General features: G+C 48.6%; 1 protein-coding gene across 1 annotated transcript; it reads right to left on the reverse strand.

The window, feature by feature from the left end:
- Positions 1 to 28561: 28561 nt before the first annotated feature.
- PRR5 (proline rich 5) lies at positions 28562 to 60065 on the reverse strand. Its single transcript, XM_058805633.1, has 8 exons — positions 59898 to 60065; positions 52149 to 52229; positions 50897 to 50945; positions 50185 to 50242; positions 47584 to 47675; positions 45623 to 45763; positions 32478 to 32616; positions 28562 to 29767 (listed from the first exon to the last, which is right to left on the reverse strand). Exons 1-8 carry the CDS (start codon positions 60026 to 60028, stop codon positions 29226 to 29228), a joined length of 1233 nt encoding a protein of 410 aa, XP_058661616.1. The 5' UTR covers positions 60029 to 60065; the 3' UTR covers positions 28562 to 29225.
- Positions 60066 to 60948: the final 883 nt, after the last annotated feature.

The raw sequence follows: 60948 nt of genomic DNA on the forward strand, positions 1-60948 counted from the left end.
GACTCTGGAGCTCCCCACCTGAGAGCTCACATGTGTTTTGTTCTGCTGAAAATCCAATTTTGTCACTGGTCTGGAAAGAGGAGTGTTCTTGAATCATTTTCATCTGAGAAGCAGTTGAAAATATGTATATAAATATATAGTATTCATAGAAATATATCTTATATAAATATATACTTTATAGATAATATTATATCTATTGTTATATATAATTATATATTTTATATATTATATATTATTAATATATATTATATCTAATTCTATATATCTAGAGCTATATCTAGAGCTATATCTAGAGCTATGTGTTAAACCATCCATTTTTGCCTGAACATCAGTTCCCTGTCTGAAGTTAAAATTATGAACAGTGAACATGTTATGGACAGTGGAAGCTGAAAGCCAAACTAATTTACAGATGGATCCTGAAAACTCAGCAGAGTTAGACTACTGAAGTCAAAAGGCTCCAATATTTTATTTTCTATTTTAACCTAAAAAGGATAGTCTGGTGACATTTCAGGTTCAAATTGAGGTTGGGACAACAATTACAATTGAAGAAGTAAAATGCCACAAGTTCTGTACATGACTGGAATCAACTTAGTCCACACAGCTATGAAGGGGGTGATACCAGCAGTAATCAATTCCTAATGTTATTTCCTGTGAGTACAATGAATTGTATAAACATAAATGCTCAAGAGTTAAGTTTATGTTTGGATTCTTCAAAACACAAACTTTTAGGGATTATAAAAACGCCTGGCTTTTCCTTCTTCCTCAGAGAATTCTCACCTGGTATTTTGCTTTGACAATTTATGCTTCTATTCTGAATCTGAAAATAATCATCAGTAACTCAAACGGGCATAGGAAAATACATTATTTTTTGCCAGTCAACCCATGATACCACTGCACAGTTTTGTGAGGGAAAGTTTCATTTGCCTTCCAGCCATCAGGCACTGGCAAGCAATCAAGCAAGCACATCCATTCAGATGAAGGACCGGCTTGTTGCATGACTGAGCAGCCAAATTCAATTCATACTTGGAGTGAAACTAATTAATATTTGTAAATAGAATATAATACTTTATATATAGTATTATATAGATTATATAGAATTATATATTGTATGTATTATATATTATGAATATATATTATACATAATTCTATATAACATAGAGCCATACCTAGAACCGTATCCGGAAGCATACTTAATACATATCTAGTACATATACAGAACATAACATTCTGGAATGTACCTAGAACTGTATCTAGAACAGAACTCAGAACATACCTAGAACACAATCTACAACGATTAGTAGAGTCTAGAACATGTCTAGAACGCACCTAGAACGCAAATCTAGAGCCCAATACAAAGCAATCTAGAACGCAATTTAGAGTCTAGAACGTGCCTAGAACACAATCTAGCGCCCACCTAGAACGGAATCTAGAACATAGCTAAAACGTGCTCCATAACGCGCTCTAGAACATACCTGGAACGCAATCTAGAACGCGCCTAGAACACAAATCTAGAACATACCTAGAACGCAATCAAGAACATACCTGGAACGCAATCTAGAACGCGCCTAGAACGCAATCTAGAACATACCTGGAACGCGATCTAGAACATACCTGGAGCGCAAATCTAGAACGCGCCTAGAACACAATCTAGAACGCGCCTAGAACGCAATCTAGAACATACCTGGAACGCAATCTAGAACGTACCTAGAACGCAATCTAGAACGCGCCAAGAACGCAATCTAGAACATGCCTAGAACGCAGTCTAGAACGCACCTATAACGTAATCTAGACCACACCCAGACCATATTCAGTGTACGGAACTACATCTAGAACATACCTAGAACGCACCTAGAACTAGACCTAGAACTGTATCTAGAACCTACCTAGGGCCTTTTACGACAGTCGCGCTTTACGGCACCTTTTACGACAGTCGCGCTTTACGGCCGGTTTTACAACAGTCGCGCTTTACGGCACCTTTTACGACAGTCGCGCTTTACGGCCGGTTTTACGACAGTCGCGCTTTACGGCCGGTTTTACGACAGTCGCGCTTTACGGCACCTTTTACGACAGTCGCGCTTTACGACACCTTTTACGACAGTCGCGCTTTACGGCACCTTTTACGACAGTCGCGCTTTACGGCCGGTTTTACGACAGTCGCGCTTTACGGCACCTTTTACGACAGTCGCGCTTTACGGCCGGTTTTACGACAGTCGCGCTTTACGGCCGGTTTTACGACAGTCGCGCTTTACGGCACCTTTTACGACAGTCGCGCTTTACGGCCGGTTTTACGACAGTCGCGCTTTACGGCACCTTTTACGACAGTCGCGCTTTACGGCCGGTTTTACGACAGTCGCGCTTTACGGCACCTTTTACGACAGTCGCGCTTTACGGCACCTTTTACGACAGTCGCGCTTTACGGCCGGTTTTACGACAGTCGCGCTTTACGGCCGGTTTTACGACAGTCGCGCTTTACGGCACCTTTTACGACAGTCGCGCTTTACGGCACCTTTTACGACAGTCGCGCTTTACGGCACCTTTTACGACAGTCGCGCTTTACGGCACCTTTTACGACAGTCGCGCTTTACGGCACCTTTTACGACAGTCGCGCTTTACGGCACCTTTTACGACAGTCGCGCTTTACAGCCGGTTTTACGACAGTCGCGCTTTACGGCACCTTTTACGACAGTCGCGCTTTACGGCCGGTTTTACGACAGTCGCGCTTTACGGCACCTTTTACGACAGTCGCGCTTTACGGCACCTTTTACGACAGTCGCGCTTTACGGCCGGTTTTACGACAGTCGCGCTTTACGGCCGGTTTTACGACAGTCGCGCTTTACGGCACCTTTTACGACAGTCGCGCTTTACGGCCGGTTTTACGACAGTCGCGCTTTACGGCCGGTTTTACGACAGTCGCGCTTTACGGCCGGTTTTACGACAGTCGCGCTTTACGGCACCTTTTACGACAGTCGCGCTTTACGGCACCTTTTACGACAGTCGCGCTTTACGGCAACTTTTACGACAGTCGCGCTTTACGGCACCTTTTACGACAGTCGCGCTTTACGGCACCTTTTACGACAGTCGCGCTTTACGGCCGGTTTTACGACAGTCGCGCTTTACGGCCGGTTTTACGACAGTCGCGCTTTACGGCACCTTTTACGACAGTCGCGCTTTACGGCACCTTTTACGACAGTCGCGCTTTACGGCCGGTTTTACGACAGTCGCGCTTTACGGCACCTTTTACGACAGTCGCGCTTTACGGCACCTTTTACGACAGTCGCGCTTTACGGCAACTTTTACGACAGTCGCGCTTTACGGCCGGTTTTACGACAGTCGCGCTTTACGGCCGGTTTTACGACAGTCGCGCTTTACGGCACCTTTTACGACAGTCGCGCTTTACGGCACCTTTTACGACAGTCGCGCTTTACGGCCGGTTTTACGACAGTCGCGCTTTACGGCACCTTTTACGACAGTCGCGCTTTACGGCACCTTTTACGACAGTCGCGCTTTACGGCACCTTTTACGACAGTCGCGCTTTACGGCACCTTTTACGACAGTCGCGCTTTACGGCACCTTTTACGACAGTCGCGCTTTACGGCACCTTTTACGACAGTCGCGCTTTACGGCCGGTTTTACGACAGTCGCGCTTTACGGCCGGTTTTACGACAGTCGCGCTTTACGGCCGGTTTTACGACAGTCGCGCTTTACGGCACCTTTTACGACAGTCGCGCTTTACGGCACCTTTTACGACAGTCGCGCTTTACGGCAACTTTTACGACAGTCGCGCTTTACGGCCGGTTTTACGACAGTCGCGCTTTACGGCACCTTTTACGACAGTCGCGCTTTACGGCACCTTTTACGACAGTCGCGCTTTACGGCACCTTTTACGACAGTCGCGCTTTACGGCACCTTTTACGACAGTCGCGCTTTACGGCACCTTTTACGACAGTCGCGCTTTACGGCACCTTTTACGACAGTCGCGCTTTACGGCACCTTTTACGACAGTCGCGCTTTACGGCACCTTTTACGACAGTCGCGCTTTACGGCACCTTTTACGACAGTCGCGCTTTACGGCCGGTTTTACGACAGTCGCGCTTTACGGCACCTTTTACGACAGTCGCGCTTTACGGCACCTTTTACGACAGTCGCGCTTTACGGCACCTTTTACGACAGTCGCGCTTTACGGCCGGTTTTACGACAGTCGCGCTTTACGGCACCTTTTACGACAGTCGCGCTTTACGGCACCTTTTACGACAGTCGCGCTTTACGGCACCTTTTACGACAGTCGCGCTTTACGGCCGGTTTTACGACAGTCGCGCTTTACGGCCGGTTTTACGACAGTCGCGCTTTACTGCACCTTTTACGACAGTCGCGCTTTACGGCACCTTTTACGACAGTCGCGCTTTACGGCACCTTTTACGACAGTCGCGCTTTACGGCACCTTTTACGACAGTCGCGCTTTACGGCACCTTTTACGACAGTCGCGCTTTACGGCCGGTTTTACGACAGTCGCGCTTTACGGCACCTTTTACGACAGTCGCGCTTTACGGCACCTTTTACGACAGTCGCGCTTTACGGCACCTTTTACGACAGTCGCGCTTTACGGCCGGTTTTACGACAGTCGCGCTTTACGGCCGGTTTTACGACAGTCGCGCTTTACGGCACCTTTTACGACAGTCGCGCTTTACGGCACCTTTTACGACAGTCGCGCTTTACGGCCGGTTTTACGACAGTCGCGCTTTACGGCACCTTTTACGACAGTCGCGCTTTACTGCACCTTTTACGACAGTCGCGCTTTACGGCCGGTTTTACGACAGTCGCGCTTTACGGCACCTTTTACGACAGTCGCGCTTTATGGCACCTTTTACGACAGTCGCGCTTTACGGCACCTTTTACGACAGTCGCGCTTTACGGCCGGTTTTACGACAGTCGCGCTTTACGGCACCTTTTACGACAGTCGCGCTTTACGGCACCTTTTACGACAGTCGCGCTTTACGGCCGGTTTTACGACAGTCGCGCTTTACGGCCGGTTTTACGACAGTCGCGCTTTACGGCACCTTTTACGACAGTCGCGCTTTACGGCAACTTTTACGACAGTCGCGCTTTACGGCACCTTTTACGACAGTCGCGCTTTACGGCCGGTTTTACGACAGTCGCGCTTTACGGCACCTTTTACGACAGTCGCGCTTTACGGCCGGTTTTACGACAGTCGCGCTTTACGGCCGGTTTTACGACAGTCGCGCTTTACGGCACCTTTTACGACAGTCGCGCTTTACTGCACCTTTTACGACAGTCGCGCTTTACGGCACCTTTTACGACAGTCGCGCTTTACGGCACCTTTTACGACAGTCGCGCTTTACGGCACCTTTTACGACAGTCGCGCTTTACGGCCGGTTTTACGACAGTCGCGCTTTACGGCCGGTTTTACGACAGTCGCGCTTTACGGCACCTTTTACGACAGTCGCGCTTTACGGCACCTTTTACGACAGTCGCGCTTTACGGCCGGTTTTACGACAGTCGCGCTTTACGGCACCTTTTACGACAGTCGCGCTTTACGGCACCTTTTACGACAGTCGCGCTTTACGGCACCTTTTACGACAGTCGCGCTTTACGGCCGGTTTTACGACAGTCGCGCTTTACGGCACCTTTTACGACAGTCGCGCTTTACTGCACCTTTTACGACAGTCGCGCTTTACGGCCGGTTTTACGACAGTCGCGCTTTACGGCACCTTTTACGACAGTCGCGCTTTATGGCACCTTTTACGACAGTCGCGCTTTACGGCACCTTTTACGACAGTCGCGCTTTACGGCCGGTTTTACGACAGTCGCGCTTTACGGCACCTTTTACGACAGTCGCGCTTTACGGCACCTTTTACGACAGTCGCGCTTTACGGCCGGTTTTACGACAGTCGCGCTTTACGGCCGGTTTTACGACAGTCGCGCTTTACGGCACCTTTTACGACTGTCGCGCTTTACGGCACCTTTTACGACAGTCGCGCTTTACGGCAACTTTTACGACAGTCGCGCTTTACGGCACCTTTTACGACAGTCGCGCTTTACGGCCGGTTTTACGACAGTCGCGCTTTACGGCACCTTTTACGACAGTCGCGCTTTACGGCCGGTTTTACGACAGTCGCGCTTTACGGCCGGTTTTACGACAGTCGCGCTTTACGGCACCTTTTACGACAGTCGCGCTTTACTGCACCTTTTACGACAGTCGCGCTTTACGGCACCTTTTACGACAGTCGCGCTTTACGGCCGGTTTTACGACAGTCGCGCTTTACGGCACCTTTTACGACAGTCGCGCTTTACGGCACCTTTTACGACAGTCGCGCTTTACGGCACCTTTTACGATAGTCGCGCTTTACGGCCGGTTTTACGACAGTCGCGCTTTACGGCACCTTTTACGACAGTCGCGCTTTACGGCACCTTTTACGACAGTCGCGCTTTACGGCCGGTTTTACGACAGTCGCGCTTTACGGCCGGTTTTACGACAGTCGCGCTTTACGGCACCTTTTACGACTGTCGCGCTTTACGGCACCTTTTACGACAGTCGCGCTTTACGGCAACTTTTACGACAGTCGCGCTTTACGGCACCTTTTACGACAGTCGCGCTTTACGGCCGGTTTTACGACAGTCGCGCTTTACGGCACCTTTTACGACAGTCGCGCTTTACGGCCGGTTTTACGACAGTCGCGCTTTACGGCCGGTTTTACGACAGTCGCGCTTTACGGCACCTTTTACGACAGTCGCGCTTTACTGCACCTTTTACGACAGTCGCGCTTTACGGCACCTTTTACGACAGTCGCGCTTTACGGCACCTTTTACGACAGTCGCGCTTTACGGCACCTTTTACGACAGTCGCGCTTTACGGCCGGTTTTACGACAGTCGCGCTTTACGGCACCTTTTACGACAGTCGCGCTTTACGGCACCTTTTACGACAGTCGCGCTTTACGGCCGGTTTTACGACAGTCGCGCTTTACGGCACCTTTTACGACAGTCGCGCTTTACGGCCGGTTTTACGACAGTCGCGCTTTACGGCACCTTTTACGACAGTCGCGCTTTACGGCACCTTTTACGACAGTCGCGCTTTACGGCACCTTTTACGACAGTCGCGCTTTACGGCCGGTTTTACGACAGTCGCGCTTTACGGCACCTTTTACGACAGTCGCGCTTTACGGCACCTTTTACGACAGTCGCGCTTTACGGCACCTTTTACGACAGTCGCGCTTTACGGCCGGTTTTACGACAGTCGCGCTTTACGGCACCTTTTACGACAGTCGCGCTTTACGGCACCTTTTACGACAGTCGCGCTTTACGGCACCTTTTACGACAGTCGCGCTTTACGGCCGGTTTTACGACAGTCGCGCTTTACGGCACCTTTTACGACAGTCGCGCTTTACGGCACCTTTTACGACAGTCGCGCTTTACAGCCGGTTTTACGACAGTCGCGCTTTACGGCACCTTTTACGACAGTCGCGCTTTACGGCCGGTTTTACGACAGTCGCGCTTTACGGCACCTTTTACGACAGTCGCGCTTTACGGCACCTTTTACGACAGTCGCGCTTTACGGCACCTTTTACGACAGTCGCGCTTTACGGCACCTTTTACGACGGTCGCGCTTTACAGCTGGTTTTACGACAGTCGCGCTTTGCGGCCGGTTTTACGCCAGTTTTTTCTTGCCCATCTTGGCGTTTTTTCTTGCCAGTCTTGGGGTGTTTGTTCCAGATTTCTTCTTGCCCATCTTGGGGTTTTTTTTTCGTGTTTTTTTCTGGGTTTTTTCTTGCCCATTTTGCGGATTTTTTCTGAGGTTTTTTCTGGAGTATTCTTGCCTATCCTTGGGTTTTTTTCCGTTTTTTTTTTTGTTTTTGTTTTTTTTTTCCTTGGTTTTTTAAGGGTTTTTTCTGGTCCATCTTGGTTTTTTTTCCTGGGAGTTTTCTCACCCATCTTGGGGTTTTTTCCTTGGTTTTCTGTGGGTGTTTTCTGGGTTTTTTCTTGCCCTTCTTGGGGGTTTTTCTGTGATTTTTCAGGTTTTCTGTGGATCTTCTCCTTGCCCATCTTGTGGTTTTTTTTGGGGGGGTTTTTTTCCTTGCCCATCTTGGGATTTTTTTCCCTTTTTTTTCCGTTTTTTTTTCTGCTTTTTCCTGGATTTTTTCTGGTCCATGTAGCATTGTTTTTCTGGGATTCTTCTTGCCCATCCTGGGGTTTTTTTCTTGGTTTTCTGTGGGTGTTTTCTGCATTTTTTTCTTGCCCATCTTGGGGGTTTTTTTCTCGGTATTCTCACCCATATTGGGTTTTTTTTCTCGGTTTTTTGGTTCTTTTCTAGCCTATCTTGTGGTATTTTTCTGGGTTTTTACTTGGCCGGGACCAAAAAAAAAAAATCAGCCAGGGTGGAAGGCAGCTGGGGATTTTTTATTCTAAATTTAACAAGGAGTTGCAAAACCTGGAAAGCAAAAGTCACACACACAAGGTTAAATCCAGTCAGCATACGCTCACACACGCAGAGACGAGCAGACAGACACAGCCACGTGCTCTCACACATACTCCTTCCACTTACATGCTCACTGTGGCCCTTACCTGAGATGCTGAAGAAGGTGCTTTGACACATCTTCTGGCTGCCGCTCCTTGAGGTAAATGGCAGATCCTGGGGAAAACAGCAGCCACGAGGACCTGTGAGACAACAGGAAGGGTCAACAGGTGGCTGACAGCTAGGACTTGTCCCCACTCTGGACTGATAAATTTTCTACCCAAAATCCCACGAAAGACAGATGAACAGTAAAGTTGTTATAACTGTTCTACCTAACTGTGACTACGTGCCAGGGCAGGGCAGCTGCGATCATAAGTGGTACAGTGTAAGTACACACAATATAAGCTGATGCATACAGTGCAAGTCCACATAGAGTGTAAGTACACACAATATAAGGCGACATGCTTACATACATGCCAATTTTTAAATCTGTCCCAGGGATTCCCAACCTGCTACTCTCCCATCTCCAGGCCGTGGCCCCCGACTTATCTTTTGGATGATAGGTGATGGGAATCCATGTTGCACCTGAAATGAGTCTGCCTCGGAGGGCCCCATGATCACCTGTTAGCCTCTGGTCAGCTACAATAAAGAAAACCAAAACCAAAGTGTGAGTTCAGAGTTATGTGGGCCTAATCCCAGCAAGGCAGCTACTTGCCCTCTCCTGAGTGTGCCTGGCTCATTCAGGCTCCAGCTTCATCCTGATTCCCAGGCGGTGGCCTTCATTAGTGGTGGCACCTGGGTTAGAGAAAGGCAAAGTTAAACGGCATTCCTCTGAGTGCAGTGGAGGACCTTGTATGCTGTAAGACATGGGAACGCCTCTATTTGGCTTCTGAGAAGCCTTGTGTGGGGGGGCCCTCAAATAAACACCCTTTCTCACCCGGCTGCCTGCAAACCCCCTCCCAAGAACTCCTAAACTGGATACCTGCTCACCCTCCCTCTCCCAGTCACAATCCTCAACTCACCTGAAGCCTCAGTCGCAAACGTCATCCTTGACACTGGGCAGATCCCTCTTGTGACACGATAAATCTGCTGAAAAATTGTTGTGCTTGAGAGCTGAGCAATAACAACCACTTCTCTCCGCTGCGTACCTTGACTGCTGGCATCCAGATAGACTTCCTAAAAACAAAGACAAAGACCAGAGCTGTAACACAGTCACCACAAACACTTCTGCTGCAGAGACAAGTGGGGCCTCACCTGCTCGGGGGAATCCCCTCACCCGGCATGGGGCCCTCTGGCACAGATTTAATCCATCTCAATCTGAAAAAAAAGTTAGGACAAGAGTCACACTGTTGCAGGATAACTGAAGAGCTCCAGATATCCTGGGTCCATCTACAAATCCCATCTAGAGTCCAACTACACCCCACATTACAAATTCCAAGTCCCCAGGACTTCTCCTGACGCACCAGGCTGTGCGGCAGGGCAGAGCAGCCCCATCCCAAATGTGTGCTGACACCCGTGACACAGGACAGGACGTGACAAACAATGGACACAAGACACAGACAGCAATCTCTTGTCAAGGAAAATGGCTGCAAGGACTGAGAGAATGCAAAAGGAGATGACCGAGCTGAGACCAATGGTGAGCTGATGCGGCTCAGAGAACCCTGGAGGAAGAAGATGCTAACTGAAGGATTTATTCCAAGAACAGCAAAGAGGGACGCCTAGGAATCCTACTGTCAGAATGCTGTACCTAACCTCATATTATTACAAGTCCTAATCCACCACAATGGATCCAGGTGGGGCATAGCTGTCCGTACAGCTAGGAAGAAGACCTGACAAGACACCAGACTGGATGCTTCCAAAGAGAGAATTTCTGACTGGGGAGCTCAGACAGGTATCAGAATCGCATCTATGGCCTGGGTGCCAGGCCAAGAAATGCAGAGATCAGAGATGCTACCAATGACGCCAAGGTTTCTGACAGGCCCCCCAAAGGTAAAAGACATGGGACACACAAACAACACACAATGCACAACAGACAAGTGACACCAGACACACCGGGACTGCTCTGCCCTGTGCACCTCAGCACTGGGATCAAAAGTGAGACTTGGCTTTTATGGGGCCTAACGAGCCATTTAATGAACACCCCACACCTCCAAAGCTGCATCAAAAACCCCTCCCAGTAATTGCCAAACCAGCACCATGCCTTCATCCCCTCTGTGGGTCACAGCCCTCTACTTATCTCTCAGACATCTGGGGATGTAGGTCTCGGGTGCAAAGAAAGGGCACCTCGTCAGCTGGGAAGGTCCTGCTGGCACCGGGCTGGTGTCTCTCAGACAGCTAGATTAAAGACAACCAAACATCAGTGCCTGACCTTGGCACCGCATCGGCCAAAACCCCACCACTCTGCTACTCACCGCGCTCCTAAGAAGGCCCGGCACCTCCTAACTCTGACCCCCTGCCACACAGGGAATGCATCTGCACCTGAAAGAAAGTTACAACATATGTCAAACACCACCAGGGTAACTCACAAGCTGCAAACACCTTATGTCAATCTAGGAACAGCATCTAGAGCCCAAGTACAGCCAACATTACAAATTCCAACTCCCCATGGTTTGTCCTATTGCAGCAGGCCATGCGGCAGGGCAGAACAGCTCCGGCACAAATACCTGCAGACACCCGTGACACAGAACGTGGCAAACAGGGGGACATGAAACACAACACAGCATGCTTGTGGTGAGGGGTTTGAGGGGAGAAGGCAAAAGGGACCCCAAAGACACACCAGGGAACACAGCACACCGGAAAACACAACACAGGCCGGAGCTGTTCTGCACTGCCCGCCTGAAAGCTGCCATCAAAGTAGAGCCTCTCCCTTTAGCTGTCCTAAGAGGCCCTTGCAGAAGATTGCTTTTACCACTGCCAATTTTTACATCTGGTGCAAGAACTCCCAACCTGATACTCTCCCATCTCCAGGCCGTTGCCCCCGACTTATCTTTTAGATGATCGGTGAGGGGAATCCATGTTGCACCTGAAATGAGTCTGCCTCGGAGGGCTCTATGATGGCCTGTGAGCCTCTCGGTCAGCTGCAATAAAGAAAACAAAAACCAAAGTGTGAGTCCAGAGTTATGTGGGCCTAATCCCTGCAAGGCAGCTACTTGCCCTCTCCTGAGTGTGCCTGGCTCATTCAGGCTCCAGCTTCATCCTGATTCCAAGGCTGTGGCCTTCATTAGGACTGGCACCTGGCTTAGAGAAAGGCAAAGTTAAATGGCATTCCTGTGAGTGCAGTGGATGACCTTGTGTGCTCTAAGACATGGCAATGCCTCTGCTAGGCTTCTGAACAGCCTTGGTGGGGGGGGGTTGGGGGCCCAAATAAACACCCTTTCTCACCCGGCTGCTTGAAAACCCCCTCCCAAGAACTCCTAACTGGATACCTGCTCACCCTCCCTCTCCCAGTCACAATCCTCAACTCACCTGAAGCCTCAATCTCAAACATCATCCTTGACACTGGGCAGACCCCTCTTGTGACATGATGAATCTGCTGAAAAGTTGTTGTGCTTGAGAGCTGAGCAATAACAGCCAGTTCTGTCCACTGCTCACCTTGACTGCTGGCAACCAGATTGACTTCCTAAAAACAAAGACAAAGACCAGAGCTGTAACACAGTCACCATACACACTTCTGCTGCAGAGACAAATGGGGCCTCACCTGCTCGGGGCAATCCCCTCACCCGGGATGGGGCCCTCTGGCACAGATTTAATCCATCTCAATCTGAAAAAAAAGTTAGGACAAGAGTCACACTGTTGCAGGATAACTGAAGAGCGCCAGATATCTTGTGTCCATCTACAAATCCCACCTAGAGTCCAACTACACCCCACATTACAAATTCCTAGTCCCCAGGACTTCTCCTATCACACCAGGCTGTGCAGCAGGGCAGAGCAGCCCCGTCCCAAATGTGTGCTGACACCCGTGACACAGGACAGGCAGGACAGGACAGGACAGACAACGGGGACACAACAGGAACAGAAATCTCTTGGCAAGGAAAATGGCTGCAAGGACTTAGAGAATGCAAAAGGAGATGAGTGAGCTGAGACCAATGGTGAGCTGATGCGGCTCAGAGAACCCTGGAGGAAGAAGATGATAACTGAATGATTTATTCCAAGAACTGCAAAGATCGATGCCTAGGAATCCTACTGTCAGAATGCTGTACCTAACCTCATATTATTACAAGTCCTAATCCACCACAATGGATCCAGGTGGGGCATAGCTGTCCCTACAGCTCAGAACAAGACCTGAAAAGACAACTGACTGGATGCTTCCAAAGAGAGAACTTCTGACCGGGGAGCTCAGACAGGTATCAGAATCGCATCTATGGCCTGGGTGCCAGGCCAGAGAATGCAGAGATCACAGATGCTAACAACGATGCCAAGGTTTCTGACAGGCCCCCCTAAGGTAAAACACATGGGATACACAAACAACACATAATGCACAACAGACAAGTGACACCAGACACACCGGGACTGCTCTGCCCTGCTGCACACCTCAGCCCTGTGATCAAAAGTGAGACGTGGCTTTTATGGGGCCTAAGGAGCCACTTCATGAACACCCCCCCCCTCCAAACTGGACTCAAAAACCCCTCCCAGGAATTCCCAAACCAGCACCATGCCTTCATCCCCTCTGTGGGTCACAGCCCTCTACTTATCTCGCAGACATCCGGGGATGCTGGTCCCTGTCCGGTGCAAAGAAAGGCCTCTCGTCAGCTGGGAAGGTCCTGCTGGCACCGGGCTGGTGTCTCTCAGACAGCTTATATTAAAGAAAACCAAACATCAGTGCCTGATCTTGGCACCGCATTGGCCAAAACCCCACCACTCTGCTACTCACCGCGCTCCTAAGAAGGCCCGGCACCTCCTAACCCTGACCCTCTGCCACACATGGAATGCATCTGCACCTGAAAGAAAGTTAGAACATATGTCAAACACCACCAGGGTAACTCAAAAGCTGCAAACATCTTATGTCAATCTAGGAATAGCATCTAGAGCCCAACTACAGCCCTCATTACAAATTCCCACTCCCCATGGTTTGTCCTACTGCAGCAGGCCAGGCGGCAGGGCAGAACAGCTCCAGCTCAAACGTGTGCACACACCCGTGACACAGAAAGTGACAAACAGGGGGGACATGAAACACGACACATCATGCTTGTGGTGAGGGCCTCGAGGGGAAAAGGAAAAAGGGACGCCAAAGACACACCAGGGAACACAGAACACGGGACAACACGACACAGACCAGAGCTGTTCTGCACTGCCCGCCTGAAAGCTGCCATCAAAGTAGAGCCTCTCCCTTTAGCTGTCCTAAGAGGCCCTTGCAGAAGATTGCTTTTACCACTGCCAATTTTTACATCTGGTGCAAGAACTCCCAACCTGCTACTCCCCCATCTCCAGGCCGTGGCCCCCGACTTATCTTTTAGATGATCGGTGAGGGGAATCCATGTTGCACCTGAAATGAGTCTGCCTCGGAGGGCTCTATGATGGCCTGTGAGCCTCTCGGTCAGCTGCAATAAAGAAAACAAAAACCAAAGTGTGAGTCCAGAGTTATGTGGGCCTAATCCCTGCAAGGCAGCTACTTGCCCTCTCCTGAGTGTGCCTGGCTCATTCAGGCTCCAGCTTCATCCTGATTCCAAGGCTGTGGCCTTCATTAGGAGTGGCACCTGGCTTAGAGAAAGGCAAAGTTAAATGGCATTCCTGTGAGTGCAGTGGATGACCTTGTGTGCTCTAAGACATGGCAATGCCTCTGCTAGGCTTCTGAACAGCCTTGGGTGGGGGGGCCCTCAAATAAACACCCTTTCTCACCCTGCTGCCTGCAAACCCCCTCCCAAGAACTCCTAACTGGATACCTGATCACCCTCCCTCTCCCAGTCACAATCCTCAACTCACCTGAAGCCTCAATCTCAAACATCATCCTTGACACTGGGCAGATCCCTCTTGTGACACGATAAATCTGCTGAAAAATTGTTGTGCTTGAGAGCTGAGCAATAACAACCACTTCTCTCCGCTGCGTACCTTGACTGCTGGCATCCAGATTTACTTCCTAAAAAGAAAGACAAAGAACAGAGCTGTAACACAGTCACCACAAACACTTCTGCTGCAGAGACAAGTGGGGCCTCACCTGCTCGGGGGAATCCCCTCACCCGGCATGGGGCCCTCTGGCACAGATTTAATCCATCTCAATCTGAAAAAAAAGTTAAGACAAGAGTCACACTGTTGCATGATAACTGAAGAGCTCCAGATATCTCGTGTCCATCTACAAATCCCATCTAGAGTCCAACTACACCCCACATTACACATTCCAAGTCTCCAAGACTTCTCCTATCACACCAGGCTATGTGGCAGGGCAGAGCAGCCCCATCCCAAATGTGTGCTGACACCCGTGACACAGGACAGGACGTGACAAACAATGGGCACAAGACACAGACAGAAATCTCTTGGCAAGGAAAATGGCTGCAAGGACTGAGAGAACGCAAAAGGAGATGACCGAGCTGAGACCGATGGTGAGCTGAGGAGGCTCAGAGAACCCTGGAGGAAGAAGATGCTAACTGAATGATTTATTCCAAGGACAGCAAAGATGGATGCCTAGGAATCCTACTGTCAGAATGCTGTACCTAACCGCATATTATTGCAAGTCCTAATCCACCATAATGGATCCAGGTGGGGCACAGCTGTCCATACAGCTCAGAAGAAGACCTGACAAGACACCTGACTGGATGCTTCCAAAGAGAGAAGAGAGTCTGATGCCTGTCTGAGCTCCCCAGTCAAAAGTTCTGTGGCCTGGGTGCCAGACCAGGGAATGCAGAGATCACAGATGCTAACAATGATGCCAGGGGTACTGACAGGGCCCTCAAAGGCCTAAGGTAGAAGACAGGAGATACACAAACAACACACAAGGCACAACAGACAAGTGACATGAGACACACCGGGACTGCTCTGCCCTGCACACCTCAGCACTGTGATCAAAAGTGAGACTTGGCTTTCATGGGGCCTAACGAGCCATTTAATGAACACCCCCCCCCCTCCAAACTGGACTCAAAACCCCCTCCCAGGAATTCCCAAACCAGCACCATGCCTTCATCCCCACTATGGGTCACAGCCCTCTACTTATCTCTCAGACATCTGGGGATGCCAGTCTGTGTCAGGTGCAAAGAAAGGCCACCTCGTCACCTGGGAAGGTCCTGCTGGCACCGGGCTGGTGTCTCTCAGACAGCTAGAGTAAAGAGAACCAAACATCAGTGCCTGATCTTGGCACCGCATCGGCCAAAACCCCACCACTCTGCTACCCACCGCGCTCCAAAGGAGGCCCGGCCCCTCCTAACCCCGACCCTCTGCCACACGTGGAATGCATCTGCACCTGAAAGAAAGTTACAACATATGTCAAACACCACCAGGATAACTCACAAGCTGCAAACACCTTATGTCAATCTAGGAATAGCATCTAGAGCCCAACTACAGCCCACATTACAAATTCCAACTCCCCAAGGCTTGTCCTACTGCAGCAGGCCATGCGGCAGGGCAGAACAGCTCCAGCACAAATGTGTGCACACACCCGTGACACAGAACGTGACAAACAGGGGGACAAGAAACACTACACATCATGCTTCTGGTGAGGGCCTCGAGGGGAAAAGGAAAAAGGGATCCCAAAGACACACGAGGGAACACAGAACACCGGAAAACAGGACACAGACCGGAGCTGTTCTGCACTGCCCGCCTCAAAGCTGCCATCAACAGTAGAGCCTCTCCCTTTAGCTCTCCTAAGAGGCCCTTGCAGAAGATTGCTTTTACCACTGCCAATTTTTACATCTGGTGCAAGAACTCCCAACCTGATACTCTCCCATCTCCAGGCCGTTGCCCCCGACTTATCTTTTAGATGATCGGTGAGGGGAATCCATGTTGCACCTGAAATGAGTCTGCCTCGGAGGGCTCTATGATGGCCTGTGAGCCTCTCGGTCAGCTGCAATAAAGAAAACAAAAACCAAAGTGTGAGTCCAGAGTTATGTGGGCCTAATCCCTGCAAGGCAGCTACTTGCCCTCTCCTGAGTGTGCCTGGCTCATTCAGGCTCCAGCTTCATCCTGATTCCAAGGCTGTGGCCTTCATTAGGACTGGCACCTGGCTTAGAGAAAGGCAAAGTTAAATGGCATTCCTGTGAGTGCAGTGGATGACCTTGTGTGCTCTAAGACATGGCAATGCCTCTGCTAGGCTTCTGAACAGCCTTGGTGGGGGGGGGTTGGGGGCCCAAATAAACACCCTTTCTCACCCGGCTGCTTGAAAACCCCCTCCCAAGAACTCCTAACTGGATACCTGCTCACCCTCCCTCTCCCAGTCACAATCCTCAACTCACCTGAAGCCTCAATCTCAAACATCATCCTTGACACTGGGCAGACCCCTCTTGTGACATGATGAATCTGCTGAAAAGTTGTTGTGCTTGAGAGCTGAGCAATAACAGCCAGTTCTGTCCACTGCTCACCTTGACTGCTGGCAACCAGATTGACTTCCTAAAAACAAAGACAAAGACCAGAGCTGTAACACAGTCACCATACACACTTCTGCTGCAGAGACAAATGGGGCCTCACCTGCTCGGGGCAATCCCCTCACCCGGGATGGGGCCCTCTGGCACAGATTTAATCCATCTCAATCTGAAAAAAAAGTTAGGACAAGAGTCACACTGTTGCAGGATAACTGAAGAGCGCCAGATATCTTGTGTCCATCTACAAATCCCACCTAGAGTCCAACTACACCCCACATTACAAATTCCTAGTCCCCAGGACTTCTCCTATCACACCAGGCTGTGCAGCAGGGCAGAGCAGCCCCGTCCCAAATGTGTGCTGACACCCGTGACACAGGACAGGCAGGACAGGACAGGACAGACAACGGGGACACAACAGGAACAGAAATCTCTTGGCAAGGAAAATGGCTGCAAGGACTTAGAGAATGCAAAAGGAGATGAGTGAGCTGAGACCAATGGTGAGCTGATGCGGCTCAGAGAACCCTGGAGGAAGAAGATGATAACTGAATGATTTATTCCAAGAACTGCAAAGATCGATGCCTAGGAATCCTACTGTCAGAATGCTGTACCTAACCTCATATTATTACAAGTCCTAATCCACCACAATGGATCCAGGTGGGGCATAGCTGTCCCTACAGCTCAGAACAAGACCTGAAAAGACAACTGACTGGATGCTTCCAAAGAGAGAACTTCTGACCGGGGAGCTCAGACAGGTATCAGAATCGCATCTATGGCCTGGGTGCCAGGCCAGAGAATGCAGAGATCACAGATGCTAACAACGATGCCAAGGTTTCTGACAGGCCCCCCTAAGGTAAAACACATGGGATACACAAACAACACATAATGCACAACAGACAAGTGACACCAGACACACCGGGACTGCTCTGCCCTGCTGCACACCTCAGCCCTGTGATCAAAAGTGAGACGTGGCTTTTATGGGGCCTAAGGAGCCACTTCATGAACACCCCCCCCCTCCAAACTGGACTCAAAAACCCCTCCCAGGAATTCCCAAACCAGCACCATGCCTTCATCCCCTCTGTGGGTCACAGCCCTCTACTTATCTCGCAGACATCCGGGGATGCTGGTCCCTGTCCGGTGCAAAGAAAGGCCTCTCGTCAGCTGGGAAGGTCCTGCTGGCACCGGGCTGGTGTCTCTCAGACAGCTTATATTAAAGAAAACCAAACATCAGTGCCTGATCTTGGCACCGCATTGGCCAAAACCCCACCACTCTGCTACTCACCGCGCTCCTAAGAAGGCCCGGCACCTCCTAACCCTGACCCTCTGCCACACATGGAATGCATCTGCACCTGAAAGAAAGTTAGAACATATGTCAAACACCACCAGGGTAACTCAAAAGCTGCAAACATCTTATGTCAATCTAGGAATAGCATCTAGAGCCCAACTACAGCCCTCATTACAAATTCCCACTCCCCATGGTTTGTCCTACTGCAGCAGGCCAGGCGGCAGGGCAGAACAGCTCCAGCTCAAACGTGTGCACACACCCGTGACACAGAAAGTGACAAACAGGGGGGACATGAAACACGACACATCATGCTTGTGGTGAGGGCCTCGAGGGGAAAAGGAAAAAGGGACGCCAAAGACACACCAGGGAACACAGAACACGGGACAACACGACACAGACCAGAGCTGTTCTGCACTGCCCGCCTGAAAGCTGCCATCAAAGTAGAGCCTCTCCCTTTAGCTGTCCTAAGAGGCCCTTGCAGAAGATTGCTTTTACCACTGCCAATTTTTACATCTGGTGCAAGAACTCCCAACCTGCTACTCCCCCATCTCCAGGCCGTGGCCCCCGACTTATCTTTTAGATGATCGGTGAGGGGAATCCATGTTGCACCTGAAATGAGTCTGCCTCGGAGGGCTCTATGATGGCCTGTGAGCCTCTCGGTCAGCTGCAATAAAGAAAACAAAAACCAAAGTGTGAGTCCAGAGTTATGTGGGCCTAATCCCTGCAAGGCAGCTACTTGCCCTCTCCTGAGTGTGCCTGGCTCATTCAGGCTCCAGCTTCATCCTGATTCCAAGGCTGTGGCCTTCATTAGGAGTGGCACCTGGCTTAGAGAAAGGCAAAGTTAAATGGCATTCCTGTGAGTGCAGTGGATGACCTTGTGTGCTCTAAGACATGGCAATGCCTCTGCTAGGCTTCTGAACAGCCTTGGGTGGGGGGGCCCTCAAATAAACACCCTTTCTCACCCTGCTGCCTGCAAACCCCCTCCCAAGAACTCCTAACTGGATACCTGATCACCCTCCCTCTCCCAGTCACAATCCTCAACTCACCTGAAGCCTCAATCTCAAACATCATCCTTGACACTGGGCAGATCCCTCTTGTGACACGATAAATCTGCTGAAAAATTGTTGTGCTTGAGAGCTGAGCAATAACAACCACTTCTCTCCGCTGCGTACCTTGACTGCTGGCATCCAGATTTACTTCCTAAAAAGAAAGACAAAGAACAGAGCTGTAACACAGTCACCACAAACACTTCTGCTGCAGAGACAAGTGGGGCCTCACCTGCTCGGGGGAATCCCCTCACCCGGCATGGGGCCCTCTGGCACAGATTTAATCCATCTCAATCTGAAAAAAAAGTTAAGACAAGAGTCACACTGTTGCATGATAACTGAAGAGCTCCAGATATCTCGTGTCCATCTACAAATCCCATCTAGAGTCCAACTACACCCCACATTACACATTCCAAGTCTCCAAGACTTCTCCTATCACACCAGGCTATGTGGCAGGGCAGAGCAGCCCCATCCCAAATGTGTGCTGACACCCGTGACACAGGACAGGACGTGACAAACAATGGGCACAAGACACAGACAGAAATCTCTTGGCAAGGAAAATGGCTGCAAGGACTGAGAGAACGCAAAAGGAGATGACCGAGCTGAGACCGATGGTGAGCTGAGGAGGCTCAGAGAACCCTGGAGGAAGAAGATGCTAACTGAATGATTTATTCCAAGGACAGCAAAGATGGATGCCTAGGAATCCTACTGTCAGAATGCTGTACCTAACCGCATATTATTGCAAGTCCTAATCCACCATAATGGATCCAGGTGGGGCACAGCTGTCCATACAGCTCAGAAGAAGACCTGACAAGACACCTGACTGGATGCTTCCAAAGAGAGAAGAGAGTCTGATGCCTGTCTGAGCTCCCCAGTCAAAAGTTCTGTGGCCTGGGTGCCAGACCAGGGAATGCAGAGATCACAGATGCTAACAATGATGCCAGGGGTACTGACAGGGCCCTCAAAGGCCTAAGGTAGAAGACAGGAGATACACAAACAACACACAAGGCACAACAGACAAGTGACATGAGACACACCGGGACTGCTCTGCCCTGCACACCTCAGCACTGTGATCAAAAGTGAGACTTGGCTTTCATGGGGCCTAACGAGCCATTTAATGAACACCCCCCCCCCCTCCAAACTGGACTCAAAACCCCCTCCCAGGAATTCCCAAACCAGCACCATGCCTTCATCCCCACTATGGGTCACAGCCCTCTACTTATCTCTCAGACATCTGGGGATGCCAGTCTGTGTCAGGTGCAAAGAAAGGCCACCTCGTCACCTGGGAAGGTCCTGCTGGCACCGGGCTGGTGTCTCTCAGACAGCTAGAGTAAAGAGAACCAAACATCAGTGCCTGATCTTGGCACCGCATCGGCCAAAACCCCACCACTCTGCTACCCACCGCGCTCCAAAGGAGGCCCGGCCCCTCCTAACCCCGACCCTCTGCCACACGTGGAATGCATCTGCACCTGAAAGAAAGTTACAACATATGTCAAACACCACCAGGATAACTCACAAGCTGCAAACACCTTATGTCAATCTAGGAATAGCATCTAGAGCCCAACTACAGCCCACATTACAAATTCCAACTCCCCAAGGCTTGTCCTACTGCAGCAGGCCATGCGGCAGGGCAGAACAGCTCCAGCACAAATGTGTGCACACACCCGTGACACAGAACGTGACAAACAGGGGGACAAGAAACACTACACATCATGCTTCTGGTGAGGGCCTCGAGGGGAAAAGGAAAAAGGGATCCCAAAGACACACGAGGGAACACAGAACACCGGAAAACAGGACACAGACCGGAGCTGTTCTGCACTGCCCGCCTCAAAGCTGCCATCAACAGTAGAGCCTCTCCCTTTAGCTCTCCTAAGAGGCCCTTGCAGAAGATTGCTTTTACCACTGCCAATTTTTACATCTGGTGCAAGAATGCCCAACCTGATACTCTCCCATCTCCAGGCCGTTGCCCCAACTTATCTTTTGGATGATCGGTGAGGGGAATCCACGCGGCACCTGAAATGAGTCTGCCTCGGAGGGCTCTATGATGGCCTGTGAGCCTCTCGGTCAGCTACAATGAATAAAACCAAAACCAAAGTGTGAGTCCAGAGTTATGTGGGCCTAATCCCTGCAAGGCAGCTACTTGCCCTCTCCTGAGTGTGCCTGGCTCCTTCAGGCTCCAGCTTCATCCCGATTCCAAGGCTGTGGCCTTCATTAGGACTGGCACCTGGGTTAGAGAAAGGCAAAGTTAAATGGCATTCCTGTGAGTGCAGTGGATGACCTTGTGTGCTCTAAGACATGGGAATGCCTCTGCTAGGCTTCTGAACAGCCTTGGGGGGGGGGCCTCAAATCAACAAATAAACACCCTTTCTCACCCTGCTACCTGCAAACCCCCTCCCAAGAACTCTTAACTGGATACCTGATCACCCTCCCTCTCCCAGTCACAATCCTCAACTCACCTGAAGCCTCAATCTCAAACATCATCTTGGACACTGGGCAGATCCCTCTTGAGACATGATCAATGTGCTGAAAAAAATGTTGTACTTGACACAGCTTGGAATTTCAGGGAGTTGCACTCCTCAATTTAAAAAAAAAAAAAATCCCAAAAACAAACAACGAAAAAAAAAAAAGAAACAAACAAAACCCCACAAAAACAATAAAACCCTAAACACCTAACTCCCCACAGAAACAAAAAAAACCCACAGAAAACATCAAAAAATCTAAAAAACCCACGAAAACCAACCAAAAACCCCCAAAAAACCCCCAAAAATTCCACCAAAAGAAATCCAACCAAAAAAACAACCAGAGCAAAACTAAAAATTACAAAAGCACCTTCGCACTCCTAAACACCAAACCCAAAATCACAAACCTAAATACTCCCTGTATTCCATGCTGTTTTCTTCACAGAATCTTCCAAGCCTCTGTGCTTTAGATGCCCAGAAACACCTGATGAAAAGAAGCTGAGACGGGCTGAAAAAGCCTCTTCACTGAACTGAGAGGAGAGCTCTTACCCCAGCACATCCCAGAGAGGGAATGAAGCCCCTCAGCCACGGCTGGGGTTAATATACCCCTGATTGTGCCCGCCTCTCGTTCCCATGCCACCCAGGAAAAGGGAGGGGGCGAATCCCACCAAGCCCTCAGAGCAGCTGCAGCTGTTTGGCTCCTCTGACTCACATTCAAGGGCAGTAAAGGGCTTGTTATAGAAGAAAACTTTTCAGAAAAGTAACAGCGCTTTCTTTTTTGCAACAACTACTTGGAGCAGAAGAACAGAAAACTGGTAAGATATAAAACTTCGTGGTAAGGTTACATAGCTAGATCAATGGGGTAATGGGGTAATTTGCTGTTACCTTACATAATATTCTGTGTTTAACAAAAGCCATCTAATAAATTCACACTCAAAACTCCAGCAGCCCAGCTGGCCCTACCAAATCTCTATGTTTATGCATACAGTAAACAAAACCAAAATCCCAATAATACCTATCAGAAGTCTATGAAAGAAACCTCTTGAAATTGATCCTACCTCAAATACAAAGCAACCCATGCAAAGTTAGCTTGACTCAAAAATCAATTTACAGAGCTAATAACACCAAGAAATAAAACAGCACACCATATACCACCAAAGAATATAATAGTGAAGAAAAAAGAAACCACTTTTTTTTTTTTTTTTTTTTTTTTTAATTTAAACTAACTTCTTTTATTAGCTAGAACAAAAGCTTTTCCCAGGACTGTAACAACTTCTTCTCCTTCTTCTCCTTCTGAAATGTCCCTTCTCCTTCCCAAATTCCTTACAACTTCTGAGTTTACATCCAAGCAAAAAGCAAAATTCGTGCACTTGTGTGTTCGATGCTTCTGTCAGATTCTCTGTTTCTCTCCACATCTTCTTACACTTTCAGTCTTCACGCTGTCCTGCCGTGACGAGTTTGACGGAAGAATTGGTAAACGTTAAGAGAGGATTTCCCTGCCTCCCTCCCCAGAGCTGGTTTCCTTAGTGCATTTCACTCAATCCCAGGCCGGCAACGATGCACGCTCACCTCAAGCGTGCAAGGCTCACAGCTGCTCGGCTAAACTCGGCTCTAATCGGCTAAACTCGGCCATTGTCATCTGCATTCGGCTGGACTCGACCCTTCGGCACGGCTCGGCTCGCTTCGGCCGAACTCGGAGCCGCTCTCTGCGCTCGGCGCGGCCCGGCTCGCTTCGGCCGAACTCGGAGCCGCTCTGCGCTCGGCGCGCCTCGGCTCGCTTCGGCCGAACTCGGAGCCGCTCTCTGCGCTCGGCTCGCCTCGGCTCGCTTCGGCCGAACTCGGAGCCACTCAGTGCGCTCGGCGCGGCTCGGCTCGCTTCGGCCGAACTCGGAGCCGCTCTCTGCGCCCGGCGCGGCTCGGCTCGCTTCGGCCGAACTCGGAGCCGCTCTCTGCGCTCGGCGCGGCTCGGCTCGCTTCGGCCGAACTCGGAGCCGCTCTCTGCGCCCGGCGCGGCTCGGCTCGCTTCGGCCGAACTCGGAGCCGCTCTCTGCGCTCGGCGCGCCTCGGCTCGCTTCGGCCGAACTCGGAGCCGCTCTGTGCGCCCGGCGCGGCTCGGCTCGCTTCGGCCGAACTCGGAGCCGCTCTCTGCGCTCGGCGCGCCTCGGCTCGCTTCGGCCGAATTCGGAGCCGCTCTCTGCGCGTTCGGCGCGCCTCGGCTCGCTTCGGCCCAACTCGGAGCCGCTCTCTGCCCTCGGCGCGGCTCGGCTCGCTTCGGCCCAACTCGGAGCCGCTCTCTCCGCGTTCGGCTGAGCTCGCCTCGGCTCGGCTCCCTGAGGGCGGGCAAGCGGCGCCGCCTCACGTTAAACTCGCCCGGCTCGGGGCTCTCCTGCTGCCGCGTCCCGCGGGCGGCCCGGCCATCGCGCGGACACGACCGGGAGCGCGGGGTGGCACAGGAGCTCATTGGGCTGTGACCGCACTCGCGCTAATTAATGCTCATGAAAGCAGGAGGCTCGGTTCGGCGGAGCTCGGCTTGTTTCGGCTGCACTCGGCCCAGCTCAGTTGAACCCAACTCGGTTCGGCTATGCGGCAGAGCTCGGCTCGGTTCGGCCGAGCCCAGCTGGATTCCACCCACAGATTTCCTGCTGGCAGCCCCTGGGAATTCTACATGACACAAACTGCAGCCTCAAAAGGCCTGCGGGTTTGTAAAGAAATGTCATTTTAACTCATCTCTTGGGACAGAGCTGAGGGCTCCTTTAGGATAACAATATTTACGCGTACAAGCAATTCCATCATATGCATCTCGATTTTATTTAACCCCGCCAAAATTCCATCCATATCACAAGCAATGTGCAGTTCTGGTTTTTCCCCGTACACTATTTGTACAAAGGACCTGGGCACAGCACACAGCTGTGATTCAGTTGAATAAACCCTGGTTTACAATTCAAAGGTTCTCACTGTGGCACTGCTGTGTTTGCAGGTCTAGACTGGCTGCTCAACCACGCTCACAGCCACACTGAAGAAAAAGATTTCCCAGACAGTTCCCAATAAAACTCACGGATAATCACTGAGCTGAGAATCCTTTGGGGTTCAGTTCCATCTCTCACCTGTTCCAGGCAGAGGGAGGATGGGTTTGTGTTGCACGTGGCAGCAGCAGCAATGGATTAGGGTTGGTTTTTTTGTTTGCTTTTCAGTTTACAAAAAGGGTAATAAAAATAAACCAGGTCTGATATAAATGCCTTTAAAAGCCATCCAGGCTTTTTAAATCCAAGAAGACCATCCTGATTCCCGAGTCCAGTCTTCCATTCATGCTTCCCAGCCTGGCACTGCTCACCTGGCTCTGCTCCCCAGAGCCAGCCCAGAGCCCAGCCTGGCACTGCTCACCTGGCTCTGCTCCCCAGAGCCAGCCCAGAGCCCAGCCTGGCACTGCTCACCTGGCTCTGCTCCCCAGAGCCAGCCCAGAGCCCAGCCTGGCACGGCTCACCTGGCTCTGCTCCCCAGAGCCAGCCCAGAGCCCAGCCTGGCACTGCTCACCTGGCTCTGCTCCCCAGAGCCAGCCCAGAGCCCAGCCTGGCACTGCTCACCTGGCTCTGCTCCCCAGAGCCAGCCCAGAGCCCAGCCTGGCACTGCTCACCTGGCTCTGCTCCCCAGAGCCAGCCCAGAGCCCAGCCTGGCACTGCTCACCTGGCTCTGCTCCCCAGAGCCAGCCCAGAGCCCAGCCTGGCACGGCTCACCTGGCTCTGCTCCCCAGAGCCAGCCCAGAGCCCAGCCTGGCACTGCTCACCTGGCTCTGCTCCCGACAGCGAGCCCCGTCCAGGTGGCAGCGGAAAGAGGCCAGCACAAAATACGCCGCCGCTCTCATGCTGGGGTCGTAGCTGCTCAGGGCAGCCACGGTGAGACCCAGGGCATTGACTTCTGCAAACTTGTGACAGGCCACCACGCACTCTGAGGGGATGGGAGAGAAGCAGAGAGCAGCCTGTGTTAGCACTGACAGTCCAGGGTTGTCACAGCACTCGAACCCCTCACACCCCTGGCCATGAGCACCCATTCCTGGCTCTACCCCACAAACCGTGACCTCAGGCCACGGAGGCTCCTCCAGCTGACAGAGGGCTCCAGCAATTCCCTCTCAGCAGGAATTCTCTACCTGAGCTGAAATGCACAGGGCTGCTCTCATTTATTGAGACAGGGATGATCCTGCCCACCAGGCCATGCAAAGTTGTGGTAAATTTTGTACACACATCTTTGTGTCTCACTGTGTCAGGGAAGCTGAGTACAAAGAACAGCAAGAGGGAAAATTCATCTCTCCAGAACATTACAGGGTGCCTGAAAAAGCAGCACTAAAAAGCTCTTGCACAGAAAGGATGGGAGAGTAATACATGAACAGCCCATAAAGCACAGCAGGTGCCCCTGTGCAGGCACAAGTGACTCTGGTGGTCAGGCCTGCCCCGAGCCCTTCCAGGTAAAACAAAATCCAGCAATGAGCAGAGATCAGCCCCAGAGCAAGCAGGAAGCACACCCTTCAATGCAGCATTCAGCCTTCACAGCATTTTGCCATCAGGATCGGGGGTTTCTCCTCTAAGGGCTCCTGCTCTGTGCGCTTTGGATGTGTTTGCTGCCATCTGCACTCACTGATGGCTGGAAATGACTGGGTGTGAACCTCCCACCTCACCTCCAGGAACGGAGCTCCATGGCACCTCAGGGGTGCTTTACAGCCACAGCCTGGAATTGATAATCGGCACCAATCCCACACGGGACAGGGCCATCCCTTTCTTCCCTCCTTTTTTCTTTGCTTGCCTTTCTGGCCTTTCTCTCCTGTTTTTCTGGCCTTTCTTTCTTGCCTTTCTGGCTGGTCTTTCTTGATTTTTTGGGCCTGCCTGCCTTCTTTGGCCATTTTTGGCATTTCTGCCTGACTTTTTTGGCCATTTTTTGGTTTTTCTCCCTGTCTTTTTTGGCCATTTTGGCCATTTTTTGGCATTTTCCCCTGTCTTTTTTGGCCAGTTTTTGGCCTTTTTGCCTTTTTTGGGCTTTCTTTTTGCCTTTTTTGCCCTTTTTTTGGGCTTTCTTCTTGCCTTTTTTGGGCTTTTTTGCCCTTTTTTTGGGCTTTCTTTTTGTCCTTTTTTTGGCCTTTCTTTTTGCCCTTTCTTCTTGCCTTTACTCCCTTTTTTCTTGCCCTTTTTTCTGGCCTTTCTTGCCTTTTTTCTTGCGGTCATTTTGTCCTTTTTCCTTTCTTTTTTTTTTTTTTTTTCTCTTTTTTCTTGCCTCTTTTCTTGCCTTTCTTCCCCTTTTCTTGGCCTGTTTTTGGCTTTGCTCCTTGCCTTTTTTAGCATTTCTTCTTGCCCTTTTCTTGCTTTTTTTCTTGCATTTTTTTTGCTTTTTTCCCCTTTTTTCTTGTCTTAATTGCCTTTCTCCTTGCTTTTTTTTCCTGCCTCTTTTCTTGCATTTTTTGCCTCTTTCTTGCCTTTCTTCTTGCCTTTTTTATTCCTTTTTTTCCCTTTTTTCTTGCCTTTCTCGCCTTTTCCTATGCCTTTGCCATAGGAGAATTTCTCTCATGCATTCACACTCCTGAACCCAGTCTGTAAATAATCTAAAACAAACAGAGAAGGATCTTTATTCACTATCTCCATGTGTGCAAGGTGGGAAAAGCTCGTTAACTGCCAGCATGGCAGAGGATTCCATCAGAGCAATCCTGGAGACCAAGGCCTTCCATCAGAGCAGAAGGCACTAAGCACACAAAACCTGCGGTGGGAAGGGTCCTGGCAGTCTCTTCTCTCCTCCACTGGACCTGTGCTTAACCATTCCCCAGTAATTAGGTATGCTCATGACTCTTAAAGCATTTCAAGTTCCTTGAGGGATGAAGGTGTGTAGAGGCACTGTATTTGTTACCTTTGGGGTTATGTAATATTTTTATGGAAGGGTTTGAATCTTACCTTTTCCTCCCTGCACTGTGTCCTTAGAACAAGGCTGTGGACACTCCTTTTCTCCAAATACAAAAATAATTTAGGAGACAGAGCAGTGTTTGTCAGAAAGAACAAGGGTAGGGACTGATAGTGCCAGCGTGGTGGCTTGTACCACTCTCGGACACTTTTGGGAATCATCGCTCCTGTCATGTACTGGAGCCAATTTCAGCAGGAGTTCCACTCTCTCCTGTGCTTTCCAAGAGTTCCCTGTGAGTGAAGGCTCATGATGGCATCCAGCTCAGGAGGTATCGACTGACTCCTTCCACCAAAGCACAGACACAAAACGGAGCTGCCTTCACTGCAAACCCCTGATCAAACCTGGATGTGCAGCAGGATTTCACTGCAAACCCCTGCTCAAACTGTGCAGCAGGATTTCACTGCAAACCCCTGACCAAAACTGGACTGTGCAGCAGGATTTCTGCTCCACCTTGGGATCACATGCACCAATCCTCTGCAAAACCACTGATCCAGCTCTTACCCACTGTGTTACTGCAAGAGAGAATCCAAGGGCTGGGTGTGCTCAGGATAAGGAGAGCTGCAAGGTTCGCACTTCCCAAAACCGTCACTGACAGCAGATGCATTATGGCATTTCCGTAAGAATATAAATATATACTGAGGATTTTCCTGAGAGGCCAGATTTTCACTTATTTAGGAAACAAGGAAGTTGAAACATGGTGGAATCTCTCCACACAACAGATGCTTCAGGAGCTGACAGTACAGATTTCTCCAAGTGCCACATTCAGAGCAAATGAATTTTGGTCTTGGAAGCCAATTTTGAGACAATCCTCCCAGACAGAAGGTACTGGCTGAGGACACAGTGAAACAGAAAAGGAGACACTGGGCATTGTGTGACATCAGGAAGCAAATTTCTGTTTATTTACCTTTCTTCAAGAACTCCAAGTCACCATTAGGCAAAGGAGTACATACAAGGATGTATAAGAAAAAGATTAAAAGAGACTTCTTCATTATTGTATTCTGTGGCATGAAAGCCAAAAGCCTTTTGTATTTGTTTGTTTGTTTTTAAAGGAGCTGTTTCTCCTCTGGCTGAGGTGTTTCACTTCAGAGAACAACCTACCATCTGCAGGAAACCTCTTTAGAAAATCAGAAGTGAGCACAACTATTGCTGAGCTGTTTTCCTAAACAATCACTGCCAGCTGCACTAACAGCACTTTACCAGACACTTGTGAGTTTGTGATCCCCTAGGTTTACAAAGGAACAGGAAATCCATCTGCAGGGTGCCACGCGTGGGGAAAAGCAGTTGGAGTTGCTTCCCCCTCAGCAGATTCCCACCTGCTATAACCAAACTGTGTGTGTTCAGTACAGCCATGGTGCCCTGGCCAATCTGCCTGAAATCTGCCCAGGCACAGACAGCTTGCCCACAGTCCAACACACTGTCTCAGTAACTGTCATATATCATTAAACCCCACAGTTTGTGGGGCTGTATTGACCACAGTCCAACACACTGTCTTGGTAACTGTCATATATCATTGAACTCCAGAGTCTGTCTCCTAACATCCTTCACACAATGCTCTGCCTGTTCACATCCACACTGTATGCCGATGAACTGGAACAGCCTCGGCCAAAATCAATGAAGATGCCTTCAGAGTCAGAGTCGATGGACTCCAAGATCTGATCCACCATGTTCTCAGGGCTGGAGGAGGGAGCTGGCAGTAAGGCAGTGTCTGTGTCCAGCTCCAAGGAGCTGTGTGGGTCGCCAGTGGAGCGGAAGAGCCCCTTCTGGGGCTCGGCCGTGCCCAGTTTGCTGGAGCACTGCCCCGGCGCGGCGCCGGGCCTCTCCTGCTCTCCGGGCAGCGAGCCTTTCATGGAGCCCCTGGAGCCGCTGTCCGTGATGGGGGTGAGGCCGGGGTAGCCCTGGAGCTGCAGGCAGGAGGTCATTTCCGACACCGAGTGCCTGCGGATGCCCGCCCCGTTGGCAGCCGCGCTCTCGCTGTCGTACTCGGCCACGGGCGTCAGCAGTGGGTTGTTGTAGCTCTTGGAGCGCACCACGGGGTTCTTGGCCAGGATCTCCCCCGACCTGGAGCGCCTGAAGAACCGCTTCTCTGTGAACAGAGAACCACAGTCACACCTGCACAGCCTCCTGGGATGGTACTCCTCACTATCAGTGTTCAAAGGAAATGCAAAGTCCTGATTATTCATAAGCTTTTCTGCAATGAAACTTCTCTAGAAGAAGTTGCTGATTTTGGAGATTCAGATTGCCTAGATTTCTTTAGCACACTGTAGACCTCAAATCTATCTTTACAAATGATAACCGAGATTCCCTTATATTCACATACCTTCAGTGGCTGAACTAAAACAGTAAATACAGTGGGAGGTGATAGTTGTAAGTACCTCCTTTAGACAGGAACAGAAAGTGAAATTCTGTTCTTTTTCGGGTTATAAACATTTTTAGTCACTGAAATTTAACTTTTCCATTCATCCTGGGAAAATAAAGTCTCTTCAAATTTGGAGCATGACGATTAAGACAGGCAGTTTTTCTACTGATTCTGGAAAACCCTTCAAAGTTCAGAGACCACATGGGGGAGACCACCAAGAGTGACTGAGAATGTTAACTAGAGGGCAGTGCCCACAGAAACCTCTCTTTTGGGGGCGCAAATCTGCCTTCAATCCAGCAGCGATTGCTTGAATGCTGTTAACCAAGAGGGAGTTTCAAAAAAATAGGCAGCAGATGGCAGCAAGTAAGCACTGAGCTCCCTCTCTGGCAGTAGTTTAGTGCTGGAACGTCCTGGCAGTGTGAATGAAACGAGCATCATGAGCAAAACAACCACCACTCTAACTCTGAGCAGTCTCAGTGCTCAGATTCACTCCTGCTATCAGAAGAAAAGGTGGTGTGAATAACAGGTACTGGAATTAGGTCTCACTTTTGGAGCTTTCTTCCTGCTGCTCTCACTTTGCCATCCCATGAAGGAGGCACAACTGGAGCAGGGGATCAAATTACCCTCTGGAAGTCACACAGCTACTGCAAATAACCTGTCTGCTTTAAATCAGGATGCTGGTACATGCTCCCTCAAACATATTCCAATCCCTTCAAATCATGCTATTGTGCAGTTATGTGCTCACCTAGACACAAATTCCAATCACATGCTGTACTACTAAAAAAGCCAGTATTTAAGACTGCATTTTGCAGCCGTGTCTGCCTCAGCAGTGAAATCATCTGATCCAAGTTCCTTTCTGGACTTTTTCATTGTTAGGAGTTTGAGCTGGTAATGAGAAAAGGTTCCTAGGGCTATGAACTCTGCTAACAACATGCAACATGCTACCAAAATAGTTGAAGAGAATTAGTTCAAAAGCAGCAGCCACTTGCACACTAAGCTCCCTTGGATCCGGTTCAGTGACTGCAGTCAGACCCACTTCACGAGTATACAGGAAATTTCAGGAGTATACAGGCTCAGTGATTACAGTGAGCCCCATTTCAGGAGTATTGCTACATCTACAACCCAGACCACAGCAAGAGGAAGTGCCCAGCCCACCAAAACCTCCCTATCTTATGCAGTCATGTACTCAGACATTTATTTGCTAACAATTCCTTTCACTGATGCTTTGTTCTCTTTGGGTGCATTTTTTCTATCCCGACATACAAAAGCCTGTATTTAGAAAATGTCAGTTTGAGGCTCCATTTAAATGCTTGTGGTCTTTTAATGGCAAGCAATGAACACAAAGCAGTAATCCTGAACCATTTTCAGGACATAACCAGCCTCTATTTAGTCACTTAAAACTCATTTGTGTCTTGAACACCTGCTGCAACACAACCATTTTGCCATCCAGCTCCAAGAGAAAATCAACTGCTTTACTGACCATTTCTGACAGGCAAACAGGATGAATTGACTGCAGAGAGAACATGCAATTGAACTGATCTTCCCTTCTGTCTGCTCTATTTAATCAGACCATGCCAGTATTTACAATAGAATACTCAGGTACTACCCCATTTCCTCTGTCATTTACACTGGTAGTATCTCCCTTGTATTTTGACCAAATTGCATTGGTATGTAGGATATTGCACCTTCATCCTGGCTAAATGTTGCCATCACAGAAGTCACCAAAGGCTCCAGAGCTCCAAGAATCTGAAATTAAGCTGGAGGGAACTCAACCAGGCCAGCCCATGTTTCCCCCTTACTCCTTATGGATGCTGATGTTTCTGACAGGTAAAAAGCTTCTCAGCAGGGAAGAGTCAATAATCTCCAGGAGCAATGCATGGGAAATAAAGAGATTTTTCCTTCCATGTAATAGGAATTCTCACTGCTGTGTAAGACCCACTCTGTATTGCTCACGTCCACTGGGATGGAGAACAGCTTATAACCTTCTACTCTGCAGAAAGCTTTTACATGCTTGAAGGCTTACATGTTGGTCTTTTCTAAGACAAATTCCGGCTCTCTTCCCTAATTTTAACAGTCTTCTACAATCTTTGTGTACTCATGAACACTCATGAAAATGAACTACTGAGTACTTTAAAAGTGGCCTCTTGCTTCTTCCTCTCACTGTCCATAAAGCATCCTGTGTTGAAGCCCTCTTGTTAAAAGGTAGAGTGGAAATGCTAAACACTCTTGAATAATTTTACTGAATGTTTCCATCTTTTGCCACTGCAAGTTTCACTGTGACTCTGCACCTAGAATGGTGTTAAAACAGAAGGCTGATGTACTCATGTGAGTACTGGCAGCACTTCTGGTGCAGGCCCTGGCCCTACACGGAGCAAGGTTCTGGGAAGGTTTTGGGAAGCTCTGTGTGCTGTGCCAAGTGAGTGTGCGCTGTCCTTACCCAGGATACAGGCAGAGTGCGTGAAGGGTCCCTCGCTGGAGTACAGCCCGTACGTGCCCAGGTAAGGAGAAACAACCTTCTGGAGCAGGGATTCCAGCTTCAAATAATCTTCAGACACACCTTTGGACTCATGGACCCCCTGAAAAAGAGTGAACACCCAGCATGAGCACTGCCTCTTCAATCACGAGCTCTCCTGGCTCACCAGGGCAGGCAGAGCAGAACGAGCATTTTCACTGATGAAAGCAAAGGTGCCCTGCAATGTGAGCCTGGTGTGCTGCTACAGCTGATTCCTCCTCTGTAAAACCAAGAGATGTGGATCAGACCAGAGCTACCTCCAGGACATGTAAATCCAGCAAAGTACATCCTACCTAGTGCACAGCACTCAGGGAAGGACAGAGCCATGACCTGTAAGGAGGAATTAAATCCCTGGACTTTTTGCTGTTGCAATCTTACAGTGACTTCCTGAATGACGGCATCTGGTACCACAGGGTGTCACTGCCATCTCAGCAACACCAACAGCATTAAGAGAAAGGTGAAACGGAAACCCTCAGAAATACTTCCAGGATATTTTCAACAACCAGTATTTACAGTAAAGAAGTTTGTTCTCTTTCCTCATCCATGCCCTGGCACCCATCATGTTCCAGGCAAAAGTCACATTGTAATCAGCATGGTAAGAATCATCCACAGCCAGAATGTTTAGCCTTTAGCTGTTAACTCTGCACTTCCACCCACAAGCACACTTGTTAGGCTGCAGAGGGGACAGAAAAACCTTGCAAAACTGTATTGTCCCTTCATCTCACAGCTGCAGAGTGTGTGCTCCATGTGCTCTGAGCAGAGCCAGAGAGGTGCAGAGATGACAGGAAAACTTTGCAGAATTGCATTCTCCCTTCATCTCACAGCTGCAGAGCGTGTGCTCCATGTGCTCTGAGCAGAGCCCCCTACACTCCTGAGTAGGACACCTCTTGCAATATGGAGCAAATTCACATTTCCCATGTGCTCAACACATCATGTCGCAGAATTAAGATCCTAAATGCCATACTCAGCGAGTACTCTGCCAGAATTTAGGAGATTTTATGATGTGTTCCTGAGCTACTGTACAAAGAAACCGATTGGGATGAAAGGCTCCGGAGAGCAATATAAAGAGCAGATGAGTAAAGGTGCAACACTTCCTTCAGCGTGTGAAAGGATCCTGACATTCAGGATGTGTTCACAGCTCAGTGTGATTCACCAGCCAGAGTCCAGAGTGACTCTCAGATGTGTTTCTGAATGGCTGACTCTACACCCTGCTCGCTGCCCTGCCTCATCACTTGATAAAGGTTTACGAATGAAAAATGAATAATGGCTAACAGACAATTCACATTTGGACAGAATTTCAATTCCAGTACAGCAGTTTTTAAATAACAAATAATGATCTTTGGTGATGTGCTATGTCCTGAAAAGCTTTGGGACAGCCACAAACACAAATGTGAAGAGAAAGACATATCCAGTGGATCCAAAAGCTTGCAAACATCAAAGGAACAGTAGAATGAGCCCACAGTTATTCCTCCAGGCAAAATTAACACTGGAATAATTCAGAAGACTTAATGAAGGTGCATGTATTATTTCCAAGTCATTCCTGGCTTATTGAGATCTGTTCAGGGTTTCTAAATCTGCTGGGATTTAGCCAAGCCCTCAGAAAGGCACCATGCCTGCTACCTTACCACATATTCACAAACCCATCATGGGCACATCAAGCAAAGGCCAGGGCTGGGGACATCCCGCAGCAGGCTCCCACACCAAATACCTCTGGAACTAAACATGACATATGAAGGGCAGAAGCCAGTGCTCATGCCAGGCTTTGCTGCAGAACTTTATTTACTTTTCTACCATTTTAGTATTTTTTGTACTTGTGAAAGACAAGTAGCTGAATATCAGCTGTGGGTAAAGAACCCCGCTGCATTGCACACTGCGAGGAGTTCTTTTAAAAATGGATGGTCTAGAACGAAATTAAGTGAACTGAGACAACCTTACACATGAGAAGTGCTCCTTGGTAACCAAAACCAGGAACAACAAAAGAAGCTGACCGACTAAAGAGGGCTAGAAAAGACAAAGAAAGAGGAAGGAAAATTGAAAAGTCTAGTGGGGAGAGACAGACCAAGAGGGAAAGCGGCATTAAGGCCAGCAGGACGAGGAGTGGCTGCGAGGTGCAGGCAGTGGGGTGTGAGCTGTGCCTGCCCCACAGGCACAGCCGGCCCCAGAGGCACTGCCGGCCCCACAGGCACAGCTGGCCCCACAGGCACTACCCCAGAGGCGCAGCGGGCCCCACAGGCACTGCCAGCCCCATGGGCACCGCCGGCCCCACGGGCACTGCCCCAGAGGCGCAGCGGGCCCCACAGGCACTGCCAGCCCGGGCCCCACAGGCACTGCCAGCCCCACGGGCACCGCCGGCCCCACGGGCACTGCCCCAGAGGCGCAGCGGGCCCCACAGGCACTGCCAGCCCCACGGGCACCGCCGGCCCCACGGGCACTGCCCCAGAGGCGCAGCGGGCCCCACAGGCACTGCCAGCCCCACGGGCAGTGTCCCACAGGCACGGCCGGCCCCACAGGCACAGCCCCACAGGCACTGCCGGCCCCACGGGCAGTGTCCCACAGGCACGGCCGGCCCCACAGGCACAGCCCCACAGGCACAGCCGGCCCCACGGGCAGTGTCCCACAGGCACGGCCGGCCCCACAGGCACAGCCCCACAGGCACTGCCGGCCCCACGGGCAGTGTCCCACAGGCACGGCCGGCCCCACAGGCTCTGCCGCCCCCACAGGCGCGGCCGGCCCCACGGGCACAGCCCCACAGGCAGTGTCCCACAGGCGCGGCCGGCCCTACAGGCTCTGCCCCACAGGCAGTGTCCCACAGGCACTGCCGGCCCCACAGGCTCTGTCTGCCCCACAGGCATGGCCGCCCCCAAGGGCACGGCCGCCCTCACGGGCGAGGCCCCACAGGCACGGGCGGTCCCACAGGCACGGGCGGTTCCACAGGCACGGGCGGTCCCACAGGCAGGGCTCCCCGGCCGCAGGCGGGATACTTTTAAAAACATATACTGAAAACTCATAAAATATGTGGTGTTCACTGGAGCCAGTGCTGATTCTGCACCGTGCCTTGGAACAAACATGCTCTGTTACCTGTGACATCCTTCCTGCAGTGACCATTGTTCACAGGTTTTCTGCAGGGGGCTGATGGAGCAACCCCTTAAAGTTTTTACTGGCTGTGGAGCTCCTGTCAGAGCAGGAGCAGTACCAGGGTGCAGATCCCATCCTGACCCATAAACCAGCAGTTTTCCTGCTTCCTTCTTGATGTGATTCTCATTGACAAGCATCCTCTAGGCCTTTGTCTTACCAAATACAAGCGCATCCCAAAGTGTAGCAAGGACAATTTCAGCCTTCCCAGTCTAAACTTTCCATATGATATAAAGACAATGTCGCTTATTTATGAATCAGCCCACGTGGCCTAGAGAAGTGTCTGCAGGCTCAGAGCAAGCTTTGGGAGCCTGCAAGAAGCTTGTTTTGATTTACATGCCAGGCCCAAGAGCGCATTTGAACTCCCCACCAGAGGTTTCTAACCCATCTCCTGTGCCACACGTGCAATGGCCTGTTTGTGTAACACCAAATTCAGTAGAAAAGCACTACTAGTAGAGGCTTAGGAATGGAGGCAAGTATAGCTATAAATGTTTCATATATCTGCATGTAAGGACAGATAAATGGATGGCTGAGTATGTACAGACATCTGTACACCCACCTACATCGGTCTCTATACAAAGTCCTTTTTAGACCCTTCCCCAAATTTCTAAGTGATTGGTGCTTATAAAGGCAAACAAAATTAGCCTTAGAGTTAAGTCAACTTGGATGGGTATTTGTGTCACAACTGTTTCTGAAAAAATGATGACAGGACTTAAAAGTCATAAAAAAAATAGTAATAATAATAATAATGAAAATGAAATATTGTGCTGTTATTTTAGCAGCTTATGCTTCTTCTTGTACTTACTGCTCAATGCCTTACTATCTCAGTATTTTGCTATGAAGCAATAAAGCCAAAGTCATAAGGCTGAATGCTTAGCTTACAAGAAGCTCTATCACAATTTGGAGAAAAAAATAAAACTTGAAGCATTACCAGTAAAACAGAAATTCTACCTGTATCTTTAGTGCAATATTTGCTCTGCAGACTGGCAAGAACTTACTTTAAAAGATAACTGTGGCCTTTCATAAACCTAGTCTCATTTTAGCAGAAGAGTTTTATGCTTCTCTATGACTGTGGGATGTATCTATTAAATTCCTTTCAAAGGCCTTGCCTGACCTATTTGTTTTGCAGTTGAGGGCCAAAATAGCTCAATATCAAATATCTGCAAGCACTTTAGTACTTTGGAAGAGTGGAAGTGCTGGATCACATCCTCATGCTGATCACACTGTTCCAAAACCCAACAAGGGTCACCTCAGTGTGCTTGCACTTGGAAAGAATCATAATGTAATATCATGACAAGAGTCTGTCCTGCTCTGAAGGCGTGGGGATCATGGGGATCGCAGTCCTGAATATGGAAGGCACCTATCAGGAACAGAGACAGGTATTACTGCATGAGATACAGTACCCAAATCCTAAACTTCATTAGCCTTAATTAAATGGTTTTGAAACCAAAGTTTTCCTGTAGTAGTTCAAATGCATTAAAAGGGGCCTATGCATGACTGGTTTTTATAAGTAAACATGCAAGCACTCCCAGAAGGGCCACATCCTTAAAGCCTACAGGTTATTTATATATTTACTTTATGACCACATTGTCCCATGTTTTTATATGTTGTAAACATGCAAGCACTCTAGAAGGGCCCCATCCCTAAAGCCTACAGTTATTTCTCTGTTTCCTTTATGAGGACACTGCCCCATCTGCTGGACCAGCCGCACGCACGGGGCCCACTGCAACGCTTGAGTGTGGCACTGGAATAAAACTCTTCTTGTATTTAGGAACAAAACCCTGTAAGTCACATCCACAACCATTCCAGCAAGCAGGGATGCACCCAACTGCCCAGGTTTCCATCTCTTAATTGTGTAAACTAACTACAAACTCCTCCTGAGCTTTTGAGGGCACAAGGGCTTCTTGTGAAAGCACAAAGGGAAGAATAAATGAGCAAACAGGAATGTTCAGAATAATAAAACTTGGGGGATTTGTACCTGAGCACATAAGGCCACAGCCTCCTTTTTCAGTATGTACAATCACAGAATCAGAGAATGGTTTGGGTTGGAAGGGATCTCAAAGCTTATCCCATTCCATGCCATCCCCTGCAGGGACACCTTCCACTGTCCCAGGCTGTTCCAAACCCCATCCAGCCTGGCCTTGGACAATTCCATGGGCGGGACAGCCACAGCTTCCCTGGGCAACCCGTGCTAAGGCCTCACCACTGCAACAGGGAAGAATTTCTTCTGGATATAGGATTTCTTTAAAAGTCCTAAAGCAGAGGTGACCTCAGGCAGGCATTTAAGGATGTAAAGGGTCCCTCTCAAAGATAACCTTAAAACATATTCAATGTTCATTACTTTAACCTTTTATATGCTGTTTTTAAATGTACATAAATTCTGACAAAAAAATACCCCTAAGCCCTTATTAATATTGTATGTAGGCACAGGCTACCTGACTTGTAAAGCTTCCAGAAACATAACCTATTTTGATAACAAGCCCCCATCATTGCTGAGCTCCTCTCTGCATTCGCCTTTACCAGAGGCTGCTTCAGTTCTGGCTCAACAGCTGCATACACACTGCCTCAGGTAACTCCTCACTCATCTGTACATGAATATCATCATCAACAACTACTGAACACCCAAACAGCTTTTAACTGACCAGCAGTAACTCAGGGTTTCGCTCAGTACTGATAAAAGGTCACAGGTTCTGTGTTTTCCAGTTCTGGTTATCAGTACCCACCACCTGTAGCACCTAGAAATAGCAGCATTGCCCAGCTGCTTTTCACATTCCTCTTTAGCACAGGCTATTAGCAGACCATTCACCTAATAAATTATACATTGGAAAGTATCTCTAGTGTCTAAAGGTACCCTAAAACTGGATGCAATGGAGGAGCCACTTCATGCCCACCTGAGGCTTGTGCATGTGCTGAATCAATGACTGGCCATTGATTAAAGGCTGGAGCACTCACCTGGAGCTTTAACACTTCAGTTGATCAGCATGTGTACATGAGTAATATTGCTGCAAAGGATTGTCTTCTGCTTCAACTGATAAACTGCTCCATAGCTTTTAAATGAAAAAAATGAAAAAGAATAAAATAAAACATAAATAAAATCTGTATTCCTCCAGACCCAGGGGAACAAACAAAGCAGACCTTGCGGACCCAAGCCCCAGGCCCTGCCAGTGAAAGACACAGCATGGCTTGGGGCTTGCTGCAACTTCTGAACTCGGTAAAGAAAAGAGGAAAAGGCAAACTTCTGGGTTATTTAACAAAGTAATTCAGCAATGATCGCTCTTGGTAACTTAATGGAACAGAGAGCAAAGTCCTCTGCCCACAGACAAGGAGTGACCGTGTATGGCTCAGCTCATGGCCAGATAAACAATCTGGATCTCAGTCTGCTGGAGCATCCTCCACATGGGGACATCAGGGGCACCCGTGATGGCTGCACTCACCCTTGTCTACCACAAAATGCTGGAACAGTCCTGACCTGGTGCTCTGTGAAAGCAAACACTGCCAGAGGCATTTACAGGCTCAGTTCTGAAAGCAGAGGTCTTGGCCTCATGCATTGCCCTGTCTAACCACACAGGCACACAGCCAAGAAATGTTACTATTCTCTGCTTTAAAGCAGCAGAGTCCTCAAAGCAAAGGAGAACTCAATATGACAGAAAGATACACACAGGCAATGGTGATAATCTGACACACACTGGATAACAATCACTGCCCAGACGCTCCCACAGAAAACTGAAATTAAAAGTCATAAGGCAGATGCAGAATACTATCTGTTGTGAAAACACAGGATTCATCCAACACTGGTGGTGGAGGCTTTTGGTGCACTGCAGCCTGCACACCCTGGTGAGCACACAGACAGCAAGATGTGCTGCTTGGCATGGCCAAAGAGAGAGCAGCAGCCTTGCATTTGGAATGAGGCATTTGGAAACCAGTGCCCTTACAGGAGTACCTGTTATCCCTCCTTCACTGCATCCCAGCCTTCTGGAACCTGAGTAACACTGACCAGCCCTGCCTCAGGGCAGGCAGGAAACCACCATGGGGACAAGCTGGAGACAAGTGGGTCACTCGTCCTGGCCACATGCAGCACAGCACATGCTCCCAGGTACACTGTGGGTCACATTCAGGATGCAGATCTGCAGCCCTCTATCTTCCTCAGAAGAGATGGATGCACAAACTTCACAGCCAATCACCCAATTTGCACCGATCTTCCAGACAGAATTACAGACTGCTCACAGCCAAACCTGTGGCAGCGAGTTACGTTATGGTTTACCTGGTTGAGGAGAGGCCTCAGGAGCTGCTGCCAGCTCTGCACAGCTTTAGTTTGCTCTAAGCACTGTTTGGTTGTCTGAACCCATCCAGCACATGCTCTGGACAGGATCACAGTGGTTCTTGGAGCAGCAGGTGTTGCCCAAGAGCTGAAGCCTTCCCCTAGCACAGAGGAGCTGCTGCTCTCACTGCAGCACACTGCATCGTCCTGGGAGTCTCCTGCTCACTGCCCTCCATCCCCAGTGGCCACGCACAGCACTCTGAGGAAAAGCTCAAACATCTCCCTCTTGTACCCACTGTAGGAACTCACAAGAAGGAGGACTCCTCTTGTACTGGGCTCTCTCCCCTCCAATGCCCAGGATGTCAGTCCTGCAGAGCAAACCCTGCAGTATTATACACATTTATACAGCAGTATTATACTGCATTAACTTTCTTCTATTCCTCCTGTAGACAACTCATGAATTACAGTGTTAAAGCATCCTGACTCAAAGGATTCTTGCGCTGTGGGAACACTTCCTGCTCAGAGTTTTTCAACACTTCAAATTTCTATGCTGTCTTTTATGCCAGATTTAGTCTACTAGCCCAAATGGGTCCACAAAAGAATCTGTACAGACGAATGCAATTAGTTAAAATCTTCTCCTTCTCTAACTCAACAAAGTCATAGGGTCTGCAACAACACGCTAATTCAAGGTAAGAATGATTTCACTGATTTCACTCTATTTTGGTAGGGATTAAGGATTTGCCCAGCAATGTACTTGTACTGGTTTTAACCAACTGGTTTCATCACTAGAGGCAAATTCCAGAAGACATTTATTTTAGTTTAACCAACTCTACCCAAAGATGCACCTTTGGTTAAGTAACCGGTATCCTTCGCAGAACTGATTCTTTACCTAATATGAGGTTCTCTTAAAATGCACCATGACTGTAATACCCAAAGGGAATCTGGACAATGCAAACTGCCTTCAAAAATAATTGTGTTTAATTGGTGCAGATAAAGTTATAGTTGTGTTCAATAAAACACCAAAAAACCCCCCATCCTTCTGCTAAAGATGAGGGACAAGATGCACATTTAAATTACTATGACATGGTGTGCATGAGACAGGTTCACATCTATCAAAGGAGAACTGTATCTTTTTATGTTGCTTCCCTGTTTTTCCACTGCCTAAGTTTACAAAACTGGCAACAACACATGGTGCTGGAAATATGCTGAGAGCTAGTTTTGGAGAGTACTGGATCTGAAAATAAAACCTCTTTTCAGGTGGCAATGGCCTTCCCCTGTCCTTAGTTACAAGGAGGGTGCACACGAGTGCATAACTATTTGGGTCTGTGGTGCAGAAGCACGGGCTATGTTGGAGTTACTCCTGAACAAACCCCAGCAGTCAGGAATGGTCAGGAGTGACCACCAGTGCCCCCAACCTCCCCTAGAGACACAGCAACATGAACAAACTCAAAATCAAATGTGACAAGTACTCCTCATCAGACGCTGTGCCATGTTACAAATCCCAGCAATACAAATTCACTCCACGATAACAAATTTGTGTCAATTTAACTGCTGCAAACTTCACTCGCTGATAGAGACAATAAACAAACTAGAAAAAGAGAGAATAATGCACAAAATTAAATGTACCTACAAAGTACTCTGCAGCGTGAATGGTGAGGGCCAGACTCTCAGTTCTGCACGTGTGAACACAATGCCACAGAGGGCTCTTCCCTTTGTGTCCTGGCTGCAAGATTTCTTACCTGACACCTCATGGGGATGATGCAAACAACACCAACAAACCACCCTTCCACCAGGAAGGAAGAAAACATCCCAATTTATGCACCACCCAGAAAAAGTACAGGTTTTTGATATGGTGATTTACATTTAAATAAGGTCTACAATACATTTATTTACTGATTGATGCGTTTTGTGTTTTTTAAACCAGGAACTCAGACAAATGTAAAGATAAATTAAAGCATGTGGAAACCTCACACCCACACCACTCTGTTCAACCTATGCTTCAGGTCTGAGAGACTTAGTAAGAAAACTTCCCAAAAGCACTTTCACCACCTGTGGAAACCTGTGGCCATAAAGAACTGACTACAACTGGCATCAGGGGGCTACAGCCCCTCCATAGCTGCAGCTTTCTGATAGCAAAGATTATTTTGTTTTTAACCACTGCGCTGTCCTTAGTGTCACATGTGGCTGCTGGGATGGAAGAACAGCACCCTCTGCATTTTACTCTCAGATCTGCAATGCACTTTTCCACTCCTTTAAAATGGAAGGAACTTTGCAGAAATAACAAAAAGGTCACTCTGGGCAGCTCATTTTGTCTTCCTCAACAGAGAGAGACAATGGGTAGGGAACTTCAAATGAGGCACAGAGAGACACAGAGGAAACCACAGGTTTCATTTTTTTCCTTCAGAGCCTGTATTTAGTGAGGACTCAGCCTCCAGCATGAGAGATAACTGTGTTATGTTTGTGAGGCCTCCTCCCTCAGCACAAGAGATATTGTGCAAATATGTCAGGTCACCCTAAGAGGTTCTGTGAATTCAAATAATCTGATGTTAACTGAAAGATGCAGGTGAACACTCTCTAATTCCTCTCTTTCGGCTTTCTCAGGCCTCAGGAGAGTTACCTGCAGATAAGATGTTCCAGTTTCAGCAGCCAGGGTAATCTTCGACAACATACTTTGGGAAGCAGGTTGGATAGTGGATAGTTTTGCTTTTTGGTTCAGAAAGTTCTTTTCTAAACTCTTCCGCCACTCACCCCTCCTCTCTCCAGTAGCCTCATTTAAAGCAGCCTGAGCTCCTGTGCATCATTCAGAGCTGAAAAGCAGGGTTAGTTCTTTTCCTTCCTTCATCCATGACTCTGCTCCTGAGCTCCCTGCAGCTCAAACAGGAGCATCCTGGAGGCACTGCAGCCTGTGCTGCCTGTGAGCAGCCACAGAGGATCAACATTGCAGTTTGTGCTCTGTAATTGAGGCAGGCTGTGCTGGCAGCTCACAGTGTGAGTGATACAAGCACTCTTCTTGCAAGCCCTGATGAAGCTACCCCTGACTGCCACAACACGAACGTTATTCCTCCCAGAGTTCTCTCTTTGCTGAAAGATTGCTGGTTTGTAATTACACCAGGTTACAGCCCTGGTGAGAAGGAGCTCTATTGAATTGCAGAACCCAAGTCTAATAATTAACCTGAGAACTGATCTCTGCTTCTTTAAGTGGAGCAGTTCCATTTCCTCTTTAAAAAATTTCTATTTCTGTCCCATAAGGAAAGTGTCTTCTCTGACAAAGTAACAGAGCTTTTCCCCTGCACCCTGAGAAGCCAAAACATAACACCAGATGCACCCTGCACTAATTCCAAAAGCTCTGCCCCTTTAATCCAGTCCAACAGAGTGGTGCACTCCAACCTCTGACATTACAGCTGCTGCCTTAAAGAACATGAGCTACTCCTTACCTACATCCCACAGCTGCACGGGGCTGTCCAGGACAGAAACAGGCAATCTCAGCACTAAGTTCAACACCTGCTCCAGATGCTATCACTGGCTGATCTCCTATCCATGGGAGTCTGCTCCAGTCACCAGGTTTCTTATGGCAGAGCTATTCACAGTGGTCACAAACCAGGATTAGGCAACATTCCCATCAGGACACCATGTCTCAGTCCAGGAAATCAAAGCCCACAAGACCACCATGTGCTCACTGGACAGCTGAATTGCTCTCTTCCAGCCGTATTAACAAATGGAGTTCGACTACTTTGAGAAAATTCCATGATGTCACTAATGTATAAAATTTGATTTTGTTTAACACGACATTTGAGTTCAGAAAAAAGTCTTTGCTCTGAATTCCAACTACTCACTAACACCACTAAGAATGTAAGTAGCTAATTCCCAGATTTTCTTCTGACCTTTTCCCACAATTCCCATTAGGTTTTAAACCACAAGATTAGCAGAGCTATTGCCAAGAAAAGACTTCCACCATCCCCACCATGGAACCATAGGCAAAGTATGCAGAAATAAACACCCAGGGGCAAATTCCCTCTCACTTGGTTATTGATTTCCATGAAGAGCTTTGCAACAAGAATGGATGCGACCCTTTGCCCTAAACTGGGCATCCACGGTGTCAACACTTGGGGTTGCTGAAGAAAGCAGATTTGCAAAGAAGAAATCAGGATGGAACTCAGCTGCCAGCCCAGCACTGAATCCACTCAAAGCCAGATCCTGCCCAGCCAGCACAGACTCCTAAATGCTCACAGGAAGCTTTCAGAGCTGTCAGCTGCTGAAGGCTGATGGAGAAGGGGCAGTTCACCTCACACCTCAGAGGGGCTGAGGCCTCAGACCATCTCCCTGAAGAAGGTTTCTACACTGGCACTGCCTTGTGTGGAGACCCTGGTGTCTGCTAAGGCAGCTGGGCTCATGGCTCAGTCCCTGTCAATCCCTTGATGCCTCATTACACATTTAGGTCCATGCTCCAGCTTCGCCCTGGGGCTCCTCTCCTCTCTCCAGACACCAGTCTCCATGAGACCCAAACTGCTGTCACTGTGTCACAATCAGCCCGCAGTTTCCAGAAGCTTCTGGAAGGTGGGGGCTATGAGAAGGGAGACAAGACCAAGCAGACATTCCTACATAATAAGGATGTTTTTCCTGAGACAATCAGGCTAAACACACCATTGAACGCTCCAACAAATGGACACTGAGATTATCACTAATTCCTCTGAGAGTTGAAATCTCATTTCTTGACCCAGCAGACAGAATCTTGCTCCTTTCCTTCATTTTCAAAATTGGCCTCATTAGATTATCTTGCTCTTCAAAACAATTTTGCATACAGAACTAATTCATACTGGGATGAAGAGCAAAGAAAGATTTATAAAAAAATCAGAAGCCATGAAAATCTCAATTCCCTCACCCTTTAAAAATCCACCCCTGGTTCTCTCTTTCCCTTCTGCCTCATTCCTTTTCTCCACATCATACTTCATGCTTTTATTTAATTAAGCAAGTAAAAATATCTTAAAATTGCCTTTTGCCTGGATTTTCTAATTTTGTTTCTCCTACTACTACACAGAGAGAAAAAAATCTAACACTGAAGTCAAATACCAGTATCTGGTCCTAATGTTTTTATATCATCAGTTCTGATAGAATGTGGTTCCCAGGATTCAACCATTGCTGTATGAATTGCATATTCACTTGATGCCTGTTCCAATGTGACCCTTCATACCCTGAGCTGCAAGTACAGCAACACAGAGCATCCAATGGAAACTATGGCATCACCACACACCTGCCAGCTTGCAAAGCTTCATGTTTCAGGGCCTAGTTGCAAAACAAGCCTGTACTTTCACACTCTCTTGATCTTATGTCCCTACTTTAAGATATTTGATAGTTTAATTATTACAATTATTATTTTATTACACCATTATATGTCACATTATTATTAGATATTCTATCCTAGATGACATATTAATATAGAGTACATTATTACTATTAAACTATTGGATAATTAAGATATTAGGCTAATAAGATTTTTTAGACACTAGACATTGGGATATTTGGGTACTAGAATATTAGGATTTAGATATTATGACCATGGTAGCACAGAAGCTCTGGCACTCTGGGTAGGATATTTCCAACGAATGAGCAAAATCAGAGACTGTTTAAGAAGACTTCAGCAATGCAGTAGAGAAAGACAGGCTGAGAAAAGTAACCAATTTACCTGAAGTATGAGCAGCATCTGAATAATAGAGGGTGGAACTCTGGCTCTGGAACGGGATAATGCATCCTCCAATTTGATATTGAGGGTGATTATATTCCTAAAGTGCAGAAGAGCCAACTGCCGAACAGAGGGCTCCTTTCCCTTGGAAACACAAAGACAGCAAGAAAGATTATAAGCAGTGTGAAATGAGTTCCCAAATCCTCTGTTCAATCTCCTTCCTCCACTCCTGAGGGATTACAGGAATGGCAAACCCAAATGAAACATGAAGGAAACATCCCAAAGGACAGAGAGCAGCCCCCAAGGCTGCACAGTAAATTCGATTTGGCACCAATGAACTCTACAGATGTGACTGTGTCTGACTGCACATGCAAAGGATGAAGGGCTGGGGTGGGATGGGAGCTGCATGAGATAGGAATATTTTGTATTTTAACAGTTTGTCACAAATTAAATGTATCATAAGTTAAAAAAAGAGGCACAACTGCAAGTTAGTTGAATTTCCATTATTTTGTAAGATTTTGAGTATTCTCTGTTTACTCTCTCCAAATTTGGCAGGAATCCTGACTCAGCCCAACTGTGGATGCTCCTCTCTGTACAGTTTGAGAGATTCACTATAAAGCAGGAGCAGAGCTGAAGTTTGCTGCTGCATTTTCAAAGCCATCTGTCTTTGGTTCAGCAATGCCTGCTCACTGAGGAGGACTCCAGCTGCAGAACACAACTCCAGCTCTGTCTGCAGGAGTTGTGATATACAAGAACACAATCCAGCTCTGTCTGCAGGGCTCATGCAGAGCTGTGAAACTTTCTCTCTCTGCCATGAGGGGTTTTTCCTTGGCTATACTTGGCTGTACCTATGGCAGCTTTGGTGTTCAACTGGGGTTGACTTAAGTCTGGAATAAATAAGCCTGACCCAACCCATTCCTTCTCACTTCCTAAATTATTTACACTGAAGTAAAGAAGGTCCCATATCAGCTTCAGTTGCTAATGAATAGAATTTACAAGAGCACATAAGCACCAATTGGGCTTTTGGAAGAAATGTCAGAACATGGGCAAGATCTATTTGAATTTACATGGGACTTAGGATTCTTAAATCCTCAAGGTTCCTTTGGAAATGCATGTAATTATTTCCATCTGACAGGGGATAAGATTTGTGTTACTGAAATATTGTCAAAGGCCTCAGATACACAACAGAGTTTAATTCAGACTTCATAGCTGTGACTGTCTGAAGATGCAAACAGTAATATCGTTTACATCTGGGTCATCATTTGAGCCATAAAGTCCACTTGAACAAATGGGAGAAGGTTTCTCAAGTTTCCCCCGATATATTCGGGCACCCAGTTCCCACTAAAACCTGTAGGCATCTATGAGCAACTGCAAAGATCACTGGCACCTGTGGTACAGATTTCCTTGAGACTTCAGTGACAAACAATACTCTCTGGCTATCACTGCATTAGAAGATCAAGCACCTATGGTGTATTTAAGATTACTGCACTCAAAATCTGTGCTCATCAAACTCCACTGACTTTTGCGGTCCACTTACCATAGCAGAGAATCTGATCTCAGAAACACACTTCCTTTTCAAAAATGGAGATACTTCCAGGACAAAATTCACAGTGCAGAGAAGGAAATGCATATATTTAAGTCAACACAACTCCATTTATTCCACTCTGCAACACTTCAGTTTATCATTCATGATATTTTTTGACTTTTAGTGTGATTGGCAGATGGACTAACCAGCCTCTCTGCACTCTACTTTTGTTTTCCAAGTTCCCCTTCATCTTTTCCATCTGAGCACCTCAAACCACGTGCATAAGTAACTTATTTGTATGACATGGCTAAACAGAACAGCTGCACTGGAGGCTGGCCCAAGGAGAGAGACTGAAGGATTGCATCAATCTGCTGATGAACCTGTAACGCTGCTTTTTCCAGTTTTCTAAGATTCTTTGATAACACAGTAATTTTTTCACCTGCACAGGATAGAAAATAGCCTGCAGCATGGGCAGGACATCACTGAAGAAAAAATCCCAGGTTTCAGCTAAGGTATCCAGTAGCTTCTGCCCTGCAAAAACACAAAACAAACTAGTGAAGAGTTTTGGTTGTAATCAGATGGCTGCAAAAAGTAAAACGTGCAGCAAACAACGTGACCCTGCTATATGCTAGGATAAACCATGCAGCAGCTACTTGTTAGTTTTCCACAGTGGTGTACCGGATCCTTCCATATTTGTGTCTTTCCAGGTGACTCACCTAATATTCTTAATAAACTCAGAGTCTGAGGTGACTCAGGAGAACCCTGTGAAGAATGAAGAGTAATGGCCCAGGTTACATCTTCCTCTTGCAGTAACACTTGCTGGACAGGACTGTGGAGGGGAGCAGGGGGAGAGCACAGCACAGCAGTGCATTGGGGAGCATTCCTGCAGAGGAACTCACCCCACTGTGCTCCCTCCTGCCTTTCAACTGCAGGGCAGCAGAGCAAAGCACACTCTGTGGAGATGCTCTGTAAAGCATCCTCTCAAACTGCATCCTCCCAAATGGCATCCTCTCTACTGCGGCGGGGCAGTGGAGCAAACCACACTTGGTGGAGATGCTCTGCAAAGCATCCTCTCAAACTGATCCCTTGCAGCTTTTCCACTGTTCCCTTTCTCACACAGAAAAACTCACCCAAGTCCATGGAAAGAACAATCGTGTTAGGGCTGTAATTTTTACTCTCACTTTCATGCAATGCAGTTAGAATTTGCTATGGGGAGAGTTCCCCGCGGCCCTCATCACAAGGCCACCTCCAACCCATTCCTTCCCAATCCTCACAACAAGGCCCCCTCCATGTCCTGGAATCCTCACAACAAGGCCACCTCCATGTCCTTCCCCAGCTGCAGCCACCTGGAATCCTCCCCAGCAGAATCTGGAGAAGCTCTGGCCAGGCTGTACAACCAAGCTGGATATTGAGCTCCTCACAGAACATTTTACACAACACAGAGGCAAACGCAGGAGCCAAGATCCACAGAGGAGATATGGTTCAACAGGTGGGCTCTGGCTTCAGATCCCTGTTCCCCAAAAGGGCCCATGTGACCCTGGACAAGCTTCTCTACCATGCCTGTGACCCCAAGCCAGCTGTGAGAGCAGAGCAATGCCTGCACCTCCACCAGCAAGTGTTATGGAGGAGAAGACATCAGAGATCTTGACCTATTCAGACAAGACAATAGGACTTACCAGGACGCAAATTCAGTAGCAATCAATCAATACTGCTATTGGTGTCAGAACGTGACGCTATTCTCAATTTTTGTATTAGAGCATTACTTGGAGCCTCATCCAGGGAGTATTTTGCCCAGAATTACACACATATCACAATGCAATTCTGCATGAAAGCACTGACACTGGTGACTGCACTCAGAGTTAGCCAGTCTTCACTATGGGATACTTGATCCCTCTACCTTTCTAAGCACATGATGAATAACATCAGCTGTGGTGAATCTGCAGCTCCTGAATGATTTCCTTGCTGATGACTCTAAGTGCTTTCAGTGACAGATGGATCATCATGCTATACTGTGTTCCACCAGCTGCTGGCTTGTGGAACACACCAAGATCGTTTTTCAGCACCACCAGGCAGGAGTTCTCTCCATCCTGCACAAGACTGAAAAGGGTGTTCTGTTTTAATTTTTAAAACATTTTAAAAAAATCTGTTTTTCGTTAGTTTTAATGAAATACAGCAGGAGACCAACTAAAAGATTTCTAGCAGCTGTAACAGTAGTAGTAGTAGCTATAATAACAATGGTGGCAGTAGTAGTAACAGTAATAATAAACATGTGCTGGTTTTGGCTGGGATCAGTTTCTTCCCAGGAGCTGGCAGGGGCTGGAACAGTGCTGATGACACAGGGATGTTTCAGTTATTGCTGGGCAGGGTGTGCACAGAGCCAAGGCCTTTTATGCTCCTCTCCCACCCCCCAGTGAGGGCCTGGGGGGGACACAAGGAATTGGGAGGGGTCTATTTTCACTTCTCCTGAGCTGGATGTCACTGAAGGAGATGGAGGCGTCCTTGCTGGAGACAATCCTTCCCTGACTCCCTCAGTGCTGCTCTGGGCAAGCACCTCTCCTTTGAAAAGGTTAATGAGAGCACCAGGGCAGGGCCCAACAGCAGACTGCAGGGATGGACTGAGGCATGCTGACCCGCAGTGCCAGGAAGAGAGGGAGAGCATGGATTGAGGGATGGACTGAGGAATGGACTGGGACATGCTGACCTGCAGGAACAGAGTGGAGAGAATGGATTGAGGAATGGACTGGGACATGCTGACCTGCAGGAACAGAGTGGAGAGAATGGATTGAGGAATGGACTGAGACACGGTAAACCACAGTGCCAGGAACAGAGTGCACAGCATGGATTGAGGGATGGACTGAGGAATGGACTGGGACATGCTGACCCACAGTGCCAGGAAGAGAGGGAGAGCATGGATTGAGGGATGGACTGAGACATGCTGATCCACAGTGCCAGGAACAGAGATGAAGAGCATGCCAGTGTCTTCAGAATGCATTTGCTAAAACACCTGTGACACACATAGCCATGCTAAAATCCAAGTTACCTTCATAAAACCAGATCTTGTCCCTTAGGATCACCATGCCTTTTGTGAGCAGCTGATTCTGTAAATAAAGAACACACTACATTTACTCAATCCTGTACTTCCCTACAGCCATCATATTTCACATTTTGTTCATTCTTAACTTTAGACAGTGAAGGGGGTCTTTTATTTTAAAAATTAATCAAAGAGCTCTTGCTGTGTCCATCTTATTTAACTCACTTGGGACCCTTGTGAAATTCTGCTATAATCACCTGCTGTTATTAGGACAAAGGATGTATTTTGTGCAGTACAAAGTGCTTCTCGAACTTCAAATGCCTGACCTACAAAACATGTACTTAGAGAAGCAGAAATAATATTGCTTCAACAGACAGTGGTACTGACTTCCAAAAGTCTTTCCTAGTAACTCTATTGCAATGAGCTTCCCTGGTTTACTCAAGGACTTCAATTTTAAGCTAAAAACCAAGGTCTGAAACCAAAAGAAAGACAGCAGTGACCTACAGAAACACCGTGGTAGGGTGGGCTTTCCCTGTCTAACTATCCGTGTGTATACAAAATCCCAATCTCGTTAATCCGTTCATTTCAAAACCACAGAGGAGTCACTGGACATCTCTGAATGCTTTCAAGGGTCTCCAGGTCATCGTTTAGAGTGGGTAAAATTATTGTTCTCAGTAGCATAAAACAGAGTTGTCTTTAAATAAAGAAAACACAGGCCTACCTGTAGATACTCAGTGAAAAATGATCCCAGCTCTGTTTTCAGTAATTGCCTGTATTAAAAAGAGCAAGAAAAGAATCATGCTTTCCATGCATTTCTAGTCAGCTTGCATGATCAGCCAAATGAGATGCTGCAATAAATTCAACTCAACAATGTCACCAAGCATCACTGTGGTGCAGGGTTTATAGCCAAGTAAATTAAAGCAAAATTTGGGCACATTTCTGTCTGTTTGTTGGTTCATACCAGATTATATTTGTCTGACAAATCAGCAGAAATTTTTTTCTCTTCTGTCCCTCAGCAGCAGATGAGCACATTAAGGGAAATGCACTGGGCCAAGCAATCTCAGTCCAGAAGTACCTTTTTTGTCAGTCAGATAAAGCTGAACAATCCTAAAGGCACTTACAATAATAACACTGATTAACCATTATTCCAGCAAGTAACTCAACCTGATTGATGGATCATGCTGGCTGACAGACAACCTAGAAAAGCTACTCCTTGTATGTCATTTTCTCACCAGCCATGTACGAAATAACTGAAGAGTGAGTTTATTTTCATTTCAAGAAGAGCAAACACAGGACCAGTATCATCTGGCTGGACTTTTCTGAAGATATTTCCACAATGAAAGGAACCAGACTGGGAATCAGACAGAGACAGATGAAGCCAGAATATCTGTGTATTCTGGGGAATATACTGGAGTGTCTGCCTCCAGTGCCCAGCCAGAGCAGCAATAAGCAGTAAGGGAAAGGGAATAACTGAGGATCATATCTGGAGACAGCTAGGGAATATAATAAGCTGTCTTTTGTAAGTGCAGATTCTTTCCCACCATTTCTTTTATAAAGCATTGGACAAATTTCCATAAGGAAGTCTGCTGCTTTGCCCTTGCCAGTGAGAGGGTTGGGTAAATAATAATAAGTGCTGAAAAAGTAGTAAAATGTGAAGTGTTGTAAATCCAGATATCAGCTTATATCTTGGTATATTTTCTTTTCAACTGTAACTTAAGTAACTCAAATGGTAGAAATTTCACTTTTTTTTAAAGGGAAGAAAGTTCCCATCATACATCTCACTGGCCTACAGTTAATCTGTTGCAGACAAACTGGCAGTGGGACAAACCTGAACCCTCTGCAGCAGCAGCAGCTGTGACTGTGCTGGGCACAACTGGCACTGGGACAAACCTGAACCCTCTGCAGCAGCTGTAGGTGCCTGGGCTGGCACACTGAGCACTGGCTGAGAAGGCCCTGCAGCCCCAGGCTCTTACCTGACTCCTTCATTGAGGTTGTAGAGCTCATGGTCTGGCAGACCCTTGCGCTGGAACACTGCTATCACTCCATTGTGGATGCTGAAAGAGGACATGAAGAGTCATTAGTGCCCAGCATGATTTGAGAAGGTAACACCTCCACAATTATCCCAGCATTTCTGTCTACACACTTCAGGTCCTTTTAAAAGTCATAGATGACTTCTGGTACTCCCCCTATCCCAGATGCCTAAAAGGAAATTACTGCCTAGAGAATAGATAACAACTTTGAAAATCAGCTCCTTTTGATCTGTTCCAGCTCAGTGGCTTCAACAGCTGCACATCTGAAATCAGCAATTTCAAAAACTTAGGCCAGTATTTTTAAGTACTGCAAGTATTTATTTTCAAGTACTCCCACTGCAAGGGGCTGTCCCTGCAGGAGCTGTGCCAGGCAGCAGCAGGGATTCCCTTGGCAATGCCAGTGCCCACGTTAACCTTCCCCAGGCCCATGCTAGGACAGCTCCCTAGCCGTCCCCAGGCACACAACCCCAAAGAGATGTACTATGAGAAAAGCTCAGCCACCTTCACCTTTCACCTGAGGAGGAAGGAAACTGCAAGTGGCAGTGAAGGGTCTGAACAGCTGTGGGGAAATAAGACATAGCCAGAAATAACAACCACTGTCCTCTTCTCTCTTTTGTTCCTCTGAAGATGTTTCCAGGGCCTCACACACGACTGTGCCACAGCAGTCCCTCCTTCCCCCTACACCCACAAGCACAGATAACATCCACGATCTAACCCAGATTATTTTGGCTGGCTCACACAGACACACTCAATTTACAATTACCTGAAAATCAGCAGATAAATGTCTCTGGTACACAGTGAAGTGACGTGGGTATTTTAACATTATGAGTAATATGGGAAATAAGATCAATGCAGTGAATGAAACAAGCAGTCCTTACACACTCTTCTGATTCAGAAATGAACTCTGCAATGTTGCCTGCCAGACTTCTGCAGGGAAGAATGACTCAATATCTCTCCTAAAAGGCAACGTGCTCCCTGTCTTTCCCTCTGGCATCCCTTTCTAAATGAGAGAGAGGTCTTCTCTCCCCAGCTTAAGAGGTCCATCATTATTCCTCAAAGAAATAAGAGAGAGCAAGCTATTTTAACCAGAATTAAAAGGGAGAGGTTGTGAGCATTTAACTTATTGTCTGTATAGCAGAACAGCATCTACATAAAACATCCTAACAGTGAACTTTCAATCTGCCCTGATGTCCCTTGTAGTGAGGGACAAGATCCTTGTCTGGAAAACAAGCCCTGGTCTCATTATCTGACCACCTGCCTTTCCTTCTCATCACAGACAGCAGTGCTGGTATGGAAGGTGCAGGATACACCCCCAGCCTGCAGGTTATGTGGGATGCTGCTGTGGCCTCAGTTTGTGCAAGGATAATGAAAAGTTTGCTTAAATCTTCCTAGTTACCTTAAACTAGTGAAATAAAACAGACCTAGACCCTGATTAAATCAAGAGGTTTCTATAACAAGTGATTGCTTTAAAAGGTTTGGTCGGAATAGTTCAACCTTTTGGTGTAATGAAAATCTGAGCTGCTGCTCACACACAGCAGTCCTGCAAGATGCTTGAGGTGGGTGGATGGCTTAACCTGTGCCTGCAACCAGCTTTCACTGAGGCTTAAGGCAGTGATGTACACAATGAAACTTATACTGCAGTAGTTAACCTGAATGGAAAATGCCTGTAAACTCTCTTCTCTAACTCTTTTACAACATGGAAGTTAATAATGGGTGCCCTCGTGCACTAATATTGCTGTGAGCGTCTCCTGTGTACTTGCTTTGTGTGTGTGTGTGCACAGGCACACGGCACTGCAGGAAACAGAGTCCAACAGATAATGGTGTTAATGAGTTAATAATGGGTGCCCTCGAGCACTAATATAGCTGTGAGCACCTCCTGTGTGCCTGGTGTGTGTGTGTGTGTGTGCACAGGCACACGGCACTGCAGGAAACAGAGTCCAACAATAATGGTGTTAATGAGTTAATAATGGGTGCCCTCGAGCACTAATATAGCTGTGAGCACCTCCTGTGTGCCTGGTGTGTGTGTGTGTGTGTGTGTGTGTGTGTGTGTGCACAGGCACACGGCACCGCAGGAAACAAAGAGAGTCCAACAGATAATGGTGTTAAATGGGTTAATTAATAATGAGTGCCCTCATGCACTAATATTGCTGTGAGTGCCTGCTGTGTGTGTAAGGGTGTGTAAGGGTGTGTGCACAGGAACATGGCGCTGCAGGAAACAAAACAGAGTCCAATAGAGCCCAAAACCTCACAGAGCAGGCTTGCTGGAGGAGGGGAAATCAGGAGGTGGAAACTGGAGAGACCTTTTTTGGGGGTTGCCTTTAGAGTAACAAAATGTCAGATGGCTCCAGCAATGTACTGCACTTATCTATCCCACTACAGATTGCCAAAGGAAACTGCCAACACCCAAGGCAGCCCTCGCAGCCACAAAAACCAACTCAGCAGCCTGAGAAACTTCATCTCATCCAAAAGACAGCTCATTGCACATTGGACTGAACTCCAGAGGACGGGGTGGCTCCAGCTGACCAACACGTGGGGAATGGCAGCTCCAGCACACACAGCAGACCTTCCCCACCACTGGCTTCACCATGAAGGGAACTGGAAGGTGCAGATCCCTGAAGCACAGAGCTGGGTGCTTGCTGATGGCACCCCCAGCCAGCCCAACAGGGTCCAGGTGGGCAGGGCGGATTATTCTGATATTTACACAGTATTATCAATTATAGGCTGCTGCCTCCAGAGCTCATCACCACCAAAACAGACATTTCTCCTGAGCTGCTGTTTGTCCATCATTACCACCAAAACAGACATTTCTCCTGAGCTGCTCTTTGTCCATCCAGACACCTCTGGGGTGGGAGGCTGGCTCCCTCCAGTACCACCCAGAGCTGTTCTTTCACTGACATCTGGAAGCCAAGAAGGAAAAACTATTGGGATTAAAGCAGTTTTCTGCAGGTCAGACTCAGTCTGGCCAGAGATGAGGAATTACTCCAAAGCTGGGCTTGCAAGCTCTTTAAGTCCTGATCTTGTGTGTGTCTCAGCCATGGCCATGGCCCTCCCAGCTGGGCATTTCCTGGCAAAGCAGCAGCACTGGCCAATGTTGATACTCCATATCACACATCACAGAGATCATTTCAGTTCTCTACAGCAGCCACAGCCTTTGTGTGCAAACAGCACAGGGAAAATACCACCGTGATTTTTTATGCAGTGCTTGCAGATTCTGCCCTTCCCAGAGCTCCAGGTGAAGTCCAGGAGAAAAAACAATGCTGTGTGAATAATCACACCCTCTGACTACCAGGCAGTTAAAGACAACATTTTTGCTTTCAAAAGGGACTACCATTAGTTAGGGCAAATTTCCTCTTCACAGTTACACGAACAGCTAATTAACAATAATTAACCTGATATACTTGCATCAAAACCTTCTTGAAGTCTCCTTCACCAGCCCTGCTCTCCCTCCCACCCCACAGTGAGATTTCTGTCTGCCCTCCATGCACACAGTGTGCCAAACACTCCACACAGGGCTTCAAATAAAGGGTCGGGGGAAAAAAAGATTATCCTCAGGGAGGCAGAAATATTTTAAAATATTTCTAAATAAAAACTGAATAATGGAAGAAAGAGAAAAACATGCTGATCTGGAATATTTTCTCCACTGGAAAAGTCTTCCTGTGATCTGAAAAAACATTAATCTTAAATGATGAGACGAAATATGGTTTTTATGGCTGTAAAAGTTATTTTACAGGAAGTTGTTGTGCTTTTTACAACCCTGTGAAAAAATCAGCCCGGGCCATAAAATCCTTCCAGGTATGGTACATCCCCTGGGATTTACTGCTGATCTCACTGATGTCACAAGAAACTTACCTGTTTTCTTCACCTTTCCTTTGCTATCTCCTATGCCTTCATGTCTCTGTGAATTTCCCATATTTTCTTACATCCAAGAGGATCTGAGAGCCTTTGGCTAGAGGCTTTCCCAGAGCACAAGGCAGCGTGTGCTGGCTCAGTCAGAATGAACACCCTGCCGTGGATTTATCCGGCCTCAGTGGGCCCCTGGTGTGTGAGCCCAGGATTAAACCCTGCGTTTCTCAGCCCAATTGGTTCAGTCAGCATTCAGCCTTCATTTCTTCCCTGAAGCAGAAATGGGGCTGAGGGGGAGAACAAGAACTGAAGACAGGGCTAGTGAAAAAAATCTGAACTATTTTAGTGCAGTGCAAATTGTGTGAGCTGTAATTCAGTAAATTGTTCCGCTATGTTGCCATTGGCTGCTAGTGAACTGCACCGTCAGTGTTTGCTGCACAGATCCAGGGTCCACGGGAAAGCAGGCTCTGAAAAGCCATGATACAAAGTCTCGTTTGCCTAACAGCAGGCAGCAGCTTGGCACCAATTGCCCTTTGGTGTTACAGTACTGAGAAGCATCACTGCATTGTAGTTCAGACGTGAAGAAAAGCACTCAGGGACAAAGTGACCTTCCTTGCTCCCCCAGCAGGCTGAATCTGGCTCCTTCACGCTGTCCTGCCCTGGTGTGCAAATGCAGAAATAATCCTCAGGTATGAGAATTCAGCCTGAGCTGGGACTGGTGTGAAGGGGGCAGAGGCAGGGGAGGGGACACCACTGGACCATGGTGGCCACACAGCGAGTGCAGAAGGGCAGCCATGCATGCCCCCCTCTGAAAACACCCACAGGGACAGAGCTGCTGTGCTGCACAGGACAGACCCCATGAGCAGCAGGGACAGAGCTGCTGTGCTGTGAGAGACAGACCCCACGAGCAGCAGGGACAGAGCTGCTGTGCTGCACAGGACAGACCCCACGAGCAGCAGGGACAGAGCTGCTGTGCTGTGAGAGACAGACCCCACGAGCAGCAGGGACAGAGCTGCTGTGCTGCACAGGACAGACCCCACGAGCAGCACCTCAGCTTCCCAGTCCCTGCATGGCCAGGGCAGCATCCTTGCTCTGCCTCCAGATCTGCCTTTCAGCACAGGATCTGTTCGTGTGGGGCCGAACCTGCTGCATGCTGCACCTCCACTCTCCCGACCTCAGCTCTCTCAGACTCGATCAAAGGCTCTTTGAACAGCAGATACACACGTGCCACACCCAGGCACAGCTGCTAACACCAGGCAAGAACACAGCAGGCATGTTAATATAGAACAGCCAGCCCTGGAGAGAAGGGAGAGCTCTGCTGGTGCAGCTTGCCTTCCCTGATCAGCAGGCTGTTATACTTACACAGAATGAAACAACACAAGCAATCATTTCATTGGGAAGGAAAAATACTTCTGTAAACCAAAGTATGCAAACTGTCCCACGTTGGATTGTTTCAATTTTGCAGCAGAAAAAGAAAAGAAATTCCACAGCCCAAGATTTAAAAAAGCCAAACCAGATTTCTGGTGAGTCAAACTTCAGATGTCCAGGAACATCAGTCTCCCCAGGAGAGATGAACACAGGTTCCCTCAAGACTTGACCCTGCTATATTTATCAAGACGGACATGCACTGGTTATAGGCAGAAGGTACAGTAGATCATTTCCTAATCTATCTAATTCAGTGTCATTTAAGACCTGGCCTTCCTCAGGACAAAGACCCAGTTTTTCAGTCTGTAGAATATCTGAGTTTCTTAACAGCAACAGATGACACAAGTCTTTCTGAGCCTGAAAGAAGAATTACCCTCACTCTTTCACTCGGAAGAAAGCCTTGCCCTGTTAAACAAGAAACCAAGGGCCTTCCCTTTGCCCGTGCAGTGACCCCGCTCATGCCTGCAAGAGCTGTCCTGTGAAAATTAAAAGTTAAAAACTCCTCTTGCTAGCAAACGCATTCCACCTAGGGAAATCCTCTAGTTTGAGTGTCAGCAGGCCCAGGCCTGGAACTCTGTGCCTCCCAGCAAGCTGGGTGCCTGACCTGCTCTCCATTCACAGCGGCCTCCACAGCTCCCTCCCCACATGCAAAGCCTGGAAAAACCAAGCTCTGCCAGCAAAAGCTGTCAGCACACCATCGCAAAAAGGCTCTGGGGACTCTGTTCTGCCACCCTGATCCCCTCCCAGGAGTCTCTTACTCCCTGCTGCCTCCCCTAGGGCTACTGGCCAAATAAAGTCCCAGCTGGCACAACTCAGGATGGCCCAATCTATCCTTGAATTACCACCACCATCCATCTGCACATCAGCTACAACTCAGGGTCATACAAACAGCATTATATTTGAGAGGAAAATCAGTCTCTTTTGTGACCAGCACAGTTTCAGAGTTTAGTGCACTGTTGGCATTAAACACCTAATTCTTAATACAGACATGAAACCACAAATCAAGTGGTGAGAAGGACAGAAGATATGCTATTTAATATATTTTATTTTTCTCAGAATTTTAGCAAATTTGTCTGTAGTTCACTGGTATTTTTCTTCCTACAGTTGAACCACCTTACACTTATAAAATACTACAGATGACACTTTCCACGCCATGATCCCGGAGGTGACATTTCATTTTCAAAAATCACCTAATAATTTAATTCCTAATGATTCATCTTTTAAGATTGTTGCCAAAATGGACTTTCCGAATAGCTGAATGATTGATACATTCACAATATGTTTGCATAGGTTTTCTTGTAAAACAGCCACAGGATTAAAATGTATAAACACAATAAAGTAAACAACCAGGGCTTATTTTCCCCGTCCAAAGTGCAGCTGCTCGCATGTGTGTACATACACACATGCACAGATCTATTTGTACCAGCACGAGTAAACTTAGCAGACTTTGTCCTAAGTGTATCAACTACCAGCGACAGCCATAGATATGCAGATAAAAAGTATGTAACTTAAAAAAAAAAAAAACCTAAGCCAAATAAACTTTGAATGAGAATGTCTAGATAGACACAAAGGTATGTTTGTAGCTGGACCCTATGAAACAAGTTGTTGTCACAAAGGCTGAAGGGAAGGCAGGGACCCCTGTTTGTTATAAGCCTTTAGAGAAAGATTAAGAGCACGGGGAAAAAGGCACTCCTGTGTTTATCTGAGCAGGCAGCCAGCCTGCAGCCCAGGGAGCAGCCCAGGGAGCAGCCCCCTGCACTCCAATCCCCTGCCGGAGCCGGGCAGCCCAGGGAGCAGGCCCTCGCACTCCAATCCCCCTCCCGGAGCCGGGCAGCCCTCGGAGCAGCCCCTCGCACTCCAATCCCCCTGCCGGAGCCGGGCAGCCCAGGGAGCAGCCCCTCGCACTCCAGTCCCCTGCCGGAGCCGGGCAGCCCAGGGAGCAGCCCCTCGCACTCCAGTCCCCTGCCGGAGCCGGGCAGCCCAGGGAGCAGCCCCTCGCACTCCAATCCCCTGCCGGAGCCGGGCAGCCCTCGGAGCAGCCCCTCGCACTCCAGTCCCCTGCCGGAGCCGGGCAGCCCAGGGAGCAGCCCCTCGCACTCCAATCCCCTGCCGGAGCCGGGCAGCCCTCGGAGCAGCCCCTCGCACTCCAGTCCCCTGCCGGAGCCGGGCAGCCCAGGGAGCAGCCCCTCGCACTCCAATCCCCTGCCGGAGCCGGGCAGCCCAGGGAGCAGCCCCTCGCACTCCAGTCCCCTGCCGGAGCCGGGCAGCCCTCGGAGCAGCCCCTCGCACTCCAATCCCCTGCCGGAGCCGGGCAGCCCTCGGAGCAGCCCCTCGCACTCCAGTCCCCTGCCGGAGCCGGGCAGCCCTCGGAGCAGCCCCTCGCACTCCAGTCCCCTGCCGGAGCCAGCCCACGCGTGCCCTTACCTGTTCCAGGCGGCGTTGGAGCAGGCCCGGCGCTGCTGCGTTCCCCGCTCGTCCAAGGCTGCCTGCTCTCTCTTGCCCAGGTCACTGAGGCTGGGCGAACTCATGAACTTCAACCTGCGAAGAGTCCTCATGGTCAGAGGTGTGTGTGCGTGTGGCAGCTACGCACACGCCATCCTGTTCACACGCACACACACGTGGCTGGGGCAGCGGTGCAGTGCGAGCGGTTCCCTCCGGCTGCTGGGCAAAAAACAAACTTCAAAAAGAAAGAAGAGAGAACCGGTCTCTACGGAGCACACCTCTGCCAGCAAGAAAACAAACCTTTAATCAGATCAACTCTGACGTCACCAACTGTGGTTAATCATTTCTCCAGTCCTTTCAAGAAATAAGTCAAACTTCTGGCTGCTGCCACAGTGCACTGAAGGGGCCCCTGTAACCGCAGCTGCCCCAGGCACAAAGGCTTCCCTTCCCTTCCCTTCGGTGTCCCGGGAATCTCGCTCAGCACTGCGCTGCTCCACCTGTCACAGCAACTGCTCGGCTCCTCCAGCAGCCTGGGGGGCTCCTGCAGTGCTTCCCAACCTCTCCCCCTCTTCCTGCACTCATAAATGGAAACAAAACTGCAGGGCCACGGACAGGAACAAAAGCAAACCAAACCAGCAAACCTAAGAACCAGCACTGACGCACTGAGACTTTACTGTGAAGTTTCGTAACTCCTGTGCCTGGCCACGTTAGGACACTGAATGCTCACACTCACACATCCACACCCTCAGAGGTTGCTCTGGCTCAGAGCCTCGCAGAGAGGATTCACCAGCAATTTAACTGCCGAATGAAAAGCGATGGGCTGGGCTTTAGCATTTGCAGGAATTCTTGGTGGCCCACACGAGATGCTTTGCCTTTCTCTGCCTTTTACTGGTTTTATTTTAAATTGTGCTAACAGCTGCACGACGTGGGGCACACTGTGTTTCTACAAAAGCCCCATGTGTCTTATCTTCAAAGGGAAAATCTCTCTCTGACTGCAGCTGAAGGATGTGCTGCCACCAGACTCCAGCCCATG

Source organism: Ammospiza caudacuta, chromosome 5 (genome assembly GCF_027887145.1).
Source record: "Ammospiza caudacuta isolate bAmmCau1 chromosome 5, bAmmCau1.pri, whole genome shotgun sequence".
NCBI lineage: Eukaryota > Metazoa > Chordata > Aves > Passeriformes > Passerellidae > Ammospiza > Ammospiza caudacuta.

Coding starts and splice junctions, on each gene's coding strand:
- PRR5 (XM_058805633.1), bottom strand. CDS start 60,028: ATGAGGACTCTTCGCAGGTTGAAGTTCATGAGTTCGCCCAGCCTCAGT. Junction 50,243..50,896: donor TTTTCACTGAGTATCTACAG/GTAGGCCTGTGT, acceptor CTTTATTTACAG/AATCAGCTGCTCACAAAAGG. Junction 45,764..47,583: donor CTATTTTCTATCCTGTGCAG/GTGAAAAAATTA, acceptor TGTGTTTCCAAG/GGAAAGGAGCCCTCTGTTCG.